Raw genomic sequence first — 72,089 nt, 5'->3', positions numbered from 1 at the left:
TCAGGCAAAACCAAGATGAGACGGCATCCAGGAAATGAGCAGGATTTTTGAGGCTCTGTTTTCCATTGTCTCCTTATATGGCTGTGAATGCGAGAGGAGTAAGTCTGCCCTTTCTGTCGTTTCCCCAAGGTGTCTGCAGCATTGTGACGTATTTGTAGGCATATCATTGGAAGATTGGCCATAAGAGACCACATTTACCAGGTGTCCGCCCGGTGTCCTGCGCCAAAATTGGTGCGCAAAAGTCAGCTGCAAGTATTTTTCCATGGAATTTAGAGAAGAATGCAAGCTTCCACGAACGATATATCAATGAAGAGATATGTGAAAAAACACCTTGAGGATTGATTCCAAACAACGTTTGCCATGTTTCGGTCGATATTATGGAGTTAATTCGGAAAAAGTTTGACGTTGTAGGTGACTGAATTTTCGGTTCGTTTCGGTAGCCAAATGCGATGTACAAAACGGAACGATTTCTCCTACACACAGACGCTTTCAGGAAAAACTGCGCATTTGGTATGAGTCTCCTCATTGAAAACATCCGAAGCTCTTCAAAGGTAAATTATTTTATTTATTTGGTTATCTGGTTTTTGTGAAAATGTTGCGTGCTAAATGCTACTCAAAATGCTAAGCTAGCTTAGCATACTCTTACACAAATTAGTCAATTTCTATGGTTCAAAAGCATATTTTGAAAATCTGAGATGACAGTGTTGTTAAGAAAAGGCTAAGCTTGAGAGCAGGCGCATTATTTTCATTTTATTTGTGATTTTCAGAAATCGTTAACGTTGCGTTATGCTAATGAGCCTGAGGCTTTAGTCACGATCCCGGATCCGGGATGGGGAGTTTCAAGAGGTTTTGAGCCTTTGGTTGTGCATAGTGTTGCCAGGGAACAGCACCCTCTTCGAAGAAATAGGAGGTGAAGATCTCCCGCACACGGATTGCCTTTTGCTGCGTTGTTGGACCCCATCCTTGAAACATCCTACAGAGCATGAGACTTCTCCTCTGGCACACGGCGGCGAGCTGCAGATCCCCTCCTGGTCCTCGTGTCCATCCTCATGAAGTTATGCAGGACACAGGTAGCCTTCTCAAACCTGAATTCCTCCAGCAGGCAGTCCCAGATGGCCCTAGTCACCAACCTTGCAGTGCCCTACACGTTAACTGTAGGCAATCGTTTTGAAGGAATCTCCAGTTACAAGGTATCTGTAGGAATATGGAAGACAATGTGATTATTAGACTTTAACATCACCAGGTCATTGTGGATTACTAAAGTATAATATCCCTGATAACAAATTATGATAATTTTGGATTGATAGACGCATGGGCACACATAAACATCCCTTTTTCAGGACCCTGTCTTTCAAAGAAAATTCTTAAAATTCCAAATAACTTCCAGATCTTCATGGTAAAGGGTTTAAACACTGTTTCCCATGCTTGTTCAAAGAACCATAAACAATTAATGAACATGCACGTGTGGAACGGTCGTTAAGACACTAACAGCTTACAGACGGTAGGCAAATAAGGTCACAGTTACAAAAACTTAGGACAATAAAGAGGCCTTTCTACTGACTCTAAAAAACACCAAAAGAAAGATGCCCAGGGTCCCTGCTCATCTGTGTGAATGTGCCTTAGGCATACTGCAAGGAGGCATGAGGACTGCAGATGTGGCCAGGGCAATAAATTGCAATGTCCATACTGTGAGACACCTAAGACAGCGTTACAGGGAGATAGGACGGACAGCTGATCCTCTTCGCAGTGGCAGACCACGTGTAACAACACCTGCACAGGATCGGTACAGTCGAACATCACACCTGCGGGACAGGTACAGGATGGCAACAACAACTGCCTGAGTTACACCAGGAACGCACAATCCCTCTATCAGTGCTCAGACTGTCCACAATAGGCTGAGAGAGGCTGGATTGAGAACGTTACACCGAGGCCTGTACTTTGGAGCGGGATCGACTTGGAGGTGGAGGGTCCGTCATGGTCTGGGACGGTGTCACAGCATCATCGGACTGAGCTTGTTGTCTTTGCAGGCAATCTCAACGCTGTGTGTTACAGGGAAGACATCCTCTTCCCTCATGTGGTACCCTTCCTGCAGGCTCATCCTGACATGACCCTCCAGCATAACAATGCCACCAGCCATACTGCTCGTTCTGTGTGTGATTCCCTGCAAGACAGGAATGTCGGTTTTCTGCCATGGCCAGCGAAGGGCCCAGATCTCAATCCCATTTAGCACGACTGGGACCTGCTGGATCGGAGGGTGAGGGCTCGGGCCATTCCACCCAGAAATGTCAGGGAATTTCCTGGTGCCTTTGGTGGAAGAGTGGTGTAACATCTCACAACAAGAACAGGCAAATCTGGTGCAGTCCATGAGGAGGAGATGCACTGCAGTACTTAATGCAGCTGGTGGCCACACCAGATACTGACTGTTACTTTGATTTTTCCTCCCCTTTGTTCAGGGACACATTATTCTATTTCTGTTAGTCACATGTCTGTGGAATTTTTTCATTTTGTGTCTCAGTTGTTGAATATTGTTTAGCTCATACAAATAGTTACACATGTTAAGTTTGAAAATAAACGCAGTTGACAGTGAGAGGACTTTCTTTTTTTGCTTAGTTTATGTGCATGTGTAGCATGTAACAATAACAGGATCATATCAAGGATAGCATCACAAATGAATACAGAAATACCACTTGAAGCTTGATGATGAGTTGATCATTTGAATCAGCTGTGCAGTGCTAAGGCAAAAACAAAATGTGCACCCATTTGAGTCCCCATGACCAGTACTGAGAACCACTGCTCTTCATTGGGACCTCTTCATATGCAGACAAGCTTTCATAGCTCTCTTTATCTGAGGACAAAAAACCTCACAAGACTTCATTATAGTCAAATTACACTGCACTAAATATTATGTTCCTGTTATCTCCGTCCTCACTTCTAGGGACAGGAGCTCCACAAAAGTACCTGACCTATCCAGAATAGCATACTCTCTCACTGACAGTTGGGTCTACTATCCTATCACCCTCCTCCATGGCTGTTAGCTAGCTACCTACAAATGGATTTGGAGTTTGTTTTTTTACAGTGATAAATACATTAAGATAGCTAGCTAATATGAAGTTAGGTAGATGGTGATATTTCATTCACTTAGCTATCTATACAGTATGTGAAGTTGGCTAGATAGCTAGCGAGCCAACTAGCTAGCTCATTTGAGTTAGCCTGCACTGTAGCTAGTTAGCTAATAATATATCGTTTTTTTTTTACATTTTCGAAATGTATTTACTTATGCGAATAGGTTCTCCCAGCCATGTGGACAATTGGAAACAGGGCAGCAAATTTTGTTTGTCACCAGAGCATTGTAGAGGATATTACTATTGAACTATGTAGTCATTTAATAACCAGACCTTCATACAAACTTGCTATCCTAAATTATTGACGCACAATTGAATATGCTGCCAGCACGCCCAAAGCGAGTCACAATGGACGGCCTAAGCGGCACTTTACCGCTGTATAGTGTACATTCACCGTTAATCAACATCCACGTCTTCAGCGCCCGTGGAACAGTGGGTTAACTGCCTTGCTCAGGGGCAGAACGACCCATTTTTACCTTGTCAACTCGAGGGATTTGATCCAGCAACCCTTCTGACCCAAAGACAATTAATACATTCGTAAGTGCTGGTTATGAAATTAACCAAAACTTGTTTCTCACAAATGTAGCAGATTGTGAATTATACAAACAATGTTTCCACTCAGAGAATGAGAATTGCAAGTGACTATAGCCGAAATGAATACCTGCATTAACATAATTTATGCAACCAAATGGTCTAACATTTACTAGGCCTACTGGTGACATATGTAATGGGGAATTTATTTTTTTAAAATATTTAAAAAACAATCATAAGGCAAACAATTCACACAATGAATTGGCTGAGTGCATGCATTCTGGAGAGAGATGCTACATATATTTGCCACACACTCCTCCCCTCTCAACATTTTAAATTATACTCAAGACAAATTATCTTCACACATATTTTAGATGCTTTTCACTGACAGCCACAACTCAATAATCAGCTCGGCCTATTGCCATATGCGCTGCCCAAATTGCAGGCTTCCCAAATAGTCATAGGCCTGCGCACTTGTGATTTGAAACAATCCAGAGCAAAAAAATGAAGAAGCTAATGATCCTCTGTGGCTAAGTCATGCTCTCTGGTGAAGTATTATGAATTATTTTATTTAGATAGGAGTAATTATGTCATGTTGGCGGGAAATCAGCATCTGAACAGTACACTGACAACTTTCCATTCCAAAGTGGCTGAAACCAGAGATCTGGTGCCCCAAGGACCAACTTCCCCCAATTGTTTTATTTGTAACAGGCTCTTCTATTTTCCCACTAGCACGGACTTTGCTCATACATAGTGTAACGACCCTGGGCCTGCTTTTGCGGCACCGTCGATAGCGCGCCGGACCTCGGGCTAGAACGTTGAGCGTCCGAGACCTGCTCCCCTGCCGTTTCATTACAGATCATTCAGAAGTGATCGGACCTTGCATCCACGACAGTGCGTGTACTTGACCGGTAAGCGCGTTCCTGTAGGACGTAGAGTCGCAAACTAGCGCGGGGACGCGCTCTTTGAAAGGAGGGAGTAGTGTAACGACCCTGGGTTTATAAGCGTGGAAATCGACCCTGCTGCACGAGCATGCTTTTGCGGCACAGTCGATAGCGCGCCGGACCTCGGGCGAGAACGTTGAGCGTTTTCTCCCTGCTGTTTCATTACAATATGTTGAGTGAAAATATACTTAATACAATTGTAATGTGTTGTCTCAACTAGCTATTTTAAGATAAATTCACAAATTGTTAGTGACTATTTTATTTTACCTTTATTTAAAAAGGCAAGTCAGTTAAGAACAAATTCTTATTTTCAATGACTGCATGGGAACAGTGGGTTAACTGCCTGTTCAGGGGCAGAACGACAGATTTGTACCTTGTCAGCTCGGGGGTTTGAACTCGCAACCTTCCGGTTACTAGTCCAACTCTCTAACCACTAGGCTACCCTGCCGACTATCGATAAGAGTATCTGCTAAATTACTTACACGTAATTACGAGATACTCATGTCTCCACCCTAACAATGGGAGTAGTTGTCCTAAAGATGGGAAGGCAGGCAACAAGCTTTGGTCTGCATAGTCAGCCCATAGAAATCTATTGGGTCTATTCTGGACAGATTTTTGCGCGTGAACACTCTGGTTTCTCCTCTTCCTCTCTGCTGAAAATATCTAACCAGAGAAAGCATCCGAGCGAGCAAAACTGCGCCCCTCTGAGTTACTATATGTAGGCCATGTGTCCTATTCTGTCTGGACATAAATTGTATGGCATGCCATACTATTCTTATCCAGACAACATCATCTACATGTTCTGCACATACTTAGACAGAGGGGTTTCATCTGAGCTCGACGCGTCTTTCTGTCCGCGCGCCTCTGCACGGGGCATGATGATCAATATTTAAATATTTTATTTGGGCAGGCAAGGAGGTACGGCAGTGCGGGCCAGGACCTCTAACGCCGCTCCCGGGTGTGCAAGCGTGCAGAGAATGTACGATGTATTTCTTTAAAGTTGGCAATTTAAAAAGAAAAGAGTGCTTCAACAAAATAGGAAGGAGTCAGCGAGGTAGAAACCTGAGGCTATTTTTGCCTCATCGCCTGTCACACCGGCACAGTGCGATGCACGTACACTTTCTGACCTCCGCGATCGAAGCTGTCGCTCGGAGGGTGGCGGCCGTTCCTCTCGCCTGTCTCATTATATGCGCAGCGAGATAAAAAGCTTGGCTGTGGCTGTGTGCTCACTTGGCAACAGTTAGTAGAAGGAGAATAACAAGTAGAAACTCCTGAACCCCAAAACCAATAAAATTGAAATTCCACAGGCAATTTGTATTATGGTAATTTCTCTAATGCAGATTATAAAGTAATTGCTAACAATGTATACATAATACGTCTTGGCCACTTACAGGTTGAAGACAAAGACTACACGGATGTCCAGTATACTGCCCTACCAAGAGAAAAAGCAGTAACTGTGCATTTGGTCCAACATTTGTTATTGACTTTTTTTCATACATTGAATAGATGCTTTATCATGTGGACAAATATCCAGCCTCCATTGTGTTGTTGCATGGAGAAAATGGGATGGGATGGGGGGGGGGGGGGGGTCATGTTTGCAGTAACTACAAAAAGTTAAGGTGAAACCAAGGAAAAGGACAGTAAACTGCCATCACTGAGCTTTGTGCGGCAGTGTCTATGGTTGACCTTAGTATTATGTATTGTTCTTCGCTGATACAAAGTATCAAACTATATGACACTAACAGCCACATACAAGTAAATATATTAACACAAGTTTGTGTCAAAAACAATCGGCATGGAAACCTGTTCCAGTGGGTGTACCAAACAAGAAGGCAGTATTATTATGTAACAACATTTGGAAAAAGTGAAGGGGTCTTGATACTTTCCGAATGCACTGTACTTCCATCATTTTTTCCAACCTGGTGCTGGTTACCTTAAGATGAGTCCCTAGACACGTGTGGCGGTCGTAGAGCAAAACGGAGAACACTATCATGTTCGTCAGAGTCTCCCCTTTCAATATAGTTTGTGGGTCAATAGTTTTGTAGGTCAAACCGTTCTGACACTACAGACGTTTCCGGGAGAAGACCGATCTTCGGGATGTCTCATGGTCTGACAAACACCGTTCTAGCTTTGCCACCTTTCAAGTGCGACATCAGGAGGTGGAGTAAGATGCATCCAATGCAAACACATCTGTTGTTTAAACTATATCACAAGCTTAAACTGATGGATTTTAAATGGGGATTATTTCAAATGTTACTCAGATTGACAACTCTAGGGGGGTTAAACACTTATTGCACACAGAGTGAACCCATTAAACGTGTTATGTGACTTGTTAAGCACATATTTAGGCTTCTCACAACAAAGGGGTTGAATACTTATTGACTCAAGACATTTCAGATTTTCATTCTAAATTAATTTGTAAAAAATCTTGACATTATGTGGTATTGTGTGTAGGCCAGTGACAAAAACAATCTAAACGTAATCTATTTTATATTCAGGCTGTAACACAACAAAATGTGGAATAAGTCAAGGGGTGTTAATACTTTCTGAAGGCCTCATTACAATTCTCTGAGTTCTACAGACATTTCCTTGGACTTCGTGGAATAGTTTCTGACTTGCACTTCTTCAGCAAGGTTCAATGGTGGTTGGCATTTTTTTTATTTCACCTTTATTTAACCAGGTAGGCTAGTTGAGAACAAGTTCTCATTTACAATTGCGACCTGGCCAAGATAAAGCATAGCAGTGTGAACAGACAACAACACAGAGTTACACATGGAGTAAACAATAAAGTCAATAACAGTAGAGAAAAAAAAGAAAAAAGAAAGTCTATTTACATTATGTGCAAAAGGCATGAGGTAGGCGAATAATTACAATTTAGCAGATTAACACGAGTGATAAATGATCCGATGGTCATGTGCAGGTAGAGATACTGGTGTGCAAAAGAGCAGAAAAGTAAATAAATAAAAACAGTATGGGGATGAGGTAGGTGAATTGGGTGGGCTATTTACCGATGGACTATGTACAGCTGCAGCGATCGGTTAGCTGCTCAGATAGCAGATGTAAAAATCGTTGAAGTTGGAGACTTTTATCTCCCTCACCAACTTTAAACAATTCGTTCCAGTCACAGGCAACAGAGAACTGGAAGGAAAGGCGGCCAAATGAGGTGTTGGCTTTAGGGATGATCAGTGAGATACACCTGCTGGAACGCGTGCTGTGGATGGGTGTTGGCATCGTGCCCAGTGAACTGAGATAAGGCGGAGCTTTACCTAGCATGGACTTGTAGATGATCTGGAGCCAGTGGGTCTGGCGACGAATATGTAGCGAGGGCAACTAGAGCATACAGGTCGCAGTGGTGGGTGGTATAGGTGCTTTAGTAAATGCCGTTGGGAAATGCTTGTTGCATTACAGCCCCCAACTGAACTCAAGTATAGATCCATTACACTTTGATACAAAATGGGAAAGGGGAGGCAGGAAATTTTATATATATATATATATATATATATATCTTTGTTTAATTACACTACCAACTAACCCTATACTCATTAAAACCCATCACCTTATTCCACTACTTTTACCTACCCCAGGCCAACTGCATGATAGAACAGGACACTACCACTCAACACACGCTGTCACTCTTCTGAAGTCAAATCTCGTACCCCAAAGTACTGCTCTGAAGCTGCCACCACAACATATATAACCATTGCGATCAATGCTAAGAAGCCAACTTTACTGAAACGTACAGTGGGGCAAAAAAAGTATTTAGTCAGCCACCAATTGTGCAAGTTCTCCCACTTACAAAGGTGAGAGGCCTGTAATTTTCATCATAGGTACACTTCAACTATGACAGACAAAATTAGAGAGAAAAAAATCCAGAAAATCACATTGTAGGATTTTTTATGATTTTATTTGCAAATTATGGTGGAAAATAAGTATTTGGTCACCTACAAACAAGCAAGATTTCTGGCTCCCTCAGACCTGTAACCTCTTCTTTAAGAGGCTCCGATGTCCTCCACTCGTTACCTTTATTAATGGCACCTGTTTGAACTTGTTATCAGTATGAAAGACACCTGTCCACAACCTCAAACAGTCACACTCCAAACTCCACTATGGACAAGACCAAAGAGCTGTCAAAGGACACCAGAAACAAAATTGTAGACCTGCACCAGGCTGGGAGGACTGAATCTGCAATAGGTAAGCAGCTTGGTTTGAAGAAATCAACTGTGGGAGCAATTATTAGGAAATGGAAGACATACAAGACCACTGATAATCTCCCTCGATCTGGGGCTCCACGCAAGATCTCACCCGTGGGGTCAAAATGATCACAAGAACGGTGAGCAAAAATCCCAGAACCACACGGGGGGACCTAGTGAATGACCTGCAGAGAGCTGGGACCAAAGTAACAAAGCCTACCATCAGTAACACACTACGCCGCCAGGGACTCAAATCCTGCAGTGCCAGATGTGTCCCCCTGCTTAAACCAGTACATGTCCAGGCCCGTCTGAAGTTTGCTAGAGAGCATTTGGATGATCCAGAAGAAGATTGGGAGAACAAAATATAACTTTTTGGTAAAAACTCAACTCGTTGTGTTTGGAGGACAAAGAATGCTGAGTTGCATCCAAAGAACACCATACCTACTGTGAAGCATGGGGATGGAAACATCATGCTTTGGGGCTGTTTTTCTGCAAAGGGACCAGGACGACTGATCCATGTAAAGGAAAGAATGAATGGGGCCATGTATCGTGAGATTTTGAGTGAAAACCTCCTTCCATCAGCAAGGGCATTGAAGATGAAACGTGGCTGGGTCTTTCAGCATGACAATGATCCTAAACACACCGCCCGGGCAACGAAGGAGTGGCTTCGTAAGAAGCATTTCAAGGTCCTGGAGTGGCCTAGCCAGTCTCCAGATCTCAACCCCATAGAACATCTTTGGAGGGAGTTGAAAGTCCATGATGCCCAGCAACAGCCCCACAACATCACTACTCTAGAGGAGATCTGCATGGAGGAATGGGCCACAATACCAGAAACAGTGTGTCAAAACCTTGTGAAGACTTACAGAAAACGTTTAACCTCTGTCATTGCCAACAAAGGGTATATAACAAAGTGTTGAGAAACTTTTGTTATTGACCAAATATTTATTTTCCACCATAATTTGCAAATAAATGATTTTCTGGATATGTTTTTCTCATTTTGTCTGTCATAGTTGAAGTGCACCTATGATGAAAATTACAGGCCTCATCTTTTTAAGTGGGAGAACTTGCACAATTGGTGGCTGACTAAATACTTTTTTTGCCCCACTGTATATCCTAACATGACTTTGTCAGGTAAATACTCAATCAAAGCTCAAAACAACAGACTGAGTCACCTGTTTCACTGGGTCTGCGTCGCACCAAACTCGTGGTGTTTGTTATGCCCACCATCTTCAACTGCTCCACCTCCACACAATTCTACCCCAGAAATCACTTCTTCCAATGGTGCCCTGTGCCGAACCACAAAGCAAGATACATATCTTTCCCCAAGTTGGGTCGCACAGAGCGCCTGCACCCTCTGATCTGAACAAACAAACAAACATCCATCACAAGTCCACTTCTTCTCCTCTTCTACACCTGTAATGCTTGCTGTTAGGGGTTTTAGGCTGGGTTTCTATATAGCTGATGTAAGGAGGGCTATATAAACACATTTGATTTGTTCTCCACTCAACCTGAAACCACCCATGGATCAGCCAAAAGGCCTGGTTTCACCCTCTTCAAAAGTCTTACTCCCACATGACCAAATGTATCTTATTCATAGACATGTCCATCAATGCAAGGCTCGGGCTCTGAGCTCCTCACAACACCTTTTCCCCTTTCCATTTCTCCCCTCCAGAACTCAAACTGGTCTCCGGCTCACTCTGTTTGAACTTGACACCAATCTTCCTCAACATACAGTCTCCCTTGTTGTTATTGCTTACTTCAAGAGATTCAAACCCATCATTTTCAACCCCCTCTCTCTTCCCTCCAAGGCTCTTCCCTTAACCAATTACCCGACTGCTTCTGAAAATATTCAACTTTTCCAAACCAAAATGTATTTTTATCCTCCCAGAAAGACATGCTAAGCCCTGTACTACCTCCACTTCAAATTCAGTCAGCCAATCTACCTCGGTGCCCAGTCAAGACCAGTCTGACATGCATTTATTATTCGGCGGAGTTTAACAGTGGTTGGCATCCAATATGTTACATTACCACCCCAAACTAAACTATAGTATCAATCTATTACACTTTGTTATACAAAATGGGAAAATTAAAATAAATTTGTATTTTTATGACCATAACAACTAACTACACTCCTTAAAAACCCAATACCTCATCCACAACTTAAACCCTATCCGCTCCTGCACCATGCCATCGGCCTGGGAGGACGGACCACCACTCAACACACCCTGTAACTCTTCTGAAGTCAAACCTCATAACTTCTCTGCAGCTGCCACCATGACATCCATTTTCTGGGATTTCCATTCCATTTCTGTAGTACAGTTGATAACCATTTCTAAGAAGCCAACCTTACTGAAGCATATATCATGCGTTGGCCATGTAGTATCTGATCTACATCGGTTTATATTAGTTACTATGCTGTTACTAAGCAGTAATGTTTTATGGCAGTGTTATATTACTGCACCTAATAGGAAATGCACATGCACACCATTGGGCCGGGGGCTGTAGAGCACGAGGGGTTTTGACTAAACTAAACTAACTGTACTCCCGTCTCCTGCCTGGTCATTTCTCCACAACACAAATATTACAGGCCTATCCCTCTGTGCTGTCACAGATCGACTACTCACAGGTGTCCTCTCAGGATCCCTCACCCATGACCCATCCTCCTCCACTTTCTTCACTGCCTCAACAAATGAAACCTGCACTACTTTGACCACTTCAACCTGCCTCTCTCACAGGTGTCCTCTCAGGATCCCTCACTTCCCTCACTTCCAATCCCCCAACAACATGAGCACCCCTACAGTTGACAACTTTATCCACAGAAACTACACAATCCTCTATCCCATGCCCTCCTGCACACTTCCCACATCTTGGAATCTCCCTCCTACACACTGCTGCGACATGACCATAAACGTTGCACCTGAAACAGAGCAATGGATTCGGCACAAAAGCTAACAGGATAACTGATATATACTAACATGACCTTGTCGGGTAAAGACTGACTCAAAAAGGACTGACAGTGACTGTTTCACCACCGGATCTGCGTCGCACCAAACAGCAGGTATCACAAACACCAGGAATCTTCAACTGACCCAGCTCCACACTTAGCGCTAGGGCTCTAACCACTCGGGCGGCAGGGTAGCCTAGTGGTTAGAGCATTGGGCTAGTAACCGCAAGGTTGCAAGTTCAAATCCCCAAGCTGACAAGGTACAAACAAATCTGTCGTTCTGCCCCTGAACAAGATAGTTAACCCACTGTTCCTAGGTCGTCATTCTTAACTGACTTGCCTAGTTAAATAAAAGGTACAATTAGTTTTAAAAAACTCCTTACAATTGTACACCCGTCCTAAGAGCAAAGCAAGAAACAGATCTTGACACAAGTTGCGTGACACCTTGTGCCCACTCCCTCTGGTCAGAAGAAACAAACAAATATCACAAGTCCACTACATGTCACTGATTCAACAGCACCCAACTCCTTTCTCACCCACCCTGAAACCACAAACGGATCCACAAAAAGGCAAGGATCCACTTTCTCCAAAAATATCACTCCTACTGGACCAGATTCTTCTTCATGCCCATTGAGTTCCGAGCTCCTCACTTAACTCACACTCCTTCACCTCCAGAACCTGTTCTTGCTCACTATTTGCACTCAACATCCCAACTCCATGTTGATCACCTTTCTCAAATTGAAATCCAACCTCTGCTTTCCTAATTATTTTCTTCCTCCCCCATTCCTCAGAAATGCACCTTTCTGCGTCCCTGTCCCAACACTCCTTTTCTCCAGACCTCACAGTGGCATCCCAATGTAACTCCCATCTCATAATCATCCTGCCCACCTCCGAAAAGTGTCTCCTCCAGGAGCCAAGATTTTGAGAGCATCTTCCCTACAGTCCTCTCCATTCGCTTTCCTTCTCATGTGCCTGCAAAGCATGCACTGGGTTTGGGCTGAATTGGCCACAGGTGGAAGCCAATCAAGTTGTAGTGACATGTTAAGTATGATCACATTTTGTTGCACCTGAGCTCAATTTGAAGTGGCATAGCAAAGGGGTGTGAATACTTATGTAAATGAGATTTCTGTATTTCATTTTCAATACATTTGCTAATTGATTAAATCTTTTTTTTTTCACCCATCAACATACAATATCCCATAATGACAAAGTGAAAAACATGTATGTTGATGGGTGAAAAAAAAAAGATTTAATCAATTTTGAATTCAGGCTGAAACACAAAATGTGGAATAAGTCAAGGGGTATGAATACTTTCTGAAGGTTACTGTACGCTCTACTAGTCTGGACAAGGTACACAATTAATGAATTGAATGTCGCCTACAAGTGGGCCAATTGACTGAGGCTGTGATGATCAAAATGTAATGCCTGATTCACACAATACTACTATGGTGAATGCTTACCCAGGCTGATCTACAAATAATGAGTAGTTATGATGCAAGGGGATTTGTAGGCACCTGCACGGTCAAACAAGCCCATAAACCCCTCCATTGATTGGTCTTTTGACTAAACGAAAAATCTCAAAAGATCTGATATGATTGGTCAAAAAACTAATTTAGTTAGGGGAGGGGGGAATCAGAATTGGGCTGCTTCTGTAAACACAGCCTTAGTATTCATCCCTTAAACCACAGCTCCAAGAGCAGTTATGAAATGTGAATTGAGAAGGAATTAACATTTTCATCTGGTATACAGTTTCAACATTTGTCATTATGTAATGAAGCAATACAATTATACTTTAGGACCAAGAAAAGCCCTCCTACACACTTTCCCTTTCCAATGAGGCAAAGAGAATAAGTGTGCAAATGCAAATCCTGTATTGGGTGACATGTGAGCTCTATTAGAGCACCTGAAATCCCTGGATTGTATATACACGGCCTCCTAATTGGCCTCACCAGGGAGTGACACTGCATGACGGGGGAGTGTGATTGGATGAATTCAGTTCAGTGGAGACCTTTTCAAATTGGAACAAAAGAAAAACATCTTCTAAATATAGTTTAGTATTACATACCATTTCCAAACAGACATTGTATGTAAATGCTTTTACATTGTAAAGCTTAGCAGAACCATCCATACCCCATAAAACCAATAACACGTTCACACTGTCATGCCAACCTGTGTGTGTGCGCAAAAGAGCGAGAGACCAGCATAAAAATTAACCCACAACCAAAACTGTGTTTGAGAAATATTTTCTTATTCAGATGTATAGCCAGTGAGAACAGACGTTGTAATGGAATACTTGGTTACAGTAGGAGAGTAGTAGAAAGACAGACACCAGACCACCTCAGTTACCATGGCATCCCTCAATAGTCAAACTAAGATAGACACATCAAAAACTACCATAACGGATGGCAATAACTGTCCTCTAAAGGACACTTTTACTTAAGTCTACGACAAGCATGTTATCATGTTTTGAAAAAGACACCATCAAGACATACTGATATAATTACTCTCGTGTAAAGGTATGAATTCATAGCTGAAATTAAAAATATGGCGTAGTGAGTGTGCATATGGTAGATTTAACTGAACTGTAGGAGAGGGCGGGTCTGAAAGTAGTAGGACGCTGGAGGGCAGTGCGACCTCAAAATCAGGGTGCTCGGCTTCGTTAAGGGAGATGGGGGTGGGGGGGGTGTTGCCTCTCGCCGTTTACAACATCTTCCTCTTCTCAAACTCCTGTGGAGAGAGGGACAGAACAGAGGGGGGAAAGAGATTATTATTCATGTGGATTCACACAGTTCGTTTACATCTGGAAGCTACAGGGGTGGGGGATGATGGGTGCTAGTAGTCCCCAAAAACAAACTTTCCTTTGTTCCCGGGGTTGTGGGGGATGTCTTCGTCACAAATGGCACCCCCATTCCCTACATAGTGCACTACTTTTGACCAGAGCCGATGGGTGCCATTTGGGATGTAGACAATATATTTATCTCATTGGGGATTAATGAAGAGTTTATAAAGTACAAATAAATTCAGAATTGTTATTTCAGATGCAAAGATAAATACCTTACACACCGAATAAGGCGCTATGCAAGGCTCATATACAGTGTGGAATAGTCCAAACACAGAAAACATGTATATTCACACCAAAGCATCAAGATCCATAGGCATGTGACATGACAGTGAAAAATATGTGAAAGTACATACACCATTTCCTAAATATCAGCAGAGGAAGGGCGATAGAACAAATACTCTCCTTCCCTTCCTCCTAGAATTTCCAATTTCACAGAGGAAAAAGCTTATTTTATGCAAATGTCTTTTATCAGGTCTGCAACAACAGATGCATGTTGCTGCCCATTGGAAAAGGCCTTACTTTAAAAAAAAAGCTGGATGCCTACTGCCACCAAGTGGTTGAACAGATCTACTTCGGCTCAACACTCAACTTTGACACAGTGCTAGAGCAACTTGGCGGGGTGTGCATGTGTCATCTGTAATGTAATGCTCAGGAGTGTTAAGGGATGGGTTAAGTGGATCTGTACGCGCCGATCAAGGTCAGGCCTTTGACTTCCTGGGAAAGAGAGAGAGAGAGAGAGAGAGAGAGAGCGAGAGAGAGAGAGAGAGAGAGAGAGAGCGCATGGGGTTGAGCGGGGCTGTGTTAGGGCTTCATGGTGGCCCCGAGGCATCAGGCACTCTCTGATGGATGAAAGGAGGCAAAGGATGGAAAAAGGGTCCACTCAGAGACTGTTCTGTCTGCTACTGCACGGCAAGTGGTACTGACGCACCAAGTCTGGTCCCGACAGGACCCTGATCAGCTCCTAACCCCAAGCCCTGCTTATTACCTGTCCTTCTGCCTAGTCATCCGTACCTATATGTACAGATCTGCCTCAATTACCTCGTACACCTGCACATCGACTCGGGACCCCATGTATATAGCCAAGCTATCATTACTCATTGTGGATTTATTCCTCGTGTCATTATTTTTCTATTTTACTTTTCTATTTTTTGATGCATTGTTGGGAAGGGCCTGTAAAGTAAGCATTTCAATGTTGGTCTACACCAGTTTTTTTTCTCCAAAACATGTGACATAAAATTCGATTTGAAGAGGGCGAGAGAGCGAGCGAGAGATGCAAGAAGGATCGTCCTTGTGTGTGACAAATAGTCAGGAGGGGAGAGTGTCAAAGGTGCTCAAGACAGAAAGAAGGGGAGAGGCAGAGCAAGATGAGAGATGAGGGCAGGATGAAGGAGAGGAGAGAGGGAGGGATGAAGAGTGCTGGTGTGCGACAGGGACATTTTGTCAAGAAGGGAGGCCATGAGAAAGAGTGAAAAATGGAGAGAGCAGCACACATGGGTGAATGGAGGTTTATGTGGGCTTGACAGAGTCTGCGTGGAATGCTAGGTGAGTGGAGTTTGCACTTTTGGATCTATTCTATCGGTGACAAGCAAGCTTAATCTAGCGCAGTTACAGTATTTGAAAGAAAACAAATACTTGAATCTAGGTGTGGACACAAGGGGCGCTTCACTGACCAAGCAAAACCCCTAAAGGGTTAGGCATTGCACTGTACTGAGAGCTGAGCATGTTATACCAAACCAAACTACCCCCCACTGGCACTACTTTCTTTGTTTGCTCTGGTGTGTCGTGTGTATTATTACGCCGATTACAGCAGCCGCCAATGAGATTAACAGAGACGTATGAACACAATGGGCTGGGAAATTAACAGGCCGGGAAAGAGTTTTTCATCATTATGCGCAATGATTATGAATTAAACCAAAACAGTGCTACCACCGCACAAATCCATATCTGTGTGTTCGGGTTTGCCACACTGTGCTCGCTCGTAATGAAAGAATAAGATGATGAATGGGTGTAATACACACTTTAACTTTTTATACGTCTTGTTAAAACTGCCGTCCTCCGGTGATAAATTGAAATAAACAGGCAGCAGCAGCGGAGCTAAATTGCCCGCCCCGGCATCAGCCATGGTTATTCATTTCCCCCTTTCACCTCGCTGTTGCCTTTTGTTTATTACGTATTTAAAAAAGTTAAATCCCAAGTCCCACAACCTTGCTTGTTAACGAACCCAAACACTGAAAACATCAACAGACTCAAGTAGAGAAAAACTCAAAACGTACTCAACCAACAGTAAACTCTGTTTAGTTCGTAGTTTTTTATATATATTTGAGGGAAGAGGCAGAGTTGGGATGTGAGACTAAAGTAACCCTTTTGCCGTCCTCCCCCAGCTGCGATGCGAGAACGATACGGTCCGTCGCACCACTGAATGACAAATGTTCTCTCTCTACTGGTCTCACCCATAGAGTTGGCTAGAGGGCTCTTGAACCATGGAAAAGAGAGATGAGCTCTTTAATACATATCTCTAGTCTCACCTTGAACATGGTGCTGCCCAGCTGGGCAGGGGACATGCTGACCACAACGCCCGCCTGCTGTAGGGCGGCAATCTTCTCTTTGGCTCCGCCCTTTCCCCCTGCGATGATGGCACCGGCGTGACCCATCCTACGGCCCGGCGGGGCAGTGAGCCCAGCGATGAAAGACACCACAGGCTTGGCATTTGCTCCCTGGGGGGGAGAAAGAGCCCCAGTCACTCTTGTATTCTCAGACAAATAACAGAATAGACGCTGCAAAACAGACAAAATGTCTTCCTGTTAACAGCCCCTCTTAAATAGGCATTCTTAGAAGCCATCTTACATTATTATTAAAACAGATGGTAGCGTACAGTAAATGTTTTCTTCACATTCATGTCAATACGATATTACATGCTCTGTCCAGATGTGTGTGAAAGAGTCAATGAGACCATTTAAATTGCATGGGTATGAGCGTGGATGGGCACACATACAGCCTCCACACACACACACCCCTCCCTGCCATTTCATATGATCTCATTCTTGCAGAAGCAGGTAATTAGTCACACGGACACTGATTAGCTCTGGCCCCGTCCGCTCAGCTCGTCCTGATGGATGGCTAAATTCAACATTCGAGATAATCTTCCCGTGCTGGCGGGAGGGGAGAGAGAGCTAATATTTCACACTCAGGAATAACATCATACTGGGGATGAAAGACCTAAGGGTGGGGCTTGTTCATTAGGGCACGCGAAGGAAAACATTTTGAAATGGGTAGCGAAAAATGAGCGTTTCCTATTAGACCAGGTACTGTCGTAACTACCCATTTCTGTACATTTTTTTGCCAAATGAACAAAATCCAGACCTCTTCAGAGGCTCTTTCTCGGGTACTTGCCTTGTGATAAGGCTCTCCCTCCATCTTTCTCTTGCGCCCTCTTTCTCTCCCTCATTCCGTATCCTTCAGAGGCATTAACACGGTGTGTCAAACAAACTGGCCGACAAGCCAGGGAAGGTGGGCCTCCTGCATATGGCTTGACTTCACTTCTACCATTTCAACACAGGCGTTCCAAATGGAGCACTCCTGAAACTGGCAGGTAGGTACAGCAAGACGACTCCTATTCATTTCAACAAGCTTGAAGACACTGGATAATTGTTTAAGCAGAGCAGCCAATCCGCTCGTCTCTCAGCCAAGAAAATCCATTTTTAAAAAGGTAAAAATAAAAAACCTGGCTAACAACGTACAGTATTAACAAGAGATGGCTCTGAAAGCAAATGTTCACTGAACGGGGGAATATGACTGCAATCAAGGGAAAAAAAGGTGCCGAGAGGATTCTAATTATTAGAGGTGAATGTTTCCTCTTGTAAGGTGGCCCAACATTTTTTCCCTTTAAAATGGGTGAGATCGAGGGTGGCCATGCCGCCCTGCAGGCTTTTGTTCCACACCTGAATCTACTGCTCAGCTGCTTTTCAGGACCTTGACGAGCTGAAGCAGGGCTGGAGCAAAAGCCTGAACATTCAGTAGCTCTCCAGGTGGAGGGATGGCCACCTCAGTTTCAGAATCTCTATTCACAATGCCTGTCCCTGTCCATACAATCTTATTCATTATGATCAACAAGTCAAAACTGATCCTGGATTCATCAATGCAAGCCCAATGCCGTTCCTCTAGCTAGGCCCTCAAGACTCCAGTTCCGGCACTCGCTTATCCCGTCCTAATGAATTCACAACTTTGACAAAATGAACCATCCCCGTGTGTATCAACACTTAAATCTACCTAAACATGTTAGGCTGTAATTAGTCAATTAATGTTAGTCTTCCCTCAGAGAAGAAATCGGTGCATAACAAGAGAAGCTGAATTAGCATTTGAATGTTCCCACCGCCTTTGTCCTCCATTGTTAACCGGGGAGATGCATTACTTTAGTAATGGAACGAGAGAGAAGAGGAGGAGAAGGTTGTTTCCCCCACCTCTTCTTCAGTTCGTTCCCCCACAGGAGGGGCGGAGCAGGAGGCAGGGTTTTTTTTCGAAAGGGGGAAGCCTTGCTGTATGCTCGAGGGTAGAGCCTCAATCTTGTCAGATTAAGACAAACAGACAATTACAAAATTTACGAGGCCCCCTGTTCACACACTAGATGTGAATGAGTCTGCTGCCTCACCTCTTTCTAAAATCACTCCCCTGCCCTCCTAGACAACAATTGGAGTGTGTTAGTGAATTACAAGGGCTTGGCGTCATGCGTAAAGCACCTAGGAGAGAGAGAGAATGCAAGAGCAGGGGCTAAGAGAGAGGATAAAATGAAAAAGGATTAAAGGATACATTTAGTGTTCACGGAGGGTTAGCTGCCAAATACTCTACACCTGTCTCATTGGAAAGCATGGGCCCAACGGTGTTCGGTCTTAGTTAGCCGTTTAATTTTACAAATGCATGGAGACTGAATAATACTAGGTGGGATTTAGAAGTCTCAAAAAGAAAAAAAAAGAGAATGAGACCTTCTGTAAAGGTGACTTACACAGAATAAAAATGTAAAAAAATGCAACATGCAACAATTCCAATTTTTTTTACAGTTTGTAACTGACTAACTGTAAAAAAAAAGTGGAATTGTTGCATGTTGCATTTTTTTACAGTTACAGTTCATAAGGAAATCAGTCAACTGAAATAAATAAATTAAGCCAAAATCTATTTCACATGACTGAGAATACAGATCTGCATCGGTTGGTCACAGATACCTTCTGCCTCATACAGTGTGACACCTCTCCTTCTCATAGAGTTGATCAGGCTGTTGATTGTGGCCTGAATGTTGTCCCACTCCTCTTCAATGGCTGTGTACAGATCCTCGCGACGTGACCATAAATAAAATGCAATTGTGTTGGTTACCCGTAGTTTATGCCTGCTCATACCAAAGCCCCACAATGAGGCACTCTGTTCACAACGTTGACATCAGCAAACCGCTTTGCCCACACGACACCATCTTCCCGGTACAGTTGAAAACGGGATTCATCAGTGAAGAGCACTTCTCCAGTAGTTTGTGCAGAAATTTTTGGGTTGTGCAAACCCAGTTTCATCAGCTGTCCAGGTGGCTGGTCTCAGACGATTCCACAGGTGAAGAAGCCAGATGTGGAGGTCCTGGACAGGCGTGGTTAAACGTGGTCTGCTGGTTGGACATACTGCCAAATTCTCTAAAATGACGGAGGCGGCTTGTGGCAGAGAAATGAACATTCAGTTCTCTGGCAACAGCTCTGATGGGCATTTCTGTAGTCAAAACTTGAGACATCTGCCTCCCGGGCTTTGTCGTAGACGGCCGAGAACAGAAAATGGCGCACAATTGGCCCAGCGTCGTCCGGGTTAGGGGAGGGTTTGGCCAGCCGGGGTGTCCTATCGCGCTCTAGCGACTCCTGTGGCGGGCCGGGCGCATGCACGCTAACACTGTCACCAGTTGTACGGCGTTTCCTCCGACACATTGGTGCGGCTGGCTTCCGGGTTAAGCGAGCAGTGTCAAGAAGCAGTGCGGGGTTGTGTTTTGGCGGACAACATGGCTCTCGACCTTTGCAACAATGGAACAAGACTAACTACCAATTGGATACCACATAATGGGGAAAAAAAGTGTTAAAGAAAAATCATAAGAAAACTTGAGCCATCTGAGGCATTGTGTTGTGTGACAACTGCACATTTTAGAGTGGCCTTTTGTCCCCGGCACAAGGTGCACCTGTGTAATGATCATGCTGTTTAATCAGATTCTTGATATGCCGCACCTGTTAGGTGGATGGATTATCCTGGCAAAGGAGAAACAATCACCAACAGGGATGTAAATAAATGTGCAATTATTATTTTTTCAGTTCATGAAACCAACACTTTACAAGTTGCCTTTATATTTTTGTTCAGTATATTAAAACAGACAGGTTGGAAAGCAGCCCACAGTTAGAGGAATAGTTTTAATATGTAGGCCATGCAATGACCTCTAAAGTGTGTACTAATTTTAGCTCTGCGAAATGAAAAACATCAGTGCAACTTTTGGGTGCATAGATCTCCCTTTTAAAGCTCCTCTTTTGTAAATTAGTTGATTGTCTATTTTTAATCCACCCCATTCCTTGTATTGGGCACATTGTGTCAAGTGTTACACTTTTAATAAAGACTGATTTGACAATTTGATCTCCATCCCCAAACTTCAATCGTGTACAAGTGCTCACCAAATGGCTGATTGCGATCTTCAAGACATTTCTAGTCGATCACCAAAAATGTCTGTAGAAAGGCCAATGAATGATAAAGGCTTGCTCTTATTTTTTGCACTGTTGGCAGAAGATACACTTGATTCAGAAGCCCTGCGCATCGGGTTGGCAAAGTGATCCCATTTTGAACCATTTCATTTGTCTCAAAACATCGTGCCTACAGCTTTCACAACCCCGGCCACAGCAAAGTTTGATACTAGCCTACGTGAGATTTCATAACTTTTAAAAGAATGATCAGAGGGAGACTTCAACATCATTACAAAACGATAATGATAATGTATTTGACCTACTACACAAACCTCATTCCTACAGAACTGTTTTTATTAGGTTAACGTAAGTTAAGTAATGTTTTTTTTTTAAATCTGAGAAGTAGATCTCTGCCTTCTCTTTGACTGGGAAAATGATCTTGGTTGGTGATCACTGCTTTATACCAACCCTATTTCAACAGTCTTTACCCAGCACAACCAAACCTCTGCCAACCTTAAAGAATATTTATAGAGAAATTACTTAAAACATGCAGGTAAAATGTTGTACAACTTATGATAATTTACTAGATGTAATAACGTGCTTTCATAAGGCTTAAGTAACATTATCTTATGTGTATGTATCAAAATGTCAACTGACTCAAAATCAATTTAAGACCAAGAGCTCCGCTGTCTGCCCTGTCTTCCGTAATGGAATCGATACGAGGCCGTCGTTAACAGTGGCGACGTCTCAAATGCACCCTAGTCCCTAAATAATACACTACTTTTGACCAGAGTCCTATGAGCCCTGGTCAAAAGTAGTGCACTATACAGAGAATAGGGTGACATTTGGGATGCACCCAGGGGACATCTACTACATCTCTTCCAGGAAGATAAAGTTCAATTCATGTAATGTTGCCTGACCGTTCATTGATCATGTCCTCTGCGTATTTCACACCAAACCCTCATTTGTAATCTGTCCAGTGTGATGAAATTCATTAAAGAGCGGTCCCAAATGGCACCCTATTCCCTACCACACTACTTTTGACCATGGCCCGGGCTTTGGTTGAAAGTGGTGCACTATATAGGAAATAGGGTGCCATTTGGAAGGCAGCCTAGGATGATGTGTCTGCTGTAACTAATAGATTGACAGGTTTGAAGGTTTTTCATCTGTGCAGAAAGAGATCATTTTGAAATGTCAATCTCTACTGGTAAGGGCATACCAATGTGATATTGTATTCTACTTTTCATCAGAGTCCCAAATGGAACCCTATTCCCTAGTGTAATTGTATTGTACTTTGCACACAGGGAGCTCTATTTCTAAATAAATACATTTTGTATTTATTTTTGAAGCACATTATTTTTTTTAGGCAATATGGATCTTGCCATCTAGCCACTTAGCTAGCAAACCAAATGCATAGCTGGAGCCCTGAGCTGGATATAATTTACTTGGCAAATACATGGTTAACTTCGTTATAACTTGTAGTTTTCTGAAAAACCTGGGAATTTTGGGAAAGCTACCGACATTTTGCAACCCTAGAAAAGAAAATGTCTGATGCATGGAATTGTTCAATGAGAATCTAAAGAGAGGAACGTCAATTTAGGGCTGGCTTTGCATTCAGTGTTTTCATTTCTCAACGTTGACAGAACAGCAGCCCAGATGAAACAATTTCAGGCTTTGGTTAAACTGCTGCCTCTGTGTGGAGCGTTGAACACCAATCGACTTTCTGAGAACTAACCCGCGGCTCACACGCTCAAATTGGATGAGCCGGTTTGTACATGAGGAAGGGAGAGAGGCTGCGTCCCAACTGGCAATGTAATCCCCATGTAGTGCACTACTTTTGACCTGGGCCCAAAGGGCTCTGGTCAAAAGAAGAACACTATTAGGAAATAGGGTGCCATTTTGGCCTTAGCCAAAGAGTTGTTCTCCCGACACAGAGGGTGGTGAGAGAGAGATTTGCATGCATTAGGGCAGCAGAAAGCACATCAAATTCATATTTATCTGCCGAACACCTGACACAGACAAACCGCATAGCGTGTGCACACATACGCGTCACAAAAATCTCCTTGCTCAATCAAAATTCTGTGTCTTGACAAACCTAGAGGGCAACACACACACTTGGCAATAACTGTCGCTGAAAGGCACTTAACCACTTTTCAAGCCTTGCATAATTCACCAGCCATGCTCCAATCGTCAGTCTCTCCCACACCTGCCTGGAAAGTGTCAATCAAAGGTGTATTCTGCACCATGAACCCTAACCCTCTCTGGAAGTACATGCACTCTAGCTCACACCCTCAGCCTATCCAGAACCCAAGGTCCATTAGCAGGTGGAAATACACACAAACAGTGTCTTACTATACTTGAGGACTTTTGGGAACCAACAATTGTTTCCTATTGAAAATCCTATTTTCTCTAACACTAATTCTAACCTTAAAATAGCCTTTTTATACAAGTGAGGACCGGCAAAAATGCCTCACTTCTCTGAATTTTAGTTAGTTTACAATTCTTGTGAGGACTTCTGGTACTCAGAAGTAAAGTAGAAATGCATCCACTCGCAAACAGGTTTTGGGACTGGGGGCTCTGGGTGTGCCCTCCTGAGGGCAGAATCAAAGCGATGAAAGGGAGTACCTGACAGAACCACTCATCTTTCCAAAAGGGTCTGGATGATTCACGAAAGCACTGGTGGACCATTGACAAAGTGTTAACAGTCTGGTAGCATGTTAATGTGTGTGTCTCCTCTTACAGAGTTGTGCTGTTTGAGGTAATCGGCAGCATTCTCCTCGGCGTTGCCGCCGATCTCGCCGATCAGGATGATGCCGTCAGTCTTGGGGTCCTGCAGGAAGACCTCCAGGCAGTCGATGAAATTTGTCCCATTGAAGGGGTCCCCACCGATGCCTGAGCAAAAATCACACAAACCATTAGAACAGTTACGCTGCTTATATCCATAAGATGGATGTCAGATGTGACCATAGGCATAGAGTACAATGTACTTGTCATTTTGATTTAATATGTCACTAGGAAATTGTTATGTACGCATTAAAAATAACTACACTGAGTGTACAAAACATTAGGAGCGCTTTCCTAATATTGAGTTGCACTCTTTTTCACCCTCAGAACAGCCTCAATTCGTCAGGGCATGGACTCTACAAGGTGTCGAAAGCATTCCACAGTGATGCTGGCCTATGTTGACTCCAATGCTTCCCACAGTTGTGTCAAGTTGGCTGGATGTCCTTTGGGTGGTGGGCCATTCTTGATACACACGGGAAACTGTTGAGCATGAACAACCCAGCAGCGTTGCAGTTCTTGACACAAACCAGAGCGCCTTGTACTTACTATCATACCCCGTTCAAAAGGCACTTCAATATTTTGTCTTGCCAATTCACCCTCAAGTCTCAATTGTCTCAAGGCTTAAAAATCCTTCTTTAACCTGTCTCCTCCCCTTCATTTATACTGGTTGAAGTGGATTTAACATGGAGCATTCAACAAGGGATCGCAGCTTTCACCTGGTCAGTCTCATGGAAAGAGCAGGCGTTCCTAATGTTTTGTAAACTTAGTGTAAAGTATTCAGACCACTTGACTTTTTCCAAATTTTGTTACGTTAGACATATTCTAAAATGGATAGAGAAAATAAATCCTCAGCAATCTACACACAATACCCAATAATGGCAAAGCGAAACCAAGTTTTTCGAAATGTATTTGAAATAAAAATGTTTTAACACCCAATTAAAATTAAACACTGTCAATTCCTAAGAATTTGTAAGACTCTTATTTGCATAAAATGGACAGAGACCAGTCTCAAAATCAATCAGCAGTGTTTATTCTCGAGAGTACTGAACATGATACAGTTTACCACAGGTTATAAACTGAAAATGACGTCATTAGTTTTCGAACTGTCCCGTCTCTTCTTCACCCTGGTACAAAGGCTGTATAGTTCTCAAACCTTCCCACATCGTCTCTCACCTACTTAGATAATTTACGACCGAGCCAAGGTCTGCCTGTGTAGATAAGTATTCTAGCCAGTCTGACTATAAGTTCATTCATTTCTACCAAGGAACGGACAGTCATTGTTCTATTTCTTGATTGTAATTACACACATTATATTCAGTACTAGGATAAAAAGAACATTCATACATCTATACAGTAACATAATGGTATTCTGATTAGTCAGTCCTGATTGAAATGTATACATAATTAGTCATTATTGATAAAAAAAATCCCTTAACACTTACTTACATAACTATTCATACCCTTTGCTATGAGACTCGAAATTGAGCTCAGGTGCATCCTGTTTTCATTGATCATCCTTGAGATGCTTCGACAACTTGATTCCAGTCTACTTGTGGTAAATTCAATTGTTGGACATGATTTGGAAAGGCACACACTTGTCTATATAAGGTCCCACAGTTGACAGTGCATGTCAGAGCAAAAAACAAGCCATGAGGTTGAAGGAATTTTCCGTAGAGCTCCGAGAAAGGATTGTGTCGAGGAACAGATCTGGGGAGGGGTACCAACATTTTTTGCAGCATTGAAGGTCCCCAAAAACACAGTGGCCTCCAGCATTCTTAAATGGAAGAAGTTTGGAACCACCAAGACTCTTCCTCGAGCTGGCCGCCCAGCCAAACTGAGCAATCAGGGGAGAAGGTCCTTGGTCAGGGAGATGACCAAGAACCCAATGGCCACTCTGATAGAGCTCCAGAGTCATTTGTGGAGATGAGAGAACCTTCCAGAAGGACAACCATCTCTGCAACAGTCTACTAATCCAGGCCTTTATGTTAGTGGCCAGACGGAAGCAGCAACTCAGCAAAACGCACATGACATCCTGCTTGGAGTCTGCCAAAAGGCACCTAGACTCTCAAACCATGAGAAACAAGATTCTCTGGTCTGATGAAACCAAGATTGAACTCTTTGGCCTGAATGCCAAGCATCACATCTGGAGGAAACCTGGCACCATCCCTATGGTGAAGCATGGTGGTGGCAGCATCATGCTGTGGGGATGTTTTTCAGTGGCAGGGACTGGGAGACTAGTCAGGATCGAGAGAAAGGTGAATGGAGCAAAGTACAGAGAAATCTTTGATGAAAACCTGCTGCAGAGCGCTCAGCACCTCAGACTGGGGCGAAGGTTCACCTTCCAACAGGACAACGACCCTAAGCACACAGCCAAGACAACGCAGGAGTGGCTTCGGAATAAGTCGTTGAACGTCCTTAAGTGGCCCAGCCAGAGCCCCGACTTGAACCCGATCAAACATCTCGGGAGAGACCTGAGAATAACTGTGCAGCAATGCTCCCCATCCAACCTGACAGAGCTTGAGAGGATCTGCAGAGAAGAATGGGAGAAACTCCCAAATACAGGTGTCCCCAAGCTTGTAGCGTCATACCCAAGAAGACTCAATACTGTAATCGCTGCCAAAGAAGCTGTAACAAAGTACTGAGTAAAGTGTCTGAATTCTTATGTAAATGTGATATCAGTTTTATATACACACACACACACACACACACACACACACACACACACACACACACACACACACTAACAAGAATGTATACAAACTTGTTTTTGCTTTGTCATTATGGGGTAATGTGTATAGATTGATGAGGGGGGGGAAAGGATTTAATCAATTTTAGAATAAGGCTATGCCGTAACAAAAAGTCAAGGGGTCTGAATTCTGTCAGAAGGCGCTGTATTTTGTCTATACCAGGGGTGGACAACTAGCAGACCTTTTTGTAGTCCCGCAGAAAAAAAAAACTTCTCTCAGGGCAAGTGTAGAATTGAATTAAATTACTCTAAAACTTAAGAATATTCTCTCTGCTGAAATTTTCCTTTGGGCTCTCAAAAGGCTAGGGCCGGCTTTGACTGCATGGATGGGTACGCAGACCCGCGAGCCACTGAGGCCCCTCATTATCAGTTCAGATGTGTTAGTGGCTCCCACCCCATCAAAGCTGTATATCGATGGTTTATAAATTTGCAGTATCTTTATATCATAACGTTTAGTCCCACGTACCGATGCAGAGAGACTGTCCCAGGCCAACTTGTGTAGTCTGGTGCACAGCTTCGTATGTGAGAGTTCCCGACCTTGAGACAATGCCTGAAAGATAAGGAGAGAATGAGGACAAGTTCCAATTCTCTTAACAAGCATCCTTCCCTTTTCCCCTTCTTGAGCGGTAAGGAGGAAGAATGAATTTAAGTATGGGAAAGGACCTCTATTTATACTGTATGGGTGCGGCCCAAATTGCACCTTATTGCCAGGTTCTTATTTGTCCAGAGTAAATAACCCACGGACACTAGAGATGCTTTAACCAAGTTTAATTCTTCCCAAAGTTTCTGTATAGCTGTAATCAGACAGCAAAACATTTCTCTCCATCAAAGTTATTTACATCCTACTTAAGACACTCCCTCTCTCCAATCCTTAGTTTATGCCCAACAGGAAGAAGGTAAACAGATACTAAACCATGATTACTCCCTTAAGTGGAACTGACCTCACCCCTCACCTCCTGACCTCAACCCCTCCTTCACCTAATCCACAGATATCCATCTGTCTTCCTTAAATCAACACGTCGCTCTCCTCTCCTCCATCAAACACATGTCAAAGCCTTCTGGCTTTCTACAGAGAACCCTTAACTTCTGACATAAAGCCCATTCTCTCACTCTTTCTATTCAAGGCTTCTTCTCTATCATCTATTTAATATCTCAATGTTCAAAATGACAAACCCAACACTATACAGTGCAATACGTTTGACTGGAGCCCCATAGACTATAGTGAATAGGGTGCCATTAGGGACGCACACTGTATGCCTTTGCAATGAGCAGCAAGTGGTCGAGGATGTCAGTGCAGCGATGCAGCTCCCCAGCAGTCACTCCATCACTACACCAGTGCAGGCTGGTGGGAAGAGCTAGAGGAGGATGGGTTCATTGTAATGACTGGAACAGAATAAAAAGGAACAGAGTCAAACATGTGGTTTCCATATGTTTGATGTGTTTGACAGCGTTCCATTAATGCCATTCCAGACGTTACAATGAGCCAGTCCTTCTATAGCTCCTCCCACCAGCCTCCAATGCACCTGGAGAAACATTTGCTATGACTGCGTCTGATGCCTAGTGCCTACAGGACCGCAGCACTGACATCTTCTCAAACTGTCTGCCATGAGACAGTGAAGAAAATAAACCGCTTGTTCGCTCGCCGAGCAACTAGCGTGGATAGCCACATGGGTCCTTTCTCCTTCTCTGACTCATTCTCCCGATTCAACTACACACATGTCATTTTGGAGACTGAAGCACCTATCGTGGGATCTCTAACCTACTGTTAACTTTCCATAAGAAACAGAACAAGCCGTTGGTCTGTCAGCATCATGACGTAAAAGCGGATTTTATTCAATGAGTCACTGAGATGAATGCAAGTCAGCCAGGCAAAAATATCTCACCAATCCTTCCTTTCTTGTGAATGTGGCCCGGCATGATCCCGATTTTGCATTCTCCCGGCTGCAAAATAGGAAAACACAAAGTTGATACCAAAAGTGCGTGTGTGTTCTCACCTCTTACGTTGATCATTCTAGAGCAGTTGCTGCCGATGAGGCGCGTAGTGCCCTGGCGCAGCAGCTTGTGTGTGTGTATGTAGATATCTAGTATATATCTATATATATCTATATATATCTAGATGATATCTATATATCTATATATCTAGATAGATATATATATATATATATATATATATTCTTACATTAATAACTCCAGGGCAGTTGGGGCCGATCAGGCGGGTGGTGCTCTGGCGCAGCAGCTTGTGTTTGACCTTGACCATGTCCTGTTGGGGGATGCCCTCTGTGATGCACACCACCAGGGGCATCCCGGCATCAATGGCCTCAATGATGGCGGCACCCGCAAACGGAGGGGGCACGTAGATCACTGTGGCCTCTGCCCCGGTGCCCTCTCTCGCCTGTAGGTGCGGACAGAGGGACATGGTGAATTTAGGGCTTGCTATTCATCCATGTATGCATTTAATTAACCATTTCTTAACCAGGCAAGTCAGTTGAGAACCAGGTCTCGCTTAGGGCTCAATAAGACCAGAGACAAGAAATAGCGGAACACATTTAACCTCCTTGACAGAGTTGAAGACGGGCACGCCGAGGTGTGTCCTCCCCCCCTTGCCGGGGGATACGCCACCGACTAGCCGGGAGCCATAGTCGATTGCCTGCTGGCTGTGAAACGTCCCCTAGAGATGGAGAGAAGGAGGAAGAATCAGAGAGAATCAGCTAGTCCCAATCCACCCAGTCGTTTCTCACTTGACCTTAGCCCACTTCAATGTTTGATTGCAGATCTGTAAGATGGAAGCAATATCGTGGAGTTCCTTCAGTTCAAAGGATTAGGGCCAAGGGGATGGGAGGCAGCGGCTGACTGTGATAGATGGAGCGGGGAGTTGTCCAGGTCACTAGCGGCACCAATCGCAAACCTTGAGATATCATTAAAGCCAGGTATAAGGGAATGAGGAGAACAGGCCTGCCATCCACCATTAATCAACAGGGCAGAATGGTGCCCAGTGAGGGAGGGGGCACGGGAATCAAGCTGACATGGATGGGCACACGGACACTGCCAGCATATTAAGACTAGGTACAACAGCAGGTAAATCAAGGACTATGTGAATGGTGGTCAGAGAGGAGATTTGGTAAATTATTTTCAGGTATTAGACTAATTGTCACTTAGTCATGCATTTAGATCAATGGGAAACTAAGTAAAATTCTACTTAAATGTAATTTAGGATTTGCCTGTAAGTGAAAGGGGCTTAGGTTGGCATCACATACAATCAGTTTAAATCCAACTCAGGCACACTAAACAACCATAATCAATGGCCTTGTCTCTGTATTTCAAGAGGTCATCAATAAAAAAGCATTTTTTTCTTTTTAAATCACTCACAGTCCCAACTTTACTTTTTCAGGGACACCAAGTCCAATAATGTGTCGTAATATTATTAATATTCAACCTGCCAAGTTCCATCAGCCTTCTCAGTTAATAATTACAGAGGCTGTCTAGAAACGCTATAGATAAGTGGCTACGAGGGCCAACTACGACACGTCCAAATCAATGACCCTAATGTTAAAACTATAATTACCAGCAGTTAAGAGAAAGGAAAGACTGAGCCTGCACTTTTTCCCCCCTCGCAACACAGATATCTTTACATTTCAATTTCTTCCCTCCGCCAGTCTCATCTTTTTTCTTCCTCTGTTCATTTATAATGCAACGTCTGCTCACTTTGCTCTTTTCTCCGGTGGTGGCGGTCCTAGCGATCATCCACTAATGAGCGGACAATGAATTTGAAGTATGGTTTGCTTATCAAGCCACGGAGGAAAGTCAGTGTGCAGCAGCAGCAACACTTGAGTCATTGCTCAGCCCTTTCTAATTAGCATGAGTATTCATTAGAATAACTATATTTAATAACCCTATATTAAGTTAATGAAGAGTTGTTGGGGGGGGGTATTAACCTACAAGGTGCAAGAGGAGAGAGTTGTTCGCTTGTTGGACAATGATGCCGATACTCTTCTTTTGACTGGGCCTACCATCCTCACCTAAGACAATATTGGGGAACGAGATTATGCTGTCATTTATCTGGGGATAAAGTGCTCAGTTGCAGATAAACTAGCTACTGTGCTACTGTAGGTAGATCGTCGACTATGTCTGTTGACAGTGAAACACAAGCCTGATTGGGTTTTTGTGTTTCACTGTCAATAGATAACCCAATCAGGGTTGTGTTCATTCGGCACCAAACGGATGAGAGCAGACAGACAGAGGGACTACCTGGACTTGTTCAATAGGAAATGCAAATTTTGCAAAAGTTAAGATCTCCTTTGAGTGCCGTAATGAACACAACCCAGTTGAATGCAGACAGCAGCCGGTGTCGGCCAGGTGTTGTGTAGCCGACATACCTGCTTCCCTGTGAAGCCTTGGCAAATGACCTTGGTGTCTTTATCAATGTAGAGGTTCTTTCTTGAAGCAGTATAACAGCTCCTTACTCCATTTTGCTGCACTGCAAATGGAGACAGAAGGAGAGGTAACATTTCACACACACAGGTGACATTTCCAAAAAACTGTATTGTCATGATGGAAAGGGGAGAAGGATTCCCATCTAGGAGACAGTCCAGTGTTGTTGCCTGAGCTGTTGTCACATGTGCCTCTGATTACTTTAAATCAAACAGACCTGATAGGCTCTGGGCCTATGTTCCAAAACTTACAGTAGAACTGTCAGCAGTAAAACACACATACATTATCCAAGCATAGTGGTCGATATAGCGTGTTTTTGCTGCCCATTGTGCCTTTTCTCTCATGATTGATATTGAAAGGCAGGGAAAGGGGGATACCTCATCAGTTGTACAACTGAACGCATTTAACTGAAATGTGTCTTCCGCATTTAACCCAACCCCTCTGAATCAGAGGTGTGGGGGACTGCCTTAATCGACAACCTACTGTTCCCCAGGTGTGGATATCTGCCTTGCTCAGGGGCAGGAAGACAGATTTTTACCTTGTCAGTTCGGGAATTTCATCCAGCAACCTTATGCTCCTACCCGCCAAAATAAGCCTATGCATGGTATTAGTCTGTGCAGTTCTGTATGACAGTCATGGTGAGATTATTATTTCACAAAAGGCAAGTTATAAATAAGGGAAATGAAACAAATGACCATGAATGTGTATAGTAATCTACATACATTTGTGAGACTCAGAAGTGGAAATTCTGCTATTTGGCCATGAAGGCTTGCTTAAAACCATAGGGCAACATCATGGTTGCATGTGACGTTCGTTTGCTAGCTAACGGTTAACACTTCATGTTGTTGTTTGTCCTCCATTTGTGTTGAGCATTGAACTAAACTGAGGCAGAAAATCAATTTAAAAAAAACTTTGATAGGATCTGATAGACTACTGATTGATAAGGTTATTTTCAGGCTTCTGCTCAGGGGCAGCTGGTCCACAGAATTAGCCAAGAATCCTATGAGCTTTTGACCTATACTATTTCTATGAGCTGGTCAATGTGTAGCTAGCAGATTATAACAGTCTTATGTGATACTACGTTAGCCGTTACAGGATAGGTGCTGTTTGGCGTAGCACAGAATTTGAAACCAACCTTAACGATACCATCTTCGTTCTCGATTCGGACAAACGTATCGCCAAGTTAAGGATGGTCGAAAATTATCTGTGCTATGCCAAACATGAACTTACTTATCCGGTAACGGTTAATGGAGCATTGCCTTAGCCTATTGCTATTGTAGAGCAATGACATGCTAAAAACAATTGAGTAAAGAGAAGAGACGGAATGGATGGGTGACTTAAGTCGTTTCATACCAACCAACCAGTGTTGGAGTAGTGAACTACATGTAGTTCAACTAGTAATTGAACGACATTTTGCAGTATCTTGGTGGTAACGTTAGTTGAACTAAATTCAAATATAGGCAACGTTAGAGTTGTCATCAGTTCATTTTTTCCCATGTGGCAGTGTAGCTAACTACTAAAACGTCAGTACTTTTTTAAGCAAAGAGAAAGGTAAATGGGTTAAGTAGTCAATCATTTCCTTTATTTCTCGGCATCACTGCATCAGACCTGCCTAATTCTCACTTTAAACAGCTTTGTGTTTCATATGCTAATGTAACGGATGTAAAATAGCTAGCTAGTTAGCGGTGGTGCGCGCTAAATAGCGATTCAATCGGTGACGCCACTTGCTCTGAGACCTTGAAGTAGTGGTTCCCCTTGCTCTGCAAAGGCCTCGGCTTTTGTGGAGCGATGGGTAACGATGCTTCGTGGGTGACTGTTGATGTGTGCAGAGGGTCCCTGGTTCGCGCGAGGGGACGGTCTAAAGTTATACTGTTACACTAAATCACATTCTGTTAACATATCATATATGATATCATATATGTACAGGTGCAGTGATATGTGAGGTGCTTAAAGCTAGTGATGGAGATATGAGTCTCCATTTAAGTAAACCATTTCTTAAATGTAAGGTATACTAAAGCTGTTTCTTTCAGAGTGAAATAATTGGTAGCTTGGTTAACTCTTTTCAGAGTACTAGTAGCTTCCCCCAACACTGCAACCAACATAGCCTGTAGCTACTTCCATATAAAAGAGATGCAAATCACAAATGGAAAGCTTTTACGAGCTGGTTGCAACGTACAATACAATGGGGGAGTAACGTTAACGTTAGGTGGCATTAGCTTACCAAGCTACCAAAACAACTAACTAAATGACAGTTACAGTATAGCTATCTCGTTTATAGAATTGACATGCTAAATATAAAGCCTAAAGGACAAGCACGGTCAAAGTTCAGTAGTTCGGACTGTGGCCTGGAAATTGATGCGCTATCAGCATGCTAAAATAGTTAGCCAGTATAGATGTACGAGGGCTGAGTGCCATGGCTAACCTGTGCGCAAGAACCAACAAATCCCGTGCAAAACGTGCTCCGTGAAGCACTTAATTTACCAGAAACTAAACATTGAATACTTTAAAGGAGAACACATATGTTGTTCTACTTACAGAGCAGCCGGGCAAACAATCTACTATGCGACATCTCCGGTCATTCACCAATGACACCGGAGGCTAGGGACCTAAACGTAGAAGGCAAAGGGCTGACTATAAATATGCCCAACTAAAACAATGTGTTGCAAAAACGTTTGGACTTGTTCAACCGAGATACCAATGAAATATGTTGTCATTATACCAATTATTTAAGTCGCTGACAAAATTAGTACAACCAGTGAGATGGAATTTTCTCAAGGCAAATATTCAAGGTTGGCTTTAAACAGCAAAGAATTCTGGATAGTGGAGTTCAATCACTTTCATCATCAACTCGGATGAGGCCAGCATGCCTCATATACTAGAATGCGTGTTAAGCCCATCATAGAAATCCCAAGGGTAAAACCTGGAAATGTGATTCTTAGAGTGAACAAAAATGTAAAAGCAACATGCAACAATTTCAATTTTTTTACTGAGTTACAGTTCATACCAGGAAATCAAGAAATGTAAATGATTTCAGTAGGCCCTAATCTATGTATTTCACATCATTTAATAAATGCCATTTAGCAGACGCTTTTACCCAAGGCAACTTACAGTCATGCATGTCATGGGCTCCCGAGATAAAACTGCCTCTCAGTGCAAGAGGTATCATTGCAGTCCCTGGTTCAAACGCATCACATCCAGCTGGGATTGGGAGTCCGAAGGGCAGCGCACAATTGGCCCAGCGTCATCTTGGTTTGGCCAGGGGTAGGCCGTCATTGTAAATAAAAATTTGTTCTTGCCTGACCTGCCTAGTTAAATAAAGGTAAAATGCATGCATACATTTTAAGTATGGGTGGTCCCATGAATCAAACCCACTATCCTGGCATAGCAAGCACCATGCTCTATCAACTGAGCTACAGAGGACCACAACTGGGAATTCCCAAGATGAATCTGTTGATCACAGATACCTTGAAAATAAAGGTAGGGACATGGATTTAAAAAAAAAAAACAGACAGTATCTGGTGTGACCATCATTTGCCTCATGCAGTGAGAAACATCTCCTTTGCATAGAGTTGATCAGGCTGTTGATTGTGGCCTGTGGAATGTTGTCCCACTCCTCTTCAATGGCTGTGTGAAGTTGCTGGATATTGGCGGGAAGTGGAACATGCTGTCGTACACATCGATCCAGAACATCCCAAACATGCTCAATGGGTGACATGTCTGGTGAGTATACAGGAAAATGGGAGAAATTTGAATTTTTTTCAGCTTCCAGTAATTGTGTACAGATCCTTGAGACATGGGTCTATTATCATGCTGAAACATGAGATGATGGTGATGGATGAATGGCATGACAATGGGCCTTAGAATCTCATCAAGGTATCTCCATGCATTCAAATTACCATCAATAAAATGCAATTGTGTTTATTGTCCATAGGTTATGCCTGCCCATACCATAACCCCACTGCCACCATGGGGCATTGTGTTCACAACGTTGAAATCAGCAAACCGCTCGCAACACGACACCATCTATCCGGTACAGTTGAAACTGGGATTCAGAGCACACTTCTCCAGTGTGCCAGTGGCCATCAAAGGTGAGCATTTGCCCACTGAAGTCGGTTACGACACCAAACTGCAGTCAGGTCATGACCCTGGTGAGGGCGAAGAGCACACAGATGAGCTTCCCTGAGACGGTTTCTGACAGTTTGTCCAGAAATTCTTCAGTTGTGCAAACCAACAGTTTCCTCAGCTGTCCGGGTGGCTGGTGTCAGACGATCCCCAGGTGATGAAGCCGGGTGTGAATGCCTTGGGCTGGAGTGGTTACACGTTGTCTGCGGTTTGGACGTATTGACAAATTCTCTAAAACAACGTTGGAGGGGTCTTATGGTATAGAAATTAACATCCAATTCTTTGGCAACAGCTCTGGTGGACATTCCTGCAGTCAGCATGCCAATTGCACAAACTTGAGACATCTGTGACATTGAGTTGTGTGACAAAACTGCCTATTTTACAGTGGCCTTTTATTTTCCCCAGCACAATGATCATGCTCTTTAATCAGCTTCTTGATATGCTACACAACATTTGGGAGAAATAAGCTTTTTTGTGCTTATGGAAAGTTTCTGAGATATTTTATTTCACCTTATGAAACATGGGGCCAACACATAACATGTTAAGTTTATATTTTGGGGGGGATTCATGAGGAAATAAATATCAACTGGATATGGAAAGTACAACGGGATGCATGCTTTTCCTCTGTGCATTTCAATAGTCCTTCCATTCATCAAAGGTGAGTTGAAATAATTTGACAGGCGTAAGCAAATTCTCTGAACACATCATCATTCACAAAGACTTCACCTCTTCTGTGTTTTTAGATCACCACAGATTGCATGACAGGGGAGACAAGGACAAACCATTTTGGCCTATGGAGAGAGAAGAGGACATCTTTTAAACTGAAATACTTTGAGATTATGAACGATGCCTAAGACATAGATATATGATTTAAGTTGCCCCTAAACCTTTAAGTGGATCCCATTTGTAGCCAACTACCCACATCACACACACACACACAAATACACAGACTGGATGACTATGCAAATAGATACATCCCAGCCTGTTTAATTTCCTCGTGAAGTTCTAATCAAATTATTATTATATGAGTTAAATTATGAGTATACAAACATTTACACGTTTGCTTAGTAATTACACGTTTGCTTAAATTAGCTACTTTCTATGTATTTGCTTCATTATAAACTGTCCAATCAGATGACACCAACTCTGCCAACGTTCATTGGCTACATGTTTTAGCGTCATCTTCCGCAATTGCGTCTATTCACCAACACATCTACGCGTCTTCTCTATTTATTTCTATTGCACAGACAATTTTTACGCACCGGTCAAGACTTGAGGTTCTAAGGTAGCGTAATGACGCAAAAGGACCTCAGGAAATATCCAGCTCAAACTAAAACCTGCCTATAGTTTCATTCAAGATGGTTTTAGAAACGATTTCAAGGATCATAAAAATCCAGCTTCCAGCCTACCTCAAGAAGCTCCCCCTTCCCGAAACGATTGGAGGATTTGCGAGGTTAACAGGTAAATGGTTACAATGTTGCAATGGTGAAAACAGGAAAGACAGAAAAGCTTGTCCCCATGCATGCACGCCTACAAGATTAGCCACAGTAGTTCGCCAGTTTTAATATGTTTTTTTTTTCTTCAAATTTATTATAGATTGTCGGGGTTTTCTCTGTGGCTGTTAACGTGCTAATCCACTTCATATTGAATAAAGTTCCTTACTTGGCTCAAGTCAAGTTGATTGAACATTGAAGGGTAGTTTAACAGTGCACTACTTTGAGATACGTTTGCTTGTACGGTTACAATGTATCAGACTCAGAGTGGAAACATTGTATCAAGTGTACTGTACGGTAGGTGTAAGGCAAACAAATGTTTCGTTTGTATGTAGCACATTTCCTCTCTTGGCTATGGAAGGGAACTAAACCATGTTATTCCAAGCATATGAAACATGAGGCTACAACAAAATGGATGTACGAATTAAAATCCAAGTTGAGGCTGTTTTATACTTTGATATACAGGCTACAGTGATGCGTGTTTTACATACTCCCGTGTGCATAAGAAACCATCTCCAAGCTTCAGTTGATGGTGCTTATTGCTTGACATGAGCAAAGTATAAGCTATTAGCAGTGATGATTCTTGCTCTCATGGTAGGCAGGCACATTGAGACCAGTCAGTCAATGAAGCAAAAGTGTCTAGCTTCTGAAAGTCACCTAAAAACAGAGGGAACCAACTATAGGCCTATTGGCGGTCTAAATGTTTATAAGACGATAATAATACTTGAGAAGCTGCTTCAAGTAAAACGTTACCAACCAGTCACATGTAGGCTAATAAGACTCACTGGACAAGACTTTATAGAAGTTCCTTTTGAAACTGCTGCTAATATAATTTGATGTCACTAAACAGTGTGTCTACAAACCTTTCCTTTGCCTTAGCTGCAAAACACTACGCTCTCACTGTATTCCCATAGAGCAGTCCCATAGGACGGCGTGCTTCCTCAATGGAGAACAGATTCCTCTCACCCTACACCGGAACGAGGCTCACACACTAGCTTTTCTGAGTAGTTGTGAGAGATAAAATAAAATAAAAAAGGTCTGACGACAGTAGCTGTCAGTGCACAACATTGAAAAGTTATGCCTTGAATTTAAGTACTATGACAAACCCACTGTAAGTGTTGGCTTTAAATGAGCTATGAGACCTCTTAGTTTTTTCAAGCTTTGACAACTTGAAGAAACGCTTAAGTTTGACCTTTGGGGTGAATGCTGAATGCACCCCTGTAGAAAAGTGTCAGATTTGGGACCTAAAAATAGCCCTAAACTAGTGGCTGGGGTTCTGAGTTGGGCCTTCATACCAGATATCCTTGAGTGTGGAGATTACATGCCTCTTGCTAAGGAAAGCAGCAGACCTGGGTTCAAGTAATATTTCCAAATCTTTCAGATGCTTTTAGTGTTTTCCCCTATTCTGTCTGGATTGCCAGATGGGAGGGGTATGCAGTTTTGGGACTATTCTATTTGTCCATTAAGCCAGGCATGCTCAATCAAGCACAGACAATATTTGAAATGAATTCAAATAGTATTTGAAACCAGGTCTGGAAAGCAGTAGTGGTAAATTATGGTTTCTCCCATTGCCCTGAGGTGCTCCATACCGAGAATCATTGACGTTGTAAACATTGATTTAATAAGTCTTCGCTAGCAAATCTATAGGAGATGCATGAACATGAAGCGACTGGAATAATTGGCATGGCAATGGAAGCTCAATTATAGTTAATTTCATTGCTATGTAGCTTTGAAGTTATAAATTGCCTGAAGTCGGTAGCATAAGTACTGAGGTTTTTTCCAGGCCTATATAATATTTGTCATTTTTATGTTTTCACTCTCAGGAAAAGATGGGAGTCAAGTGAAATGTCCCTGCAGGAATCTAAAGACACTATAGCTGTGTTTAGACTGTCAAAAGACCAAATAGTGGAAAAAATATATAAGGCTGTGTTTACACAAGCAGACTAATTCTGGTATTTTTTTCACTAATTGTTGACCAATCAGATCAGCTCTGAAAACGATCTGATGTGAAAGATCGGCTGTGATTATTGAAAAGAATATGAGAATTGGATGCCTGTGTAAACGATGCCTCCGTACAGCCAAATTCAGTCTAGCAACTTCAAGGATGAGCGCCTCATTCAATTATTTTATTATTTTGTTCGGATTTGATGGTGTTTTTACTTTTGAATTAGAGATAAATCGTATAATGAGTTCAACATTCTCCTATTAGGCACCCTTCTTTTTAATCAAAAGCCATTTCATTTGATTGCCGTGAGATTCAAATACACAGCCCTCAAAGGTGCCATAGGCGTCATAGCATCGGACACTGATACAGGACACCCCAGGCAGAATGTTATGGGAACCGCAGGGATGGAACAATTTGAGGAGATCCAACATCTGTGTGTGTCTGATTGTGTGTGTTTTCTTCCCAGTCTCTGACTGGCTCCGGTTGCTGCCTCTCCTGGGAATCTTGGCTCTGCTGGGCTACCTCACCATCCGGCCTTTCCTGCCCAAGAAGAAGAAGCAGAAGGACAGCCTGATCAACCTGAAGATCCAGAAGGAGAACCCCAAAGTGGTCAACGAGATCGACATTGAGGACTTGAAGAGAACAAACGTCTGCTACTGCCGCTGTTGGCGCTCCAAAACGGTAAATTGGACTAGAAGTAGAGTAGAATGGTTATTGCTATAACACTACACCTTCTTAGTCATTTCGGCACCCATATTGCCTAGTTAAATAAAAAATAAATATTCACAAAATCTCTCTGTAGGAGTGCTGAGCATCAATGTTGCCAGACAGATCATGAATAAGACTATATGGACAGGGGGAACCTAATCCTAGATCGCATTTCTACTCTGAGACGCTTTTTGAATACAGGCCCTGATCAGCCTTTATGCATTGGGGCCAAGGAAATTGGATGGGGGGGTTGGCTTGAGATTGATTTTAGCTCATGTTAGACGCAAAGACTTATTGCTATAGCTAGTGGTCTTCGAACCTCTGCAATTTATGCGGATGTCAGCAGTTTCTTTTTCCATTCTCACTGTCTTTTGAGGCCAAGGGGAAGCAATATGACTAAATAAATGGTCAACTATGCAGGGGGGGGCTCTAGTTAGTACAAAGAATTGCTTATAGATAGTCTGTGTATCAGCTAATATTAAGTTGTTTCCTGTTGCAGTTTCCTGTTTGTGACAAATCACACATAAAGCACAACGAGTTGACTGGAGACAACGTGGGGCCTCTCATACTCAAGAAGAAGATATTATAATCCATCTTTAACACTGTCGGGGAGTCGTCGTCTTTATTCCCTTCTGTCTTTAGTTACTTTATAGTTACTTTAAAAATCAATGTATTTTTTTGTCTGTATTTTACGGCATGGCCTTTTGCACTCTGCCAATTTGTCTTTTTTTTTTTGGTTAAAAATAATGATGTGGTGCATACTTTGCTTTTGGTAATGATATGCTGGAGAAATGTTGGTGACGCCTTAACTCCTCAAAGATTTTACCATCAACACTTTTGTGAATCCTATTTATTTGAACTTGCCAATAATGGGCAATAACTGAGAAGGTTTGATGTTATCACCACTCCCTCTTATTGTCTCCTGACAAGTTTTTGTACAGTGGCCATTTTCCAGTCCGGCTATCTCTCACTCTCTCGTTAGAAACAACAGTTAACCTTGGTCTCCTTGGTAGCGCCGCTCGGTTCCAAACTATTAGGACCACATTGAGGGGAATTTGAACTTTAATCACGATTGCAATTAGGCTAGCAACTTGCTATTTCGGGCAGTAGTATATTTTGTTAGGTTGAACGAAAAACTTTACTGTCCGAACTACTGTAAGCTTGAAGTCTTTCACTTGCATACAAAAACACTTACAGGATTTCCCCCTGCCATTTCTTTGTTCATAACCTTATAAAACATGCCTTAATTCTGTGTTGATACTATACTGTGTCCTCATATTCAAAACTGAAGATCTTAAGACATTTCAGAACATCTTCATTTCACTAAACTCCTCCCCTCAAGAAACAATGAAACCTCGTTTTTCTACACCAACATATTTAAGTAATTCATTTTTTTGCCTTTACAATATCAAACATGTCAGTTGTCCAATTTCCTTTGCATTCAGACAATGTCATGCAAATATTTCCTAATTCATTCAACAACATTAGATTTGAAGAATCGATCTGCTCCTTTGGTTAATGATCCTTACGTTAATGACCAATTACAGTACATAGATCTGTATTTTTCATGTTTTACTGGAATTTAGGCAAACTGTGCCCGCCTGCGTACTTTTGTAAAAATAAAAAAAGAATTGACCTGAGTTACTTTGTTTCAGAAAATTAGTGTTGTCAAATGGCAAGAAGAAAGAAACAGGTAGGCCTTGAAGTTTTGGGAACTGTTTAGATTTACAATCATTTCACACATACAGTGCCTTGAGAAAGTATTCGGCCCGCTTGAACTTTGCGACCTTTTGCCACATTTCAGGCTTCAAACATAAAGATATAAAACTGTATTTTTTTTGTGAAGAATCAACAACAAGTGGGACACAATCATGAAGTGGAACGACATTTATTGGATATTTCAATTTTTTTTAAATCAAAAACTGAAATTGGGCGTGCAAAATTATTCAGCCCCCTTAAGTTAATACTTTGTAGCGCCACCTTTCGCTGCGATTACAGCTGTAAGTCGCTTGGGGTATGTCTCTCAGTTTTGCACATCGAGAGACTGACATTTTTTCCCATTCCTCCTTGCAAAACAGCTCGAGCTCAGTGAGGTTGAATGGAGAGCATTTGTGAACAGCAGTTTTCAGTTCTTTCCACAGATTCTTGATTGGATTCAGGTCTGGACTTTGACTTGGCCATTCTAACACCTGGATATGTTTATTTTTGAACCATTCCATTGTAGATTTTGCTTTATGTTTTGGATCATTGTCTTGTTGGAAGACAAATCTCCGTCCCAGTCTCGGGTCTTTTGCAGACTCCATCAGGTTTTCTTCCAGAATGGTCCTGTATTTGGCTCCATCCATCTTCCCATCAATTTTAACCATCGTCCCTGCTGAAGAAAAGCAGGCCCAAACCATGATGCTGCCACCACCATGTTTGACAGTGGGGATGGTGTGGTCAGGATGATGAGCTGTGTTGCTTTTACGCCAAACATAACGTTTTGCATTGTTGCCAAAAGGTTCAATTTTGGTTTCATCTGACCAGAGCACCTTCTTCCACATGTTTGGTGTGGCTTGTGGCAAACTTTAAACAACACTTTTTATGGATATCTTTAAGAAATGGCTTTCTTCTTGCCACTCTTCCATAAAGGCCAGATTTGTGCAATATACGACTGATTGTTGTCCTATGGACAGAGTCTCCCACCTCAGTTGTAGATCTCTGCAGTTCATCTAGAGTGATCATGGGTGGCTGGCTGCATCTCTGATCAGTCTTCTCCTTGTATGAGCTGAAAGTTTAGAGGGACGGCCAGGTCTTGGTAGATTTGCAGTGGTCTGATACTCCTTTCATTTCAATATTATCGCTTGCACAGTGCTCCTTGGGATGTTTAAAGCTTGGGAAATCTTTTTGTATCCAAAACCGGCTTTAAACTCTTCACAACAGTATCTCGGACCTGCCTGGTGTGTTCCTTGTTCTTCATGATGCTCTCTGCGCTTTTAACGGACCTCTGAGACTATCACAGTGCAGGTGCATTTATACGGAGACTTGATTACACACAGGTGGATTGTATTTATCATCATTGGTCATTTAGGTCAACATTGGATCATTCAGAGATCCTCACTGAACTTCTGGAGAGAGTTTGCTGCACTGAAAGTAAAGGGGCTGAATAATTTTGCACGCCCAATTATTCAGTTTTTGATTTGTTAAAGTTTGAAATATCCAATAAATGTCGTTCCAATTCATGATTGTGTCCCACTTGTTGTTGATTCTTCACAAAAAAATACAGTTTTATATCTTTATGTTTGAAGCCTGAAATGTGGCAAAAGGTTGCAAAGTTCAAGGGGGCCAAATACTTTCGCAAGGCACTGTATTTTCCATGGGTTTGTCTGAACAAAAATGTTGACAACTATTGGGTGGTGTATTCATACTCCAACATATAACCTGTGCAGCACCAGCTACTATTTGCATCTGTTTTCCATTCCAAAACATTGACGCTAGGACCCGAACTGTGCTTTCTGATGGTGATAGGAAAATCTGACCCTTTATAATAAAATATCACCACATTAAAGATAAGATCTTTGCTCACCTCTAACACACAACAAAAACATGGTGACGACAATACGTGTGAGGCAGCAGGGTAGCCTAGTGGTTAGAGCGTTGGACTAGTAACTGAAAGGTTGCAAGATCGGATACCTGAGCCGATAAGGTAAAAAAATATATGTTGATCTGCTCCTGAATAAAGCAGTTGACCCACCGTTCCTAGGCCATCGTTGAAAATAATAATTTGTTCTTAACTAACTTGCCTAGTTAAATAAAGGTAAAATAAAATGTAGCTTCTACGCTGAGTGTTAATGTTAAGGACAATCTAGAGGCGAAAGAAACACACCTATTTAGGCGAGGTGCTGGCTAGTGGAGTAGAACACTTAAAATAAAGGAGAGCCGCACACTCTAGGAGCTCAGATGCAAAAATATCTATGTCCAACGTTGACAGATAAGCTGTCTTCATCATGGTATAAAACTGCTTGTCTGTCAAGCTTGGCTCTCCTTTACTTAAAAATAACAAACATTAAGGACACCTGCTCCTTCCATGACAGACTTACCAGGTGAAAGCTGTGATCCCTTATTCATGTCGCTTGTTAAATCCACTTCAATCAGTGTACTGTAGATAAAGGGGAGGAGACAGGTTAAATAAGAATTTTTAAGCCTTGAGATGTTGATTGTGCGCATTCAGAAGGTATTTAGACTCCTTGTATTCAGTGTACATTTTGTTACGTTACAGCCTTATTCTAAAATTGATTAAACCGCCCCCCCAATCTACACAAATACACCCAAATGACTAAAAAACAGACTTTAAAAATTTACTAAAAATAAAACTGAAATATCAATATTTACATAAGTATTCAGACCCTTTACTCAGTAATTTGTTTAAGCATCTTTGGCAGCGATTACAGCCTTGAGTCTTCTTGGGTATGACGCTACAAGCTTGGCACACCTGTATTCGGGGAGTTTCTCCCATGCTTCTCTGCAGATCCTCTCAAGTCTTGTCAGGATGGATGGGGAGCATTACTGCACAGCTATTTTCAGGTCTCTCCCGAGATGTTCGATCAGGTTCAAGTCCGGGCTCTGGCTGGGCCACTCAAGGACATTGAGACTTGTCCTGAAGCCTCCCTGCAGTGTCTTGGCTGTGTGCTTAGGGTCGTTCTCCTGTTGGAAGGTGAACCTTCACCCCAGTCTGAGGTCCTGAGCAATCTGGTTTTCATCAAGGATCTCTGTACTTTGCTCTGTTCATCTTTCCCTCGATCCTTACTAGTCTCCCAGTCCCTGCCGCTGAAAAACACCCACAGAATGATGCTGCCACCACCACGCATCCCCGTAGGGATGATTCCAGGTTTCCTCCAGATGTGACGCTTGGCATTCAGGCCAAAGAGTTAAATCTTGGTTTCATCAGACCAGATAATCTTGTTTCTCATGGTCAGAGTTTTTTAGGTCTCTTTTGGAAAACTCCAAGCAGGCTGTCATGTGCTTTTTACTGTGATGTTGCTTCTGCCTGGCCACTCTACCATAAAGGCCTGATTGGTGGAGTGCTGCAGAGATGGTTGTCCTTCTGGAAGGTTCTCCCATCTCCACAGAGGAGCTCTGTCAGAGGGAACATCGGGTTCTTGGTCACCACCCTGACCAAGGCCCTTCTCCCCCGATTGCTCAGTATGGCTAGGTGGCAAGCTCTAGGAGTCTTGGTGATTCCAAACATCTTTCATTTGAAAATTATGGAGGCCACTGTGTTCTTGTTGTCCTTCAATGCTGCAGACATTTTTTGTACCCATCACCAGATCTGTGCCTCAACACAATTGTGTCTTGGAGCTCTACGGACAATTCCTTTGACCTCATGGCTTGGTTTTTGCTCTGACATGCACGGTCAACTGTGGGACTTTCCATATAGACAGGTGTGTGCCTTTCCAAATCAATTGAATTTACCACAGGTGGACTCCAATCAAGTAGTAGAAACATCTCAAGAATAATCAATGGAAACAGAATGCTCAAGTCTCATAGCAAAGGGTCTGTTAGCAGTTGATGTTACGCTTCAATAACATAGACCCCAAAGCAAATCAGGCAGAGAAAAATAGGTTTATTCAAAGAGGACAAATCATAGATGTTATGCAGAGAGGCAGATGTTCATTCTTTCCTGTCCTCAGTGATTCTCTCCACAGAACCAAGTGACAGGATGTAATTTATAACCTAACCCTAGCCTGTGGTTGACCAATTAGAATTCCTTGCAATAAAACTAGGCCAATGGCCAAATAACAAGTACCCTGTTTCAGACAACGTATAGACAAATTCCTCGCATGTCTCTGACCCATTGATCATTAATGCCCTATTACAGAAAAACCACTATTTCCATTGATCGTTAATTCCCCCTTGACCTTTAGTCCTCTGAGTTGTACATTTATCTTCAAAATATTCTTACAGGTCTGAATACTTCCGTAAATAATTTTTTTAAAATAAATTTGCAAAAAATGTTTTAACCCGTTTCAGTCATTATCGGGTTGTGTGTAGATTGAGGATTTTTGATTGAATCAACTTTATAAGACTGTAAAATAACATAATATGGGAAGGTAAGGGGTTTGAATACTTTCTGAATGCACTGTACATGCCATTCAGAGGGTGAATTGCCTTTGAAAAGTGTATGGCACCGGTTTGTGTCAAGAAATGCAACGCTGATGGGTTTTTCACACTCAACAGTTTCCCCGCATGTATCAAGAATGTCCTTTGAGTGCTGGACATTCCAGCCAACTTGATACAACTGTAGGAAGCATTGGAGTCAACATGGGCCAGCATCCCTGTAGAACACTTTGACACCTTGTAGAGTCCATGCCCAGACAAATTGAGGCTGTTCTGAGGGGGAAAAGGAAGGGATGCATCTCAATATTAGGAAGGTGTCCTTCATGTTCTCTTACAGTGTCAAAAGACTACCACCTTCGTTAAAGGGCCAGTGCAGACATGTCTCTCTCGATATCAAATCCTTTCTGGTATGAATATATCATTTTTGGGTATAATATTCCAGCTGAGCAAGACCTACGGTTTATATGCTCTCCGGAGCAAATTATAATGGAATTAGTTTGTGTAACAGATCAAATTGGCAGAGCTTTTTGAAGTTCAAGTTTCAAAAGCTATACAGGACTTTTACATGGTATGATACACTACAAATTACTACTGAAAAACCTAAGGGACCCTTTCAAGAGTCCATACAAAACGTAACAAAAATGAAAATCTAAATCAACTGCATAATTAACTCTTTATGGAATCAAAACTATAACTACTGAATAATAAGAATAATAAAAACAAATGAATAGAACAAAAAAAAAGACTTTTGGCAGTCTTTTCTTAAAAACAATGATTTTACAGTTATATTGCTCGGAATGTGATGCTATTATCTGAGCTACACTGATTTTGCATTAAAGACTAGTCTTAAATATATCTTAGCTAGGGGCCCATATTATTCATGTTTTTTTGTGACGTTCACATTTAGTGCACACATGATTTGAATATTGCATAAATGGAAACGTACAATAAATAAAACTGTCTTGCCTTTGTCCTGCATCTAGCTAGCAACAACCGTCCATCGCTAAATATAATATTTTCTCTGTATCAAACCACAGTACAACACACTTCTCAAATACATTACATTCACACAGAATACAACATCAACAGCTGGTAAATTGATGCATAAGGCCTAAGGACAAAAAAAAAAATCTTGTGAGGGCGTACATACAGTGCCTTGAGAAAGTATTCGGCCCCCTTGAACTTTGCGACCTTTTGCCACATTTCAGGCTTCAAACATAAAGATAAAAAACTGTATTTTTTTGTGAAGAATCAACAACAAGTGGGACACAATCATGAAGTGGAACGACATTTATTGGATATTTCTAAATTTTTTAACAAATCAAAAACTGAAAAATTGGGCGTGCAAAATTATTCAGCCCCCTTAAGTTAATACTTTGTAGCGCCACCTTTTGCTGCGATTACAGCTGTAAGTCGCTTGGGGTATGTCTCTATCAGTTTTGCACATCGAGAGACTGACATTTTTTCCCATTCCTCCTTGCAAATCAGCTCGAGCTCAGTGAGGTTGGATGGAGAGCATTTGAACAGCAGTTTTCAGTTCTTTCCACAGATTCTCGATTGGATTCAGGTCTGGAATTTGACTTGGCCATTCTAACACCTGGATATGTTTATTTTTGAACCATTCCATTGTAGATTTTGCTTTATGTTTTGGATCATTGTCTTGTTGGAAGACAAATCTCCGTCCCAGTCTCAGGTCTTTTGCAGACTCCATCAGGTTTTCTTCCAGAATGGTCCTGTATTTGGCTCCATCCATCTTCCCATCAATTTTAACCATCTTCCCTGTCCCTGCTGAAGAAAAGCAGGCCCAAACCATGATGCTGCCACCACCATGTTTGACAGTGGGGATTGGTGATGAGCTGTGTTGCTTTTACGCCAAACATAACGTTTTGCATTGTTGCCAAAAAGTTCAATTTTGGTTTCATCTGACCAGAGCACCTTCTTCCACATGTTTGGTGTGTCTCCCAGGTGGCTTGTGGCAAACTTTAAACAACACTTTTTATGGATATCTTTAAGAAATGTCTTTCTTCTTGCCACTCTTCCATAAAGGCCAGATTTGTGCAATATACGACTGATTGTTGTCCTATGGACAGAGTCTCCCACCTCAGCTGCAGATCTCTGTAGTTCATCCAGAGTGATCATGGGCCTCTTGGCTGCATCTCTGATCAGTCTTATCCTTGTATGAGCTGAAAGTTTAGAGGGACGGCCAGGTCTTGGTAGATTTGCAGTGGTCTGATACTCCTTCCATTTCAATATTATCGCTTGCACAGTGCTCCTTGGGATGTTTAAAGCTTGGGAAATCTTTTTGTATCCAAATCCGGCTTTAAACTTCTTCACAACAGTATCTCGGACCTGCCTGGTGTGTTCCTTGTTCTTCATGATGCTCTCTGCGCTTTTAACGGACCTCTGAGACTATCACAGTGCAGGTGCATTTATACGGAGACTTGATTACACACAGGTGGATTGTATTTATCATCATTAGTCATTTAGGTCAACATTGGATCATTCAGAGATCCTCACTGAACTTCTGGAGAGAGTTTGCTGCACTGAAAGTAAAGGGGCTGAATAATTTTGCACGCCCAATTTTTCAGTTTTTGATTTGTTAAAAAAGTTTGAAATATCCAATAAATGTCGTTCCATTTGATGATTGTGTCCCACTTGTTGTTGGTTCTTCACAAAAAAATATAGTTTTTTATCTTTATGTTTGAAGCCTGAAATGTGGCAAAAGGTCGCAAAGTTCAAGGGGGCCGAATACTTTCGCAAGGCACTGTACAGTGTACGACTGTGTGATAATGAACACACAACATATGCCTGATGGTCAATGTCAAACACATTAAATTCCAGTGGCTCTGCTCTTCGAACCACTTTTAATGATCGGGTATAATTTTAGTAGTAGCATTACTGAATTTTCAGCCATTGTATCGTAACGTTACAGTATAGTGCAGTATGCTTGGATATCGTGGCTTGTTGGTTGAGTGGCAGCCATGTTTATTTATATCTCCCCCTGAGGCCTGAACTACCCTCAGGGGAGATATAAATAAACATAGCAGGGTGTCAAACACACCAAGGACAGATACACAGATGAAGTGGCAAAGGCCCTCTGAAAACCCCACTGTCCGAAAGGCAATATCCTGGGTGTCACAAGAGTCTGACATAGGAACCATGTTCTCTATACAGTACAGCACTTTCAAGGGAATAGGGTGGCATTTTTACACTAGAATAGGATGCCATTTAGATGCATCCTTGAAGTGCCCCCATTTTCCATATGATCCATCCATGTAATTTCCTCCTTGGTGAAGTGTTCTTCCTGGTTCCCACCACTGACGTTGGTTTGGTATCAGAGGGTACTCTCGTAGGTGATTGGGGACTCGGTCATAGTTCCGCTTTGCTCCCGCTCTGCATATCCAAGGAAAAAGGGTAGAAAATAATTTTTAAAATGGCTTTTACCGTGTGTGTGTGTGTGTGTGTAACTGAAGTGCCTCTGAGTATAAACAAAATATGACTATAGGCCAAATGGTCAACATGGAAAATGTCTCAGTGAGTGTAGTCTGAGACACAGCGATGGGCAGGTAACACGTTTCACCAGGACACACAGTGTAGTCATTAAAAAAAAATCTCCCTGCAAACCTGAAGAGCAAAAAAAGCCACCATTGTTTGGTGACAGGGCTGAGACGAAGCATGACGCAGGAAACAAAAGACTACCTGAAGCCACAATGCAAATCATTCTCCAACCCACGGCTTCTCTTTATTAGCCTGAGATTCTGACTGATAAGCTCTGTTTCACCACGGTCAACAATGTTGAAACAAAAGCACAACAGTTTGGATTCCAGGTTTTCCAAATAAAGATAATCTCCGTCATAAAGGGACACTGCTTTTCATAAACACACTTCCTTCCCTATGCTGTGTGGACAAAGCTATGACAAGCTGTTTAAAAAAAAAAAAAAAAGCACAATGGTGTATAATAGGAGTGGAGGTTAAAACCATAATGTGCTGTATAAGGTCACCGTTTATGTCATGTGGAGGATGACAGCTGTCACTCAAGCAAGGTTAGTAGTAGTTGTGGGTTTTTGTGTGCACTTCGATTTTAAAAACACTGAGATGGTGAGGCAGTCCTTCCTATTACTGTGTGTGTGTACACTTCGGTCTGTGCATTTATGCAGACGATGTGTTTGCACATTCTGTGTGTGCGTTCTCACCCCAGGCAGGGTTCTTTGGTTTCTGCAGCAGGCGAGGTCCTGTGAGTCCGATGACCAGGGCCCCTATGGGGGCGGTGAGCAGGATGGAGAGCACGGCCACTGTCAGCACGTCCATGCCGTACTTCTCCAGCTCTGTATCCTCCTTGGTGCGGGCCATGTCCAGCGCTGTGGAGCCGATGGCCGCCTGGGGGGAGAAAAGAGCAAGGGAGGAGATCGACACATTGGCCACGTTACCCTCAACATTGTGAGTTAAAGCACCTACAATTTATTGAAAAACGCCGACGTTGGGAATGATATGACAGATGTTGCCCAACCCCTTCCCCTTCTCATGCAGAGCAGCACCAGAGAGTGTGCAATTTGTTTTTTTTACTCACAATACTAATATTGTTACAGACAAAAACGTGTTGCAATCACAAGTTAGTTACAATATTCAAATGCTATGGTTATTTTGCTTGTTGAAACCTTTTATTGTGTCAGGAAAATTTCAGCCTTAGAATCTTGTTCTTGTTTTTTTTAAATAGAGAGATGAAAGGTAAGAGAGTGCTGAAAGAGCAGTAAGCTGGATTCGAGCCCGTGCTGGCAGAGGTAAATCGTATGTGTGCTCCACAGGTAGCGGCTTAGACCACTCCAGGCCACCTTGGTTCCTGTTTAACGTTAAGTACCTGTACGGTGGCTTTGGGTAGCCAGGCCAGAGCGATGAAGAGCTTCTCTTTGAAGTTGAAGCCGGCACACAGCACACAGACGAAGGTGAAGAGAACACGCACCAGCAGACCAATGGCCAGAGAGCCTATGCCCAGGCCTGGTGGGACAGGGAATGGGAATAGAGGGCAGAATGATAAACACTTTACTCAGGTTAAAGTAGGAAACACACCTGATAGAAGATCTCCAAAGAGCGGGGTATAAAGGTATATGTGGTGTGTGTGTTCTTACTGACTGTGTGTTTATGCGTGTATTTGTGTTCTCACCGACAGTGTTTTTGTCCAGCTCTGAGATTTGGATCTCAGCCCCGATCAGGCCAAAGAGCAGTGGCTGGAACACTTCCCAGGCAATACCCACTATGTCCTCCACAGGGACCTGCACACAAACACACAGAGTCAGTCAGACACACACACGTTACGGTTTCTCAAATTACTGACGTTTTCAAACACAATTTGTGAAAGTAGTCAAATGGAAGGGTTTGAGAAGCACAATCAAGACAAGTGACAACAAAAACATAAGAAATAAAAAAAAACACTTACCAGACACAAACCAGACTACAGAGAGAGTTCAGCAAACACCAAGACTTCACAACTTTGTTTCTCTACTAGAGAATCTGCCTCCCAAAGAGACAATATCAGATGTGACTCTGTGACTATATTTTGGATTGGGCCTCTGTATACTGACTGGAAGGGTCCCACTGTGTCTTAAGACAACAGTTTGTGCTACACTGGAACGTGTAGCACAAGCTGTCCAGCTGCTATCCGATGCTTTAGTTTAGTCCACTGTGTTAGAGGTAAGGGCTAGAGGGGCATTTGGGTGTTGGGTGAGAGAGTAAGTGCCGAGCTAGAGGATGCAGGGTATGGAGGGTTGAGTGAGGGGTCGGCATGGGATGGGGTCGTTGACTGACCTTTGACCTTCTCCAGCCCAGGCCAGCCAGGAAGGCAAGGACCAGGGTGCAGAGGCCCCCCGAGCCTGGGAAGCCGGCCACATTGCTGCTGAACACGGCAAACACCGACAGGCCCAGCAGCAGGAATGAGCGCTTCATCACGACGTTGTCCTACAGGAGAGAGAGCGAGCGAAGGAAGAAAGGACGCATTAATAAAGTTTCCCAAACAAGGACTATGTCCCTGGACTAACATTACTGAGTCGCTCTGGATAAGAGCGTCTACCAAATGACTTAAATGTAAATGTAAAGGGAAACGCTACTGAGAAAACTGAGCTCCGTTATAGGTCAACTCTACAAGCCAGTTTCCTAGACCTGGCCTACGCCTACTCCTAGACTAAAAGCTAAGTGCTTTCGATGGAGATTCCTACCTGGTCTTTGCTGGGAAAGTAGCGCAGCAGAAATCCCAGCAGTACCCCAGCTACCATTCCCCCTCCCACCTCCAGTATACCTCTCAGCAGGTTGTACCACATGGAGCCTGCAGAGGGAGACACAGCACAACAAAACATTTTAAGTTAATATCAAAACAGATGGGATCGTCCCAAATGTTACCCTGTTACTTATAGAGTGCACTACTTTTGACCAGAGTCCTATGTGGACCCTGGTCAAAAATAGTTCACTCTATATGGAATGGGATGCCATTAGGGACGCAGTATGCAGCAGGAAGTCAATAATACAAATCATGCAATACAGAGGAAGACACCGTAATAGCTCATACGAAATGGTCCTGTGTAAGCTCAGTAGGTAAAGCATGGCGCTTGCAACAACATGGTTCGTAGGTTTGATTCCCGAAGTGTGAGGGCGTCATCTATTGGATCCAGGACGGATTGCAGGAAGATCTCTCATAACGTTGCAACAAAAACAGATAATAAAGTTATATTTTCTTCTAGTGGTCTCCTCTCATCATTGGCTCAGTGCAGAGGCACAAATCAACATGCTCCCAACTACTTGGATCCCTACCGGTGGCGAAGGCCATGCCCATGCAGGTGGTGAAGCCGGTGATGGCCAGGATGTCGTCGAGGCTGCCGGCGGCCATGAGGAGGGTAGGGATGCCCTGCTCCAAGCCGTAGCCGTCCTTCTGCAGCAGCAGCATGGAGGGAACCACCACGGCCGGGGACACGGCTCCCAGCACAAATCTACAAGAGACGGGGGAGCCAAAGTGAGGGTTAATCATCATATTCATCAGGTTTGGGTTGCCAGAATGGGTGAGATTGGGTTGCCAGGCTGAAGAACGACCTCCAAAGTAACAACCTGTAATATGAATAATGATCATATGACCATTTAGCAGAGACACACTATGAGAGTTCATCATATAATATGGGCCCGTGGAAGATGCTTTCAAAGGTCGGGTTACTGTAAAAGCACTTTGACAACTGTTGATGTAAAAAAGGGCTCTAAATAAAAATAACACATTTGATTGATTAATTTTAAGACATCACAAACCTAGAAGGGACAGGGGAGGGGAGAATACAATGAGTAAAGAAAGTGTTTAATGATGCAGCTTTACTAATAGGGATTAGTTTGAGATATACACTATATGTGGACATCCCTTCAAATTAGTGGATTTGGCCATTTCAGCCACACCCAATGCTGACAGGTGTATAAAATCAAGCACACAGCCATGCAATATTCCATAGACAAACATTGGCAGTAGAATGGCCCTACTGAAGTGTGACAGATCATCAACGTGGCAGATCATCACATTTCTGCCCTGCTAGAGCTGCCCCGGCCAACTGTAAGTGCTGTTGTCAATGTCTAGGAGCAACAACGACTCAGCCGTGAAGTGGTAGGCCACACCAGCTCACAGAACGGAACGGCCGAATGCTGAAGCACGTAGTGTGCAAAAATCACCTGTCATCAGCACAAGAACTGTTCGTCTGGAGCATCATGAAATGAATTCCCTTGGCCGAGTAGCTGCACACAAGCCTAAGATCACCATGCGCAATCCCAAGCATCGGCTGGTGTGGTGTAAAGCTCATCAGTGCCCAACCTCACTAATGCTCATGGCTGAATGGAAGCAAGTCCCCGCAGCATTGTTCCAAATTCAAGTTGAAAGCCTTCCTAGAAGAGTGGAGGCTGTTATAGCAGTAAAGGCGGGACCAACTCCATATTAATGCCCATGATTTTGGAATGAGATGTTCGACGAGCAGGTTTCCACACATTTTTGGTCATGTAGTATATTTAGAGGGATGGATGAATAGAATGATGGACAGATCAGAGTGAGAGACAATAAAAGTGGAGAGGACAAGAGAGAGAGAGCAAGAGGAGCGAGGACGAGAGAAATAGAGAAGACAGAGATATAGCAAAAGAGAGGGAGAGAGCGAGAAAGAGAGGAGAGAGAAAGAAAGAGAGCAAAGGGCTAAGTGTCAGGATGAAATTAAAATGTATAAGGGCGGGGTCTCCAATCCTGTTCATCGAGGGCCAACCATCCTGTCGGTTTTTGCTCCAACCCCAGTTAGAACTAACCTGGTTAGAGCTAATTATTAGAATCAGGTGCACTAGATTAGGGTTGGAGTGAACTCCTACAGGACGGTAGCTTTCCAGGAACAGGACTGGAGAGCTCTGGTATAAAGGAAACTTCAAGTGTTCATGGTTGAGTTAGCTGCCAAATACTCTTCACCCGTCTTATTGGAATGCAAGCGGTGTTAGGTAGCCCTTTAGCTTTACAAATGCATTTAGAAGTAGAAGGCTCAGAGAGGACGACAGAGAGACAGAGATCGAGAGAGAAAGAGAGACAAAACGAGACACAGAAAGAGAGTCTACCCTAGGATGAATCCCCAGATCCAGGGCAAGCCCATGAGGAAGTGGGAGACGATGGCGACGGTGCAGGCCTCGATGATGCAGGGTCCCATTCCCACGCGCGCACACACCATACTCAGCTTCTTCAGAGCCTGGGAACACACATGTACACACACAAATTAAAGGAAAAATCCACATTGCATTAGTCCATTGTGGATACAGTCGCAAAATGTTTTGCATGGTCTGCAGTCAAGTTTTGAAGAAATAGGATTTTCAAGAAGCAAAGTGTCACTTGCTACATCATCATGATGATGAGTTTTGCATCATACGATGTACTTTGCACCATGACGACGTGGCAAGTGACACTTTGCTTCCTGAAAGTCATGAAAACTTAACTGCTGAAATGCAAAACATTTTGGGACTGTATCAATAGTGAACTAATGAAAAATATATACACATATATAGTTTGAGGGGATTTGTCCTTTAACACAGGAACTTAAATAATAAAAGACAAGTACTAAACACTAAAAGCGTCGGCGTATGGAGAGAGATGAGTGTTTGATTGACATACCGAGCCGTCCAATCCCAGGCCTGCTCGGGCCAGGATGACAGCGAGGGCAATGTTCCTCAGGGAGGCAGACCATCGGAAGTCGATGTACACGGCGTCCGTTACCACGGGGATATTACGTAGCAGGAAGCCCGTCAATAGCATACCTGTAGAGAATGACAGAAAACAATGATAACTTTAATATAATAGTATGATAAAGTAATACTTTTATAAACAACCATGGTGTTATTCTTTGGACTTTCTCTCACAGCAAAAAGAGGGGGGGGAAACCATGTAGACAACCATGTTTTTTCAAGAGTTAAACAGAAAACTTCAGGCTAAGATATTATTCCCATTTTCACAATGGTTCAAATGCCAAGAAATACCCCTTTTATGGAACGGAATATTAAAAAGGTTGAAGATCAATTGGTTTAAGATATCAAAGGCTTCTAGGCATAGGAGTCTTTTGGGAGTAAAGGAAAAACATTTCCAAGTAGGAATAATGCAAACATTGGAGTCTTTAATCTACTGTATGAAATTGAATTGCCTTTTGAAGGTCAGAAAGATCAATGTGGTCCTGTGTGGTTCAGTTGGTAAGAGAGTGGCATTACCCAACGCCAGGGTTATGTGGATTTGTGGCAACGTAGGCCAAAAAAGGTCTGTTCAGTTCAAACAATGAAACAGGGACTTTGAACTGGGAAACAGAGTTCCTCTGGGTTTACAAAAAGAAAAGCAGGGGTTGGAGAGACATTAACTATCAAAGATGTACATCCAACAATCAGGACTTTACTTCTGAACTATGGGAGTGGCCTCTGATCGTTAGTGTGGTGTCCATCCGACAAAGATGGCAAATCAAAAGACCCACCAAACACTTATTTATTATCTACAATCTCCTTTCTGGACTGTTGAAAGTGAGGAGCAGGTTGTGAATCTAAACGTCTGACTATCTCCTTGTGGGCTGAACGAGTGGCCACTGTCTTATTATAGGGGTCTTTGCAAACTACAGGACTTGTCATGTGGTTACCGGCATCAAGACTTTGGTCAAACCTGCGCCGTGTCTCAACCAAGTCTCTATATTATGTTAAGAAATGCAAATACATTTGAATTCACTCCCTATCAGTCTAAGTCAACAAGGTTGTTCATTTGGTTAGAAATGGAATAAGGTGGGGTATAAACTCACGCCACTGTCTAGGTATGGTAGTAACACATATATGACGTACTACACACGAAGTAGCAGTGTTGGCAAAGCCAGACAGAATAATAAAAGACTGTTTGGCCATGTTTACATGCAGCTGAAACAGTCCCATTTGACATGTATAGTAAAGAGCAGTAGTGAGGGGACAAGCAAGTGCATGCATGCTAAATATAGTGGCGTATCATAGTATGTAGTCGTGTGTGTTCTATCTGCGATAACAGCAGATATATATTACCAGCAGCCAGGCCACCACTCCCATATCAAAGACAAAGAAAAAGATGGCGTCTCTGACTGTTACTGGGGGCGGCAGGGTAGCCTCGTGGTTAGAGCGTTAAACTAGTAACCGGAAGGTTGCGAGTTCAAACCCCAGAGCTGACAAGGTACAAATCTGTCGTTCTGCCCCTGAACAGGCAGTTAACCCACTGTTCCCAGGCCGTCATTGAAAATAAGAATTTCTTCTTAACTGACTTGCCTGGTTAAATAAAGGTAAAAAAAACAACATTTTTTTTTACTAAGGAACATGTATGGCACGCAACACCCTGAAGATGCCATATTGTCTCACTCTCAACAAGTGAAATGAGGTAGAGGTTACAGAAGATAACCTGTTGTATAGTGCACATACAGATGCAGTCACGGACAAGACAGAGCCCATCACCTACAACACACAAACACATATATATATATATATATACACATATATATATATATATATATATATATATATATATATATATATATATATATATATATATATATATATATATATATATATATATATATATATACACACACACACTCTCTCTCTCCATTCGCATTACCTACCCAGTAACTGGGGAAAGGGAGGCAATTTGGGCAGCTGTATGAGGCCCACCAGTTTGCCCCCGGTGACGGAACAGATGAAGAGCACGGTGATGCCGAACAGGTTCCCCCCCGGCAGACACTCCTTCTCTGTGATGGACCACACCACGCCAAACAGCACTAACGCAATGAGGACTGGGAGGGAGAAGAGGTCAGAAGTCAGTACGTGGCCAGTTAGCAGTTTTTGCCTTTCACCTGCCAAATGTGCTGTACTTGATTTGCAAGGTATAATGGATTCAAAGGTCTACTACTAAGCCTAAATGTTAACTTGTATATTTCAGTACATCAGGGACAGTGGGTAGTGCCTTAGTCCATCTGTAAATCTACTCCATTTGTGCTATATAAATGCCTCAGGGTATAACTGTGGCACTGTTCAACAGCATGCACTGGATAAAAATCAGCAATTCTAGAGGACCTTTGTGCCCTTTATTGACACACACAGACACACACACTGGTTCTACAAACTCCATCCTAACATATTACCCGCTCTCTCGATTTTCCACTCGCCCAAGCACAAAACACTACAAGATGCCAACCCCTGATCCCATAGCAACGTCACCAAGGTAACATTTCTACGGTAGCATAAGCCCCCCCTGGTGCCCGGAATTAAATAAAACACAGACCACAATGGCATTATCAGCACATTGTAGCATTATGAAGGTTCATTAGGCAAATATTGTATCTCTATTCTGGTGTCCATAGAAGTAGATTTCAATTTCTATGGGTACCAGCATAGAGACACAATATTAGAGTGGCCTATTTCTATGCTGGTGCCCACCCTTGGTGATGAGGGAGGACAGGAGGCCTCGGGGCGGGCAGGGGCATACCCGGCGGAGCCTGCCACAGCAGATGACCGGGGGGTCGGTGTTGGTGCCCGCATCCACCACCAGGTTACGGGGGATGAAGTAGGTCTCCTCTGTGACTTGGGAGTGGAGCTCCGCCTCACCACCACCTGAATCTGGTTCACACCCAGGAACTACCGGGGGAGGGGGGGCAGAGACATAGAGGGAAAGGGTCTTAGCTCCAAATTAAAATGTGTCAGTAGCCATACTTTTTAATGAAACTTTCTTACTACAAAAATTACATTTCAATACAAGCTTCTGAAAAAGTAACACCCTATTGGATATTTGTTTATTATTTTGCCAAAGAGACACTTGACACGAAGGGACACTTCGATGTTTTTCCAAAACTTGCTTCCAAAAAGCATCCTTACGACCCCATCGTACTCTGATCTCCATTAAAAAGGTGCAATATGCAGAAATTGCTCCGCCATTTCCTGGTTGCTAAAATTCGAATAGATCTCTTAATTTCAGTTTATGTAACAAAACAAGCAATGTATAGTGTATGTGTAACCTTTATTTAACTAGGCAAGTCAGTTGAGAACAAATTCTTATTTACAATGACGGCCAACACAAGCCAAACTCGGACGACGCTGGGCCAAATGTGCGCCGCTCTATGGGACTCCTAATCATGGCAGGTTGTGATACAGCCTGGAATCGAAACAGGGACTGTAGTGGCGCCTCTTGCACTGAGATGCATTGCCTTAAACTGCTGCGCCACTCGAAGTAGAGAATCCTTGTACCATTTAAACCTCTGTGAAATATATTTTCAATAACCAAATATATGGTTTTTTTCAGCTGTTTGAAGCTGGTGTACAAAACCAAAAGATGCAAAAACAAACTTAACGGAAGCATTGAAATAGTGCAAAGAGAACAGCTCTTGCTTTCAATGAGAATGACTGATCTATAACTAACATTTCCATGCGAATTTGGACAGGTCGCCCAAAAAGTTGCATATTGTAGCTTTAACTTCTGGAGTTGAAATTATTGCAATCTTTCAAGAGAGAATGATTGTGGTGTCAGGAACTTGTTTAGGGTAGCCTCGCCTAACAATTGAAAGTTGATAAGAATTAGAGGTCGGACGATTATGATTTTTCAACGCCGATACCGATTATTGGAGGACCAAAGAAAAAGCCGATACCGATTAATTGGACGCTTTTTTAAATGTATTTGTAATAATGACAATTACAACAATACTGAATGAACACTTATTTTAACTTAATATAATACATCAATGAATTCAATTTAGCCTCAAATATATAATGAATCATGTTCAATTTGGTTTAAATAATTCAAAAACAAAGTGTGGGAGAAGAAATTAAAAGTGCAATATGTGCCATGTAAGAAAGCTAACGTTTAAGTTCCTTGCTCAGAACATGAGAACATATGAAAGCTGGTGGTTCCTTTTAACATGAGTCTTCAATATTCCTAGGTAAGACGTTTTAAGTTGTAGTTATTATAGGAACTATAGGACTATTTCTGTCTATACCATTTGTATTTCATTAACCTTTGACTATTGGATGTTCTTATAGGCACTTTAGTATTGCCAGTGTAACAGTATAGCTTCCGTCCCTCTCCTCGCTCCTACCTGGGCTCGAACCAGGAACACATCGACAACAGCCACCCTCGAAGCAGTGTTACCCATCGCTCCACAAAAGCCGCGGCCCTTGCAGAGCAAGGGGAACAACAGCTGCTGGCAAACGCACGAAAGTGCTGTTTGAATGAATGCTTACGAGCCTGCTGGTGCCTACCATCGCTCAGTCCGACTGCTCCATCAAATCATAGACTTAGTTATAACATGATAACACACAGAAATACGAGCCTTAGGTCATTAATATGGTCGAATCCGGAAACGATCATCTCGAAAACAAGACGTTTATTTTTTCAGTGAAATACGGAACCGTTCCGTATTTTATCTAACGGGTGACATCCATAAGTCTAAATATTCCTGTTTCATTGCACAACCTTCAATGTTATGTCATAATTACGTAAAATTCTGGCAAATTAGGCAGCCCAAACTGTTGCATATATACTGACTCTGCATGCAATGAACGCAAGAGAAGTGACACAATTTTACCTGGTTAATATTACCTGCTAACCTGGATTTATTTGAGCTAAATATGCAGGTTTAAAAATATATACTTCTGTGCATTGAGTTTAAGAAAGGCATTGATGTTTATGGTTAGGTACACATTGGAACAACGATACGCACCACATCGATTATATGCAACGCAGGACACACTAGATAACTACACATGGTTGATGATATTATTAGTTTAACTAGTGATTATGATTGATTGTTTTTTCTAAGATAAGTTTAATGCTAGCTAGCAACTTACCTTGGCTTACTGCATTCGCGTAACAGGCAGTCTCCTCGTGGAGTGCAATGAAAGGCAGGTGGTTAGAGCGTTGGACTAGTTAACCTCAACGTTGCAAGATTGAATCCCCCGAGCTGACAAGGTAAAAATCTGTCATTCTGCCCCTGAACGAGGAAGTTAACCCACCGTTCCTAGGCCGTCATTGAAAATAAGAATGTGTTCTTAATTGACTTGCCTAGTTAAATAAAGATTAAATAAAAGTGTAAAAAAAATGTTTTTTTTTTTAAATCTGCCAAATTGGTGCCCAAAAATACCGATTTCCGATTGTTATGAAAACTTGAAATCGGCCATTCCGATTAATTGGTCGACCTCTAATAAGAGCGGTACTGGAGCAAATGCCAATGCTACTGGCTTTTTTGCCTCCATTTCTTTGACACACCTATGTTAAGTGGTTCTTCATTGCTGACAAAGAGGTTAGTCATACTAACAAAACACTACCGTGTTCCCAGTAAGTAATAGTTCTCATGCCTATCATAAAGAGTAGATACAGACTTTTACTCCAAAGAGTGTGCCACAATGAGAACAGTTAGTGTCATGAAAAAGGCTGTTGTTCCAACTTATACCACACTCTGTGGGGAAAAAAAGAGGCTGGCAAAAGTCATGGGAAAATCTGCTGGTAGGGTCCATCTCGAGGTATGTTTCAAACGACCTAACAAAACGTCAGCAATGATTTTACTTTTCTTTTCCCATAAATAATTGACCCCATCAATGCATAAAGCCAAATAAGAGTGCACAGCACACTGCCAATAGGAAATGTAAACTAATGCCTTCAAAACTGATTTTAGATCAATGTATGGAACGAGTATTATGCCAAAGCTTCCGGTCCGCCATTTCTCATAGATTCAGTGACTCAGTATCATTAAATGATGTAAAGGCTATATATTAGCAGTTTGGCTAAAGCACTAGATATACTATACCTCTGCATGGTTTGTTACTGGCGAGGCTCCGTCACTGTGTTCTAGGTCCAGCAAGGGAGAAGGTGTAGGTGGCTTCGACTTGGGCTGGTCGTCTTCCATCATGGCATCTAGTGCAGTTCACGTTCTCCTCCCCACTTCTCTAACCTCACAGCAAATGCGGTGGAGGGTTGGCCATCGGTGCATTGCTGCTCTGTTCCTGTTGTATCCCAAGGTCTGACCGTCCAGCACTAGCTCCCATTCAGTGAGTCGTCACCTCTTCATCAGTCAAAGGCAGTGAGAGTGAGTGTTTGCTTGGTGGAATTGGCAAGAGAGGCATTTGAGGCAAACACGGCTGTAGAGATAGGAGGTGGAAACCAGCCAAATACAGGAGCAATCAAAGGTGAAGGGAATCAGTAACTGTAAAACAGACAATAAAGACTGAGGTTTTCAAATTTCAGCATTCTGCTATGAGTATGGAATGAGAATAAGGGCATCAATGCATGAATTCATAACTTCATATAGAAATCATACTATGTTATTAGCTACAATGCCACCAATCTCCTTCTTCTTTGATAAAGGCATTCAATATAATGGCATTTCAATTACAGCAGTATCCATTTTATCGGAACCAAGCTGAAGTTCGATTACTTTATATAAACACGTTCCACAGTTTTTATGCAAGTAAAGTCATACTGAATAAAAATAAATTGTGACAGCTGTGATGGAAACAGGAAGTGTCGGTTCAATTTTATAAATGCCGTCAGATCATTTGTTCGTTCAACATGGTTGGATCTTTTTGAACTTCACAGGGTGGCGACAATGCACAGTGATGCGCTTGATGCCGCTTTCCAATACATATCTAGGGCCTTATTCTGGTGACATGATGATCGGTGCTCTACTGCCGTTCGACAAAAAATACAAATATTCTCATCATGTAGACTAGCCTACCCGCACGCGGAACTTCCTTTCATAGGATAACCAGATCCAAAGTCATTCTTATCCATCGGGTGATTAGTTGAGCCTTATTTGAAGGCGTGACATCACTTTGAGCATCACCGTACTAGGCGGTGATACAGCCCGACAGGATGCTCTCGATTGTGCATCCGTAAAAGTTTGTCTGGATTTTGGGTGACAAGCCAAATTTCTTCAGCCTCTTGAGGTTGAAGAGGCGCCGTTGCGCACGGTGGTGTTGAGAGACCCAGGGCTTCAAGCTTAATGATGAGCTTGGAGGGTACTATGGTGTTGAATGTTGAGCTGTAGTCAATGAACAGCATTCTTACATGGGTATTCCTCTTGTCCAGATGGGATAGGGCAGTGTGCAGGCGATTGCATAGTCTGTGGACCTATTGGGGTGGTACGCAAATGGAAATTGAAGTGGGTCTAGGGTGACAGGTAAGGTTGAGATGATATAATCCTTGAATAGTCAATCAAAGCACTTCATGATGACATAAGTGAGTGCTATGGGGCGATAGTCATTTAGTTCAGTTACCTTTGCCTTCTTGGGTACAGGGACAATGGTGGCAATATTGAAGCATGACTGGGATAGGGAGAGATTGAATATGTCTGTAAACACACCAGCCAGCTGGTCTGTGCATGCTCTGAGGACACGGCTAGGGATGCCGTCTGGGCCAGCAGCCTTGTGAAGGTGAACACGTTTAAATGTCTTGCTCATGTCGGCCACGGAGAAGGAGAGCCCACAGTCCTTGGTAGCGGGCCGCATCGGTGGCACTGTGTTATCCTCAAAGCGGGCAAAGAACGTGTGTAGTTTGTCTGGAAGCAAGACGTCGGTGTCTGTGATGTGGCTGGGTTTCTTTTTGTAGTCCGTGATTGCCTGTAGACCCTGCCACATATGTCTTGTGTCTGAGCCGTTGAATTGCGACTCCACTTTGTCTCTATACTGACAATTCGCTTGCCTTGCGGAGGGAATAACTACACTGTTTGTATTCTGCCATATTCCCAGTCATCTTTCCATGGTGAAATGCGGTCGGTCATGCTTTCAGTTTTGCTCAAATACCACCATCTATGTTGCCAACGTAGCGGTGCGCACACTGAATGATGTGGCACAGATGTTGGTCACACACTTCAAGATTCTTCACTTGTTCGTGAGGATTCTCAATACCATGCGGTCTCATGAAAACAATTATGTGATTACATTTATTGTAGCTATGAGCTAAGTGTGGCGATATTTCAAATATAAAGAGCTGGCTCTTTTGCTAGTTGTCCTGATGTATCTGAATACTTGCCAGGAGATAAGATATGAATATATATATAGCTAGCTCCCACAGCCGGTCCAAGCTAGCTAGCTATATTGAACTAAAATATAACATTTCAAAGATTTGACTGAGTTACAGTTCATAGAAGGACATCAGTCAATATAAATAAATTCATTAGGACCTAATCTATGGAGTTCACATGACTGGGAATGGGCGCAGCCATGGGTGGGCATAGATCCACCCACTGGGGAGACAAACTCATTCGGATTGCCTGGGCCTTTCCCCACAAAAGGTCTTTATTATAGAAAGAAACATACGCAACCACAGGTGAAGAATCTGGATGTGGAGGTCCTGGGCTGGCGTGGTTACACGCCAGCCCAGGTCTGCGGTTGTGAGGTCGGTTGGACGTACTGACAAATTCTCTAAAACGATGTTGGAGGTGGCTTACGTTAGAGAAACAAGCATTAAATTATCTGGCAACAGCTCTGGTGGACATTCCTACAATCAGCATGGCAATTGCACACCCTCTCAAAACTTGAGACATCAGTGGCATTGTGTTGTGGGACAAAACTGCACAGTGGCTTTTTATTGTCCCCAGCACAAGGTGCATCTGTGTAATGATCATGCTGTTTAAAAATCAGGAGAAATGCTCACTGACAGGGACATAAACAAATTTGTTCACAACATTTTAGAGAAATAAGCATTTTGTTTGTATGGAACATTTATGGAATCCTTTATTTCAGCTCATGAAACATGGGACACTTTACATGTTGTGTTTATATTTTTGTTCAGTATAGAAAGAGATTCCATAACGTTAGTTTACGCGAGTTACCTTGCCTCACCTCACCGAGTACGGTTATATTTACACAATAGTACGATTATTGTGAATCATCAGATTAATATAATAGTTAGTTTAAAACGTTTACATGTTTTGCCGGAATAATGATTTTGCTAATAATCCTGTTTAACGTTACATGGGACACATTTGAAATCAGGCTACATGATGGGATTTTTTTTTAAAGCAGAAAATCGCCAATCAAAATAAACATGCGCTCATACATTCATAAACACTAATAATTTGATATTCAACAGATTATAGGAGAAGGCCGAGTATGGCGTTAAGTGTTTACATGACCATCTTAAATCGGCGTAACGTCAAAATCGAAGTAAACAAACAGCGATTAAAACACCGGGTTTTCTAAGCAAATTTGGAATTATTAAGGCACGTTAACGCTTAATTGGCGTTCAAGCACTGTAATTGATATGCGCATGTGCCAGCACCAGTAGCTCGAGCAAACGGGAAGTATACATTTTAACATACAAACTTTATATGTCCGAACTATTGTTGTGTGCATGTAACCGTCCTCCAGTCTCGACGTCAAACTGCAAAGTTACCACACAGACACATTATTGCAAAGCAGCCATCGGGATAGTGAAAATGATAACCAATACCGCCAAAAAATATGACGTTGTTTATGCCAGTAAACTACACTGACCGACGTTAGTTAATCCAATTTTGAAGAAGAAAACACTAATCAATGCTAGGTTTAACGCGAGACCATATGGCACCTTTTGGAACCTAGCTACTTTAGCTGGCTAACGTTATTCTCGAGCCTATGGGCATTATGGTCTCGCGCATTAGCAACAAACTAGCTAGTTGGCTTCATCGTATCTTTACATTCACATGATTCATATCGACTGCCTTTAAAAAATATTTATTCCCTTAGACGCTTAAAACATAACTGCTTATAACACTACGGCTAACTATTATGCCCCGGCGGTCTAAAAACGCACTGAATTACCCCGCGCAAACCTTCAGAAAAATAGCTACCAACTGTTGTTTTATAAATCACACCATAAAGTAGTCACAATGACTTGTCACTCACCTCAAAACGCAATAACTGCCATGCCCATTGTATGAACTGTGTGTGCCTGCTAACGGATTCCACAGGATTAGTGATGTCCACTCCTGCACGAAGTTGTTACAGTACGTGATGATGGGCAGGAGGAATGACAAGACCATCCACATGAGATCAGTGTGTATTATTACAGTAACACACCGTTTTTAATTCAGGATTTTGACTGCTACAAGGCTAAACAACAAAATAAATTAAAAAGTACATCATTTAAAAAAGAAACATACATAGCAATAGTAGTTGGACCTATTGATCGGATCCGTATACTGTTCGTTCAATCAAAATCCGAATTTAAACAACGAAGACGGATATGAATTTCCACTGCATGACATTGTTTTCTAATCTCATCCACAAATTGTTACTCAATAACAGAAAGGCGTGGAGAGCAGCGGCTACAAACTGGATAAATACACACGGAGAGGCGTGGCTAAATGTGACCACGCCCCTGGGTATGGTACAGCGGTAGTTTACTCCCATGTGTCACGCTAAACCAGGTATTCCCAAACTGGGGTACGCTCAATGACGTCGGGGGTACGCCAAATTCACATTTTTATTTTTTATTAAAAAAAAAAATCTTCACATTTTCAAACAGTCCATTTATATTTTCCAATAGGGCTATACATTTGGGTGAGCTTTTTTTCTCGCATCAGTAGCCTCCTTTCACTGCCAAAAATGAAAATGTTATTATCTAGTGTTCAGCGAAATAACAACACAATGTCAAAAACAGGTGGCCTAGTTAATAATTAACATCCAATCACATTAACCATTACTCTCTCGTTGGAATTCCACTTAGATGTTGCTCATTCCATTTGCTCGAAAATAGATAAATGATGTAAAAAGTAAGTCCATAGAGACACATTCCAGCTCTACTGGTAGTACTGCTACTACCAGCAGTACTACACCTGACGACGACACAAGTTGTTCTGCTTCCACAAGCACATCCAATGCTAGCATCAGTAATTCTACATTTGTTGTTAGCCCAGCTAGCATGGACATTGACAGTTGTGAATCTGATGCAGCCGAAGAGCTACTCCCCATTACCCGGGAAAGCACCAAACAACAGACAGGGACGTTGGACCATTAAAGAGGTGCAAATATGATGAGAATTACATTGATTTGGGGTTCACTTATATTGGGAGTAGTGTCTTTCCTCAGCCACAGTGTGTTATATGTGAAAAAGTACTATCTCACAACTCAATGAAACCTTCACTCCTGCGAAGACATTTACAAACAAAACATGCCAATTTGAAAAATAAGCCACAGGAGTTTTTTGAGCAAGAATTAAGAAGACTTTTGAGTAGTAATAAATGTATAGCAACAGATACAATTAATAGGAATGGGCTAGAAGCATTTCATATGGTGAGCTACCGAGTGGCTAGGACAGGCAAGAAGAAAGAAGAAGCCCCATACTATTGTGGAGGACTTATGTCTTCCTGCTGCCGCGGATATGGCTGGGACAATGCTGCTCCCGACGCCACTTGGGTACACTGCAGCATCCACCGAGAGGCTCTTGCTGCCTGACAGCTTGAAAGACGATTTGGACACTACAGTGAAAATGTAAAGCAAGGCCCCTGAACTCTCATGAATTTTCTGCACTATGCAATGACATGGGTAGTGACCATGTAACACTTTTACAACATGTAGAAGTGCGCTGGTTATCAAGGGGCAAAGAATTGACAGTTTTTAAAAAATTGAGAGATAAGCTTATAGTTTTCAATACTGACCATAATTTTAATTTGTCTGACCGCTTGCATGATGACGAGTTTCTCACACGACTGGCCTATCTGGGTGATGTTTTTTCTCACCTGAATAATCTGAATCTAGGATTACAGGGAACCTTCACAACTATATTCAATGTGCGGGGCAAAATTGAGGCTATGATTATGAAGTTGGAGCTCTTCTCTGTCTGCATTAACAAGGACAACACACAGGTCTTTCCATCATTACAGACAATGTCAAATGTGATACAGCGAAGCACCTGAGAGAGTTGGGTGCGCAATTACGCAGGTAATTTCCCAAAACAGGTGACACAAACAACTGGATTCATTGTCCCTTTCATGCCCTGCCTCCAGTCCACTTACCGATATCTGAACAAGAGAGCTTCATCGAAATCGCAACAAGCGGTTCTGTGAAAATTGAATTTAATCAGAAGCCACTGCCAGATGTCTGGATAGGGCTGCACTCGCAGTATCCTGCCTTGGTAAATCGGGCTGTTGCAACCACGTACCTACAGTTGAAGTACGTACCTACAGTTGAAGTTGGACGTTTACATACACTTAGGTTTTTCAACCACTCCACTTGTTAACAAACTATAGTTTTGGCAAGTCGGTTAGGACATCTACTTTGTGCATGACACAAGTCATTTTTCCAACAATTGTTTACAGACAGATTATTTCACTTATAATTCACTGTATCACAATTCCAGTGGGTCAGACGTTTACATAAACTAAGTTGACTGTGCCTTTAAACAGCTTGCAAAATTCCAGAAAATGATGTCATGGCTTTAGAAGCTTCTGATAGGCTAATTGACATCATTTGAGTCAATTGGTGGTATTCCTGTGGATGTATTTCAAGGCCTACCTTCAAACTCAGTGCCTCTTTGCTTGACATCATGGGGAAATCAAAAGAAATCAGCCAAGACCTCAGAAAAACAATGTAGGCCTCCATAAGTCTGGTTCATCCTTGGGAGCAATTTCCAAATGCCTGAAGGTACCACGTTCATCTGTACAAACAATAGTACGCAAGTATAAACACCATGGGACCACGCAGCCGCCATACCTCTCAGGAAGGAGTCTGTTTGGCCATAATGACCATCATTATGTTTGGAGGAAAAGGGGGAGGCTTGCAAGCCGAAGAACACCATCCCAACCTTGAACCACGGTGGTTGCAGCATAATGCTGTGGAGGTGCTTTGCTGCAGGAGGGACTGGTGCGCTTCACAAAATAGATGGCATGAGTACGGAGAATTATGTGGATATATTGAAGCAACATCTCAAGACATCAGTCAGGAAGTTAAAGCTTGGTCGCAAATGGGTCTTCCAAATGGACAATGACCCCAAGCATACTTCCAAAGTTGTGGCAAAATGGCTTAAGGACAACAAAGTCAAGGTATTGGAGTGGCCATCACAAAGCCCTGACCTCAATTCTATGGAGAATTTGTGAGCAGAACTGAAAAAGCGTGCGTGAGCAAGGAGGCCTACAAATCTGACTCAGTTGCACCAGCTCTGTCAGGAGGAATGGGCCAAAATTCACCCAACTTATTGTGGGAAGCTTGTGGAAGGCTACCCAAAACTTTTGACCCAAGTTAAACAATTTAAAGGCAATTCTACCAAATACTAACTGAGTTTATGTAAACTTCTGACCCACTGGGAATGTGATGAAAGAAATAAAAGCTGAAATAAATCATTCTCTCTACTATTATTCTGACATTATTCTTAAATTATGACATTATGACATTATTCTTAAAATAAAGTGGTGATCCTAACTGACCTTAGACAGGGAATTTTTACTAGGATTAAAATGTCAGGAATTGTGAAAAACTGATTTGAAATGTATTTGGCCAAGGTGTACAGTGGGGCAAAAAAAGTATTTAGTCAGCCACCAATTGTACAAGTTCTCCCACTTAAAAAGATGAGAGAGGCCTGTAATTTTCATCATAGGTACACTTAAACTATGACAGACAAAATGAGGAGCAGGTTCCGGTCTGTGGCCCGTCGTTGGAGGTTCTGGTCTGTGGCCTGTCGTCGGATACTCTGGACTGGGTACTGTCGCCGGACGCTCTGGACTGGGTACTGTCGCCGGACGCTCTGGACTGGCGAGGCACATTGTAGGCCTGGTGCGTGGTGCCGTCACTGGTGGTACCGGGCTGGGGACACGCAACTCATGGCGAGTGCGAGGAGCAGGAACAGGGAGTACTGGACCCTGGAGGCACATTGTAGGCCTGGTGCGTGGTGCCGGCACTGGTGGTACCGGGCTGGGGACACGCAACTCATGGCGAGTGCGAGGAGCAGGAACAGGGAGTACTGGACCCTGGAGGTGCATTGTAGGCCTGGTGCGTGGTGCCGGCACTGGTGGTACCGGGCTGGGGACACGCAACTCATGGCGAGTGTGAGGAGCAGGAACAGGGAGTACTGGATCCTGGAGGCACATTGTAGGCCTGGTGCGTGGTGCCGGCACTGGTGGTACCGGGCTGGGGACACGCAACTCATGGCGAGTGCGAGGAGCAGGAACAGGGAGTACTGGACCCTGAAGGCGCACTGGAGGCCTGGTGCGTGGTGCCGGCACTGGTGGTACCGGGCTGGGGACACGCACCTCAGGGCGAGTGCGAGGAGCAGGAACAGGGAGTACTGGACCCTGGAGGTGCACTGGAGGCCTGGTGCGTGGTGCCGGCACTGGTGGTACCGGGCTGGGGACACGCAACTCATGGCGAGTGCGGGGAGCAGGCACAGGATGTACTGGACTGTGGATGCGCAATGGAGGTCTGGAGTGTAGAGCTGACACAACCCGTCCTGGCTGGATGTTTATTTTCGCCCTGCAAATGCTGCATTTGCAGGGCACTGGCACAGGACGCACTGGGCTGTGCAGACTCACCGGAGACACAGTACGCAGAGCCGGCGCAGGATATCCTGTATTTTAGAATTAACTTCATATGTTACATTGAGCCGGCAATTGTGCGTGATAGAGAATAACATGAGTGGACTGAAATGTATATATTTATACTGTATATAGTTTAAATTAAAATGACAACAATACAATACAATTCAATATAAAGACAATACGAACGGCCACTCCACTGTGGGCGCTCTGGTCATTGGGTACGCTTGCCCCCACCCTCCCATAGACCCTGGCAGGGTGCCACCAGGACCAGCACACACAGTGTGAAACCAAAACACAAAACATAAATAACTAAACACAAAACATACAATAATCACATTCCCACCCTCACACCTGATTGGAGGACCTCAAGCAGTTATACTGTGTATTTGTGGATGCATGTATTCCCACATTTATTCAATCAAACCTTCAGACAACCTCTATCAACCCATCTTTCCCAGTAAATCATCATTCTTCCATTTCCCTCCAATATACTGTATCCCAATATATCCCTCCATTCTACCATTGTGTCTCACTAGGGACTTGAACTTCCCCATTTGCAACATTTCTGCTGCAATTGCCCCAAAAATAAACACTACCCAAGAGCACAATGATATTTCTTATTGAATGACTGTGGTCCTTCAAATCCCCCAACAATACAGTTTGCAGTCTCTCTCTCTCTCTCTCTCTCTCTCTCTCTCTCTCTCTCTCTCTCTCTCTCTCTCTCTCTCACAGAAGTTTACCAATATGCTCGTCTGTCCTATGAACCTTGTTTTGATGACCCCCCCCATCCACACACACTCACTGTTGATTGCTTTTAATTATTGTCAACTGTGCTGAATTGTTTATCTCATATGTAAAATATAGTTCTAGGTTCTGATAACTGTCTAAAATGTTATGTTTTCAATGTTGCATGCTCTTCTCTTTGGTGTTTGTGTATGGAGGTGTATTACAGGTATATAAAATACATTCCATTACAAAAAAACGCACAGCAGCACTAACTAGTAGCAGATCTCTCTGTTGTGTTTACAAGATATCAGAGGGCATCATTAAGAGGACCATCTTTGTAGTTTAGTGCATTATCAAATAGTACTGACATGTCAGGATACTGCTGAGCAAAGTGCACTTGCTCTGTTTAGTCAAATCAATCAAATGTATTTATATAGCCCTTCATACATCAGCTGATATCTCAAAGTGCTGTGCAGAAACCCAGCCTAAAACCCCAAACCGCAAGCAATGCAGGTGTTGAAGCACGTTGGCTTGGAAAAACTCCCTAGAAAGGCCAACACCTAGGAAGAAACCTAGAGAGGAACCAGGATATGAGAGGTGGCCAGTCCTCTTCTGGCTGTGCCAGGTGGAGATTATAACAGAACATGGCCAAAATGTTCAAATGTTCATAAATGACCAGCATGGTCAAATAATAGGTCTGGGACAGGTAGCACGTCCGGTGAACAGGTCAGGATTCCATAGCCGCAGGCAGAACAGTTGAAACTGGAGCAGCAGCACAGCCAGGTGGACTGGGGACAGCAAGGAGTCATCATGCCAGGTAGTCCTGAGGCATGGTCCGAGAGCTCAGGTCCTCCGAGAGAGAGAAAGAGAATTAGAGAGAGCATACTTAAATTCACACAGGACACCAGATAAGACAGGAGAAGTACTCCAGATATAACAAACTGACCCTAGCCCCCTGACACATAAACTATTGCAGCATAAATACTGTTTACTTCAGATGAGAAGGGATCCGTCCCAAAGATTGATACCCTGATCAACGTAGATCCCACATCTTCCCTATACATGTCTGCCTGTACTGTGGTGCAATGCACCAACTCTTCCCCAGTCTTTTAAGGGCATCCTCATCCATACTCTGCCAAGTGATTGGGTATTCCTTTGCCTGCAACATTGTGAGATGGTACACCAAAAAAGAAGCAATGTTAAGATAACTATTTGAAGTCAGCAAATTTAAGAGATAAAGAATATGGACAAATGTCATATTTTTGTTCCAGATGTCACTAACACCTCATTTAACTAATTGTGCTTTAAATTGTAGGCCAAGAATAGTTGAACATTGTGTTTGTCCTGGGCAGCAATACAAATGTGCAAAGAGAGCAGTTTCCTGGGACAGAAATCACCAACGTTTGTATTTTAGAATTAACTTCATATGTTACATTGATCCGACAATTGTGCGTGATAGAGAATAACATGAGTGGACTGAAATATATATATTTATACTGTATATAGTTTAAATTAAAATGACAACAATACAATACAATTCAATATAAAGACAATACGAACGGCCACTCCACTGTGGGCGCTCTGGTCATTGGGTACGCTTGCCCCCACCCTCCCATAGACCCTGGCAGGGTGCCACCAGGACCAGCACACACAGTGTGAAACCAAAACACAAAACATAAATATCTATACACAAAACATACAATAATCACATTCCCACCCTCACACCCGATTGGAGGACCTCAAGCAGTTATACTGTGTATTTGTGGATGCATGTATTCCC

The 72,089-nt window shown here is 42.8% G+C and overlaps 2 protein-coding genes and 1 pseudogene across 2 annotated transcripts; 1 reads left to right on the top strand and 2 right to left on the bottom strand.

The window, feature by feature from the left end:
- Positions 1-13,958: 13,958 nt before the first annotated feature.
- On the bottom strand, positions 13,959-33,851 carry LOC135506692 (succinate--CoA ligase [ADP/GDP-forming] subunit alpha, mitochondrial). Its single transcript, XM_064926014.1, has 9 exons — positions 33,744-33,851; positions 31,154-31,254; positions 29,332-29,448; positions 28,960-29,172; positions 28,664-28,721; positions 27,247-27,330; positions 23,991-24,142; positions 17,099-17,287; positions 13,959-14,458 (listed from the first exon to the last, which is right to left on the bottom strand). Exons 1-9 carry the CDS (start codon positions 33,775-33,777, stop codon positions 14,432-14,434), a joined length of 975 nt encoding a protein of 324 aa, XP_064782086.1. The 5' UTR covers positions 33,778-33,851; the 3' UTR covers positions 13,959-14,431.
- A 2,713-nt stretch (positions 33,852-36,564) lies between these two features.
- Positions 36,565-41,116, top strand: LOC135506690 (CDGSH iron-sulfur domain-containing protein 2A). Its single transcript, XM_064926013.1, has 3 exons — positions 36,565-36,791; positions 39,235-39,449; positions 39,976-41,116. Exons 1-3 carry the CDS (start codon positions 36,689-36,691, stop codon positions 40,063-40,065), a joined length of 408 nt encoding a protein of 135 aa, XP_064782085.1. The 5' UTR covers positions 36,565-36,688; the 3' UTR covers positions 40,066-41,116.
- Positions 41,117-45,058: 3,942 nt separating this feature from the next.
- Positions 45,059-65,352, bottom strand: LOC135506689 (sodium/hydrogen exchanger 9B2-like; annotated as a pseudogene).
- Between the last annotated feature and the right edge of the window lie 6,737 nt (positions 65,353-72,089).

This window comes from Oncorhynchus masou, chromosome 20 (genome assembly GCF_036934945.1).
Source record: "Oncorhynchus masou masou isolate Uvic2021 chromosome 20, UVic_Omas_1.1, whole genome shotgun sequence".
NCBI lineage: Eukaryota > Metazoa > Chordata > Actinopteri > Salmoniformes > Salmonidae > Oncorhynchus > Oncorhynchus masou.
Note: the sequence above shows the minus strand (reverse complement) of the source record. Positions and strands in the feature narration are given on the sequence as shown.

Coding starts and splice junctions, on each gene's coding strand:
- LOC135506692 (XM_064926014.1), bottom strand. CDS start 33,777: ATGTCGCATAGTAGATTGTTTGCCCGGCTGCTCT. Junction 29,173..29,331: donor TCTTCAACTCTGTCAAGGAG/GTTAAATGTGTT, acceptor CCGCACCTACAG/GCGAGAGAGGGCACCGGGGC. Junction 27,331..28,663: donor TCACAAGAAAGGAAGGATTG/GTGAGATATTTT, acceptor CTTATCTTTCAG/GCATTGTCTCAAGGTCGGGA.
- LOC135506690 (XM_064926013.1), top strand. CDS start 36,689: ATGGTTTTAGAAACGATTTCAAGGATCATAAAAATCCAGCTTCCAGCC. Junction 36,792..39,234: donor AGGATTTGCGAGGTTAACAG/GTAAATGGTTAC, acceptor TTTTCTTCCCAG/TCTCTGACTGGCTCCGGTTG. Junction 39,450..39,975: donor GCTGTTGGCGCTCCAAAACG/GTAAATTGGACT, acceptor TTCCTGTTGCAG/TTTCCTGTTTGTGACAAATC.